This window comes from Cannabis sativa, chromosome 8, assembly GCF_029168945.1.
Source record: "Cannabis sativa cultivar Pink pepper isolate KNU-18-1 chromosome 8, ASM2916894v1, whole genome shotgun sequence".
NCBI classification, from domain to species: Eukaryota; Viridiplantae; Streptophyta; class Magnoliopsida; order Rosales; family Cannabaceae; genus Cannabis; species Cannabis sativa.
The window spans coordinates 21,363,531-21,435,619 of record NC_083608.1 but is presented as its reverse complement, the minus strand read 5'-3'; the positions used below and the strand labels follow the sequence as shown (position 1 = coordinate 21,435,619).

At 36.4% G+C, this 72,089-nt stretch overlaps 2 protein-coding genes across 7 annotated transcripts; one reads left to right on the top strand and one right to left on the bottom strand.

Annotated features, from left to right (window-relative positions):
* Positions 1-25,676: 25,676 nt before the first annotated feature.
* LOC115698799 (uncharacterized) lies at positions 25,677-29,356 on the top strand. Of its 6 annotated transcripts, none has more exons than XR_009684061.1 (4): positions 25,677-26,018; positions 27,525-27,652; positions 28,399-28,479; positions 28,949-29,356. XR_009684061.1 is itself a non-coding variant. In XM_030625982.2 (3 exons), exons 1-3 carry the CDS (start codon positions 25,987-25,989, stop codon positions 28,188-28,190), a joined length of 273 nt encoding a protein of 90 aa, XP_030481842.2. In that variant the 5' UTR covers positions 25,677-25,986; the 3' UTR covers positions 28,191-28,364. The 6 variants fall into 6 exon arrangements, 1 of the variants encoding a protein (XP_030481842.2); XR_004008237.2 differs by lacking the exon at positions 25,677-26,018 and adding an exon at positions 26,061-26,927; XR_004008236.2 differs by lacking the exon at positions 25,677-26,018 and adding an exon at positions 26,064-26,944.
* An 8,631-nt stretch (positions 29,357-37,987) lies between these two features.
* LOC115699129 (protein trichome birefringence) lies at positions 37,988-41,090 on the bottom strand. The gene is made up of 5 exons (XM_030626375.2): positions 39,842-41,090; positions 39,554-39,746; positions 39,274-39,467; positions 39,021-39,179; positions 37,988-38,750 (listed from the first exon to the last, which is right to left on the bottom strand). Exons 1-5 carry the CDS (start codon positions 40,840-40,842, stop codon positions 38,396-38,398), a joined length of 1,902 nt encoding a protein of 633 aa, XP_030482235.2. The 5' UTR covers positions 40,843-41,090; the 3' UTR covers positions 37,988-38,395.
* Positions 41,091-72,089: the final 30,999 nt, after the last annotated feature.

The window sequence follows — 72,089 nt, the reverse complement described above, 5'->3', positions numbered from 1 at the left end:
GGTTAGTTGTAGATAACTAAATATCAACTTAAATAGGAATATTTAATGAAAAATTTAAATTAAGCTTCAGAAAGAATCTAGATGGTTATAATTCTATATTTAATTAAATACAAGAAAATACATATAGTTTATCTTAGAATATAAAATTCTTTAAACTATGGTTTTCTTAAATTAATTTCAAAATAAATGAAATTAATTATGCTGCTAATCAATTTTATTAGGTTAAACTAATTTAATTAACCTAGTACAGTTATTCAAATCAGGCAAATGGGCCTTCACAATTGGAGTGGTTCATGTGAGGGGGTGCTGGGTTCAGTATGTCGTACCCACTTCTATGGCTCCCAACTCTCACACAAGGCCCAAAAGAGAGAAATTTAACCTTAAAATGAGCAACTGTTATTAATTGAATAGGCCCAAAAACTAAATGGGCCTAAATAAAATCTATCAAGAACTATGACATTTTATTTAGCAACAACAACATATATGCATCTATAATGAAATTAAACACATAGGCTCACATAGGCACACTTTGGATGGGTCCTATCATGTCGCTAGGTCATACACAGATGAAAGAAGATTGTAAATATACCTGTTACAAATTATTTACTTGACCAAGCGAGTCATGAGTTAAAATCAGATCATTGGATCTGTCAACAAGTTAACCATGGCTATTTGCAATCAAGCAATAATAAGTTTTAAAAACTTACAAATAAGCTAAAACACATACTCCTGCAACAAGGTTAGCTGGATAGTTGGATGTAGGATTTATTTAATTTTAAATAAATAATTTCGAAAAAAATAATTAATTAAAAAAAATAATTTTCGAAAATTTAAAAAAAAATTAAAAAAAATTCGAAATTAAATTAAAAATTTAAATTTAAAATTAAACCTACAATTTTGAAAAATTAGGTTTCAACTAACCTAAATATCATTTCAAAATTTGCTAACTACTTTTAAAAATTAAATGTTATTTGATAAATAAAAATTAAAAAAGATAAATGAATATCTTTTTCAGATTTTAAATGTAATTTAAATAAATAAAATAACAAAATTTAAAAGTTAGCAAAATATCTTACATCTATTTAAAATTACATGATTATAGTTATCTTATTTTAAATTTAAATAAGGTCAAATTATTTTTTAAAAAAAAATTGAATTTAAAAAATTTAAAATCTGACCTTAAATTTAAAAATAAGATAAGATATAATCAAATTTAAAAATAAGATAGATAATTAAGCAAAAAAGATAGATATTGACTATTTCAAATTCAAATTACACTAATATCATGAATTAAATTTAAAAAATATTAAATTAATTCATTATGATAATTAGAGTTGAATTAGGAATAGTAAATGTCTAAATACAGAACTACACAAAAAATCGGAAGTTAATTCCATGAAAAAACATGAAAAAACGAAGAAAAATAAAAAAATTGCAAGCTATACGGACGGGATGCTGTGCATACCCGTCCGCGCGCGTGCTGGGGTGTCATGGGCGTGCAACCTCGGCGGAATGCAGGATTTGCATGAAATCCACGCGCGCACGAGGGTGCTGCTCAACCCCAATTTTTTCGAAACTTCAAAAGATCATAACCAATTCAAATTAAATCGAAATTGAGTTCTGTAAAAAAGGAACTTGCTTAATTTTTTCCATACTATCCAATAAAAATAATTCCAGAAATAGATATTCAATTATTTGTCACGAAAATTCACAAACATCAATCAATCATCAAATAACACTCAATACAACATGATACCATCCAAAACATCAAACAATCTTTTTAAAGTCCAAATTTCTTGCAAGCAAATCAATTACCATGGCTCTGATACCAGTTTTTGGAAATTATTTTACCAGGATCTTAGATCTACTCACAAGTATGTTGATTAACACCCTAAATATGAACTTTCTAAAACGATGAAATAAACACATATAAAGTTTAGGAAACCTTATATTGGGTGCAGCGGAATTAAATGACTCCTTCCGTTCAGATCTCTAACCCTTGTATCCTTTCTGTCGCAGAGTATTATCAAGATCTGAACCTGGATCTCTTTCTCCGAATCTTTGATGCTGAAACTCCTTTTGCTGAAAATCTTTCTTCACGATCTTCCTCACTATGATTGAGGTATTGCTTGCTATGTGTGGGCACTACTCTAATCACTAAGGGTTTCGAAACATTAAGGAAGAAGAGAGAGAGAGAGTGGCGGCCAAAGGTAGAGAGAGAGGCTCAGGTTTTTCTGAATGAGAAGTGTAATTTTCCTGAAGCCTTCACTACCTATTTATAGCATTCCACTAGGGTTAGGTTTGAATTATTTGGCATTAAAATAATGAAAATGTCAGAGGTAAAACTCCTATAAAAGTGGCCGGCCATGGCTTATTGGGTTTGGGCCTCACTTTTTGCAATTTTGCAGTTTTATCACTTTTGTATCTGATTTTCTCAAAAATACCAATTTTCTAATTCAACCATTTAAATGTCAATTCTAACTATTTAATAACTATAAGTAATTATTAAATAATATTGTCATTTATCATATCTATTAATTGAACCATACAAAGTAACATAATTAACAAATATGCCCCTAATAACTCTTTATTTACAATTTCGCCCTTACTTAGTGAAAAATTCACAAATAGACATAGTCTAACTTGAGAATTATAATTGATTAATCAAAACCAATTACATGAGTCTTACAAGCAATATTATCTCAACTAGTAGGGGGACCATGGGTCTATATAACCGAGCTTCCAATAAGTAGATCAAGAATTTATTACTAAAATTCACTAACTTATTAATTCTTCGTTGAATCCACGCATAGAACTTAGAATTGCACTCTCAGTATATAGAATGCTCTATATGTTCCACCATATAAACACATCATTAGTTATCCATTGTTATAATCCTAATTTGATCAATGATCCTCTATATGAATGATCTACACTGTAAAGGGATTAGATTACCGTTACACCCTCCTATGTAGTTTATCCTTAAAACACTTGACCCCGTATAAATGATATTTCAGCTTATGTGAAATGAGTACTCCACCATTTATGTTTGTTTGGTCAAGCTCGAAGGAGATCATCCTTTGCTTACTATTCGCCAGATAGAAGCTGTAGATTCCATGTTTATGTTAGCACTACCACTCAATTGCACTACCGTGTTCCCAAAATGTACGTATCACCCTGACCTAAAAGTAGGCTTAACTAACAAATCAAAGAACACGAATAGCCTTTCAAGATTGAGCCTAATCATAACAGGATTAAGAACATTTGATCTAGGATCAACTAGGCGATATTGACTTGAATAGATTTTACGGTAAGTTTAATAAATCTAAGTCAAAGTTCAATATCGGTCCCTTCCGATGCATACTCCATGCATCCAACCTGAGCTTTACTTTAACCAATGTTCTGGAAAGAACATAGCATTTCTCCAAATGCAAGTAAACTCTTGTTGTAGATTATCATATCAGTAAAACCCTGTATCTGATAAATCTAGGAAACTTTATTCACATAGTCATGTTTACTTTCCAAAGTGATGACAACACAATAAACAGGATCAAGTATGTGAAAAGGGTTTAAGTTGAATTTATAAATCAAATAGACAAGCAATTGATTAAGTGAACCAAAACATACACAAATGAATGAAAAATACTTCTGTTTCTTTTATTGATGTTGAATAAAATAGATTACATTGAAATGGAGTTTTATTTAGGGCATAAAACCCAACAATTACTGCATGAAGTTTATTCAAGAGCTCATGACTGTGCCAAATCCAACACGTCACTTGGCCACTAAGGTATATACAATTATTTGGTAACTTGTTATTTTAAGTACTTTTTATTAATTTATAATTAACTTATAGAATTCTTCTCTTTCTTTTATAGTATAACATTGATACCCTGTACATACCTGACGAAATCAATATACTTCAGGATGAATGGGCGGAATTCCTTCAGTTCGAGCTCACTAAACCAACGCAACATTGAAGCTTTGGAACTTTTTTGTGTAGGACATGCTTTGGTTATTGTAATTAGTTAGTATAAACATAGTACTTTGTTATACTAACTGATTTAAGTATAAGTACTTTGTGAAGTTAAAATTTTTATGGTATAAGTATTTTATTATTTATTTTTTGTTGTTATTTTGTCTTAATTTAGAAATCTTACAATATAGATGGGAAATTTGACAAATTATAGTAATTTACACCCTGCTAATAATATTGTGTCGTTTTAAAACCGACACTAAAAAATGTAGGAAATCATAAATAAGTTTTTTGGTGTCATTTTATAACTGACACTAAAGAACCTTTAAGTGTCGGTTATAAAATGAGACCAAAAATCAATGGTGTCGGTTTAAAACCAGCACTAAAAGATAAAATATAAATGTATACTTTAAGTGTCAGTTATAAAACGAGACCAATACTCAAATGTGCCGTTTTATAACCGACACCAATAATTTACTTTTTGTCACTGTAGTATAGGTGTTGGTTTTATGAACCGACACTAAAAGTAGTAGTCTCAGTTTAAAACCGACACCAAAAGTGTGTTTTGTACTAGTGTTATGGTTGTCCGTTGTGGAAGGTAATTAATTTTGGTTGAATTTTAAGAATTCAAGCACATATATTATATGATAAACTTTATTGATTATTTGCTATATGCAGAATAAAACTGACCAAGGCTGTGGATTTCAAGGACTTGTTGAAGATGAAAGGTCGACCGCTTTAAAATCATTTGATACCAAAGAAATAGATCGATTGTTGGCGGCAATAGATTCAATTGTGCAGTTATTGTTGGAGATGAACATTGTTTTTAATAAAATAGCTGATTTGTTGTTGAAGATGAATATTATGTTTACTAAAATGTTACAATGTATAATTATTTATTTTGTTATATATTTGTTATTTAAATGTTTGTATATGTGAAAGTTCAATAATAAATATTTTTATGTAGTATTGAGTGTTATTGATCAGTAAATATAATTTAAATTATAGTAATATTTTTAATTTTAATTTTAATTTTTATTAATATTAACATGTAATGAAAAAAACAAAAAAGCATTAGAGGCGGATTGGTCCGCCGATACTAATAATGTCAGTTTATGTGTCTGACACTATTATTAGCGGTGAATGTTAATACCCACTAAGCATTACCGGCAAATTATTACCGGTGGACCCCGCTGCTATTAACTTTTACCAGCGGACTTGGGGATTATTACCAGCAAAATCCTCCGCCTCTAATAACCATAAATGTTGTAGTGTATTACACCTTTGTCCAAAAGCTTATTTCTCCCTATCTCTAAGCACTAAGGGAACTCACATGCAAATAGCTTTGGGAATTATCAAGCCTTAGGGTTTTCTAGCAAACTGCTTTTTTTGATAGAAAACTTCATCTTCAAAATGAGCACTTTAGACCTCTTTATATAGTATTTAGGATATCACCATTTGAAATTCAAACTCATAACCTCCATAGATGTTATGGACTCAAATATAACTCCTACATACACCATAACTCCTATGGCATTAAGAATTTCAAATTAAGATGTGTAACATCTTTTTACACTCTTAATGTTCGTGATAATGGTGGAGGTTACTCATAGTAACAACTCCCCAAATGTTACAAAAAGATGACAACTAATATAGTCATATGTTACATATTATTAGTTTATTACACATATTTAATCTATATATTATATTATTATAAATAATATAACATATATATCTTATACTTAATTATGTTATGAACACAAAATACAAACGAAAAGGCAATTTAGATAATAAATAACAAACGCACACAGCTAGAACAAATAACCAAACACAAAAACAACACAACAGATATATATGCAACTACATAAAATGAAATTCAATTAAGAAATTAACACACTAATTGGTACGCTGTATAAGGATCGTATTGTATTAAATAATAAATAATACTATGTTTGAATAAAACAATGTATTTGTTGACCGAGATTTTCGGCAACTATTAAAATATGATTATAATATTAAGCTGTAAGAAAGCGAGATAAGGATTTTTACGTGGTTGGGGCGTTAATGAGCCTTAGTCCACGAGTCTTTGTTATTGATGGATGTATTTAATACAGATTCTACACTTGAGGGAATGTTACCCTTATAAATACAGAGAATGTTCTTGGTGAGTATTTACTCTTCTTGCTCATATGCAACCCAAGATTCTCGATCCCATTAAATGAGCTTTGAGGGGGTATTTATAGTGTTTTGGTGGGGTAATCCCTAGAATTGTTCTTACAAACATATCTGTAAGTATCCATAAAGTTGGGTATTCCCAATGAATATACCATGAGTAATGCATGGTCAAATCCCTAGGTGCTGTAGGATTTTTATGAGGAATGTCCTTTTTGCCTTGTGATTGATGTGACTCTTCGCAGAGTAGCCGTCGCTAGACTTTAAATGATCATTACTGTGGCGCTGCTGTTTGGAGGTTGTGCCGTCAGACTTTATTGCGTGTTGCAGTCCCAACACGCTTCCTCCCATGCAGCATTAAATGCGACTTGATTGCTCAGGAGAAGCCTCACACTTCGCGGAGAGGCTTTATGCTATGCGAGCTTCCGGGAGCACCTTGTACTCTGGGTGCCTCCTCCGGGACCTATGCCCAGGGTGCTTCCTTGTGGCATTCAAAGACTTAGCAAATATTTACAAGTTATCTGATCCACGTGTCCCTGTTTGATTGGTCCACGTATATTGGGCGAAATCAGGGCCAACATTTACCCCCAAGCCTTGTTTACTTGAAAAGTAAACCAAGGCTTGCTTAGGTGCCTCCGGTTGACTCCTCGGTTCCCTGGCTCAAGCTCAGAGCGCGTGGGGGCATATTTAATGATGACATTTAATGCAGCGATTCGCTTTTTGCAGAGGTGTCTCCGGCCGACTCCTTGGTTTCCCGGTACGAGCTTGGGGCGCGTGAGGGTGCATCTAATGATGGCATTAAATGCAGCGATTCGCTTTTTTGCAGAGGTCGATTCATTTCACGCCCCTTGATTGATGCGGCGCGTTAATGGTGTCAGACGGATACTCAAACGTTTCCACCGCCTTTATGGCAACTCAATCTGACCCGTTGATCTTTGGGTATTTGAATTGTGCGTTTCCCCCACCGTACGATTGGTAGGTGGTGACGCCTGTTCCTCATGCATTTTTGCCTATAAAAGCCACCATCTTTCCTTCATTTCGGTTACTTTCCATTCCTTGCCATTTTTGCTCGAATTTCCCAGAGAGAAAATTCTTCAAAAACAGCACGAACCTTCTGAACACTTTGCCATTTTTTTCTAGTTTTTCCTTGTTTGCTATTATCAGTCCTTCTCGTCTTTACTCGACTAAACTCAGGACTCCCAGTTCAACACTTCACTGTAAGTTTCTTGCATCCTTTGGTAATGACATGCTTTTACTTGCTTTGTTTGTTTTTTTTTTTTGGGTTCGCACTTTGAGATTTCTGGGCATGCAAGTGTTTAGGTTCTTCATGTATTCTGTTTTGTGTTTACTGCTTTAGTTGTAGGATCGCCATTATTATGCCTCTGTTATTATCGTGCATTTTCGTTGAAGAGAACCATATGTTCTTCGTTCAACGGTTGCTTAGGGCATAGAATGGGGTCTTTTTCTTTCTGTTCCCCTTACTGTGTAAAACCACCTTCTGCGATTTTACTGCACCCGACACTTGTTCAAGGAATCTTTCTAGGGTTTCCTATGTGACACGTGTCCGGAGGGGGCCTCTTTCCAGCGGTTAGGGGACCCCCATTCCCTTTTTCTTGACTTAGGGTTTGGTATGGGACCTAACTGCTGGAATTTTCTCTTTCTTTTTTGTTTTTCACAGAATAGAAAATGTCTGCCTCTGGTTCGAAGTCTTCGAAGAAGAGCGGGAAACGCATGGCCACTCTGGAGGAGGTTTCCCTGGGACCCGTTGCCCAGGAGGGGTATAAGTCCCGAGCAACCGGGTGGGAAGCGGCTGAGCTTCATTCCACCTTAACCTGTCCTCATCAACTGGAGAATATTATGGACGTTGCCGGGATCAAACCTTCCACTTCGGGGACTTATCACCGGCCACCTCGCGACTCGGAGACGCCTAACCACAATTACGGCGGCTTCGGAGCCTGGAGCCAGACACACCTGATGGCCGGTGCCATGCTCCCACTTCAGGACTATTTTGTTAATTTCCTTGTTTTTGTCGGCCTTGCGCCATACCAACTCATTCCTCAAGCTTATCGCCTGCTTTCAGGCTTATTTATTTTTTATGCCGCCCGCGGATGGGGATCTCCCCGCCCGGCGGAAATTTTGTATTTTTATGAACTTGTATCCGTCCCCAAGAAAGGGGACAAACTTAAGGACGGTTTCTATGGGTTCCGGATCCATCCCGCTAACGAGGGGGTGGTTCCGTATAATAGGCAGACTCACGTCAAGGAGTATCGCCATCGCTTTTTCTTTTCCTCCGGGTTCAGGGCAGTGGATCACCCGGAGCTCCTTACTGAGTGGGTGAGGATCCCACCCTATCAGCGGACGGCCCCTACTCAGACCTTCCTCCGGAGGGCCCAAGCCTTTGCCCCCTACGACCGCGCCGATCTCGATGTCGGGGGTTTGGTCACCACGGAAAATTGCAGGAAGGCCAAACTTATCCTTCCGCATCAATCAGTGGAGGATTCTAACCTCTCACGGGTCGTCTGTCCCAATGTAAGGGCGCCGGTCGCGGAGAAGGCCTTCCGGGATGAGCTTATCGCCACGACAGAGAAAAAATACCAAGACTATCTCTACCAGAAGGCCCAGGAGAAGGCATACTCTCAGGCCTAGGCTGCCTCTGGGAGGGGACTTCGCGTGGGGAGCCCGGTGATGCGAAGGAGCCAGGCGATTGCCAGGAAGTCCGAGGCTAAATTTTTTGACAAGATTCTTCAAGAAGAGATTGGGGATCGTCCTGCCAGGAGGCCCCTTCGTATTAAGGACTCTTCGGAGAGGAAAACCCCCCGGCCACAGCCTTCGGTCCCAGAGCCAAACTCGGGGGCTCCTGGTGCTAGCACCTCTGGTGCCGGCGGTAAGTCTCCTTTGATAATTCGTTATGTTCCTTCCGTTGGTGAATACGCCAGTCATAGGCCTGTAGGGTTCGACGAGCGTCTTCATAGGTTTAGGATGCCATCGACCCGGTGGGGGGATCGTTTGAAGGAATTTTATTTTTCAAACTTAGGAGATTTTCTAGGTCGGTGATGGATGGGCTCTGGCCCTCCGGAACCTATTCCCTTAGGTCCTTCAGCTTACATTACGTCCAGCTGGTTCCGGCCTTCGGACAGCTATCTTGGAGATGATGCTGCCAGCATTAAAGTTCAGGACTTTGCTAGGGCTGAATTAGGAAGTTCGGGTAGGAGTAGCATATTTGCTGTATCTTGTATAAGTGGTTCCCCACGGATATCTAACACTTGCTTATTTTTGTGAAACAGGTGTCTCCATGGATACCATCTTGGAACAGCTTGCCGGAGTTCACACTCTCGTGGCTCCTCCGGCCTTTACCTCTTCCCCCATAGCCCCTTCCCTGAAGGTCTCTTCTAGCGCTCCCCCTGACACTATTGATTTAGTGGACGACGAGGAGGTGCTTCCGGGAGAAGGCCAAGGAAAGCAGTGGGACTTCCCTGAGGAAGTCGCCGAGGGTGCGGGAGAGATCCGAGCCCTTCCGGAGGAGGCTGAAGAGGGCAAAGAGGAGCCTGAGGTAGCTCTGATTCGTAAGCGCAATGGCAAGATGATTGCCCAGGACGAGCCCAAGAAGCCTCGGAGAGCCGACACTCCTGCCCATGGTCTTGACGGCGGGGTTTCCCCCATGGAAGAAAATCCTGCTCCTCCCAACATCGTGCTTACTCCGGTCCCAGGGGATGAGGTGAGGCAAGAGCTTCGGATAGCCAAGCATAACTATGCCATGGACGAGTACTCCCGGGGGTATGCCGAGGTGGAGGCCCTTAGGAGGGTTTTGCGGGTTGAGGTAGAGGCAAGTATCAACAACCCGGAGTACCAGGATCCGTGGGACCTTAACCTGGACCCCCTATCGGACTGGTTCCGTCGCTTCCTTGGGCCCACCTTGGCTCCCTTTGCCGCAGAGATGACCGGCGAGTTCGCTTCTCAGCTTACCCGATGCGCGCCTAAGCGGTTCGCCACTTGTGCCTCCCTGAACTCCATCTTCCAAGTCCAGGACCTCAGCCATTCCCTCACCGTGGTAAGTACTTCGCAATTTTGCTTTTCCCTTTATTTTTCTTCTTGGGAAATTTTTCCTTCTTACACTTGTGTTATTGTCCAGCTTGCTGCTGAGGCTGGCCGCCTCTCCAAGAACATCATAAACCATGGCTTCGTTCTGTCCGACTTTGGGGACATGAACGATGTCAGGAAGGTCCTTCAGGACCTTACAGCGGAGAGGCAGATCTACCAGGAGGCTGCCGAGCGCCAGGAGGCGGCTGCCAAGGCCAAGGAGGAGGAGGCCAAACGGAGGGAGGCTCAGGCGGAAGCCATGATCCGGGACGAGGCCCAGCGGAGGGACAGGTTGGAGGCCCAACACCAGGAGGAGCTGAAGGCTCAAAGCGAGGCTGCTGATAAGGCCAGGCGGGACCTCCGGGAGGCCAGGGAGGCTTTGGACGAGATGGTTGCCAAGGTGAGATCCTTAGAGGAAACTCACTAGGCGAACATAGAGTCCAGGGCCGCTCTAGCTGCGGAGCTGAAGGAGCTCAGGGACTACAAGGAGCAATCCATCAAAAAGGCAAAAAGAGCCGAGCTCCTTTCTCCTGTTTCCTGTGCCCGGTGTCCGAAGCGCTTCGATGATGGGGTCTACATGGCTTGGTCCACCAACGACCAAAATATCAAGCTTACTTTTTATCCCAAACCCGAGGACATGATTGCCAAATTCTGGGAAAAGAAGAAGAAGCTTGATGCCATGGTAGAGGCACGTATCGGACCTCGCCTTCCTCCGCGCATTGACTGAGCTGCTGTATGATTGACCCAGTATAACCAAGATTCCACCCGCTTCTTTTATTATTCTCTCTTTTTTTTTTCTTTTGTACATATTTGCTGCTGCCTTGGAACAATATATATTGGTAGCAGTTTTTATTCGAAGGGGAGACAATATTTTTTAAGGCCTATCCCCGGGCCATTTATATGTATATGACCTGCCCTTTGGGCCAGGATATTTTATATGTGATCTTTCTTTTGCCACATACTTATGTTTTTTAACCTGTCCTTTGGATCAGGATTTTTATGCTTATGCTTTTTATTTTTGTGCATACTTTTTGACACCCTTCTTTGGGTCAGGATATTTTACTTAGTTTGTTTTTCTGTTTGTCCGTGCGGTATACCCTAGTACCCCCCTGAGTGGCATAGAAACTTTGTTTTTAAGGCACTCAGTTTTACTTAACATGTAGAGGAGGTATACATTAGGACGGTACAAACCCTTTGAACAAAGTCTAAGTTTTATTTCGCTACTGGTAATATCTTCTGAGGTGATCGGCATTCCAGGCTCTTGGCACGGTGGTTCCGTCCATTCTTTTTAGTTTGTAAGTGCCGGAACCGATCTCGTCCTCGATCTCATATGGTCCTTCCCAATTTGGCCCAAGTACCCCCACTCCGGTTCTTGGGTGGTGGAAAACCCTTCTTAGGACCATATCCCCAATAGCGAATTTTCTGTTTTTAACCTTAGAGTTAAAATACTTGGTCACCTTCTTTTGATAAGCAGCCATCCGTATTTGAGACTCATCCCGGAGTTCTTCGACTTGATCCAAAGCTTCTTGAAGCAGTGCCTGATTTGCGGCAGGATCGTAAGTCGTCCTCCTGTGGGATGGGAATAATGTTTCTACCGGGACCATTGCTTCACAACCGTACGCCATTGAAAAAGGCGAGTGACCGGTTGTGGTTCTGGGGGTCGTCCGGTAGGCCCATAATACCCTTGGCAATTCTTCAGGCCAGTTGTTTTTGCAGTGCCGGCGGCTTCTTCTTCAAGGTGACCTTTAGGATTTTATTGACCGCTTCCGCCTGGCCGTTTGTTTGAGGCCTGGCGACCGCGGAGAAGCTCTTCACTACTCCGTGTTGGTTGCAGAAGTCAGTAAATTCCTCGCAATCAAATTGCTTTCCATTGTCGGAGACTATTTTGTGAGGCAAGCCGTATCGACACACTATGTTTTTGATAACAAAGTCCAATGCCTTCTTGGCAGTTATTGTCTTCATAGGCTCAGCCTCTGTCCATTTGGTGAAGTAGTCTACTGCTACTATTGCATACTTTACCCCTCCTTTTCCCGTTGGCAGAGACCCGATGAGATCTATTCCCCAGACCGCGAAGGGCCAGGGACTGGTCATCAGGGTGATCTCGTTTGGAGGGGCTCTCGGTATGTTCGCGTACCTTTGGCACGAGTCACACTTTTGGACATAGTCTATACAATCTTTTTTCATTGTTGGCCAGAAGTACCCTTGCCTCAATATTTTCTTTGAGAGACTGGGTCCTCCCGTATGATCTCCACAGAACCCTTCGTGGACCTCTAGCATGATTTGTCTAGCTTCAGGGTCCGATACACACCTTAAATAAGGCATGCTGAGTCCTCTCCGGTAGAGAATTTGGTCCATCATTACATAACGATGAGCCTGATACTGAATTTTTCAAGACAGTGCCCTCTCTTGGGGCAACTCACCTGTTGTTATGTATTTTATGATGGGGACCATCCAGCTGGGTTCTTGCCCAACCGTTAGTGTGGTCTCTTTTATTTTGATGCTTGGTTCTGCCAAGCGTTCTACTGGTACTACCCCCAGCTCTTCGATTTCGCTGTCCGAGGCTAACTTAGCCAGACAGTCCGCATGAGCGTTCTTTTCTCGGGGGATTCTTTCTATTTTATAGTCCGCGAACTCGTGGAGCAGTTCTCGGACTATTGTTACGTACGCGGCCATCCGCTCACCGCGAGTTTGGTATTCTCCGGATACCTGGTTTACGACCAGTTGAGAGTCACTGTAGACTTCCACTCTTTTGGCTTCTACAGCTTTTGCCAACTTCAGCCCTGCTATTAGGGCTTCATACTCGGCCTCATTATTTGAAGCTGTGAAGTCAAATTGGAGGGCCGCCTGGAGCCGCAGTCCAGTTGGTGATATCATAGCCACTCCGGCTCCTGATCCGTTCTCGTTAGAGGCTCCGTCTACAAATACCCTCCAGGTGGGGATCGGTGGTACCGGCGTATTCGCTGTTGCCTCGGCTTCGTTGCATTCGGTAATGAAGTCTGCCAAGGCTTGGCCTTTTATGGAAATCCGGGGGACGTAGTGCAAGTCGAATTGACTTAGCTCCATTGCCCACTTGAGGAGTCTTCCGGACGCTTCAAGCTTCTGGAGAACTTGCCGGAGCGGGTGATTGGTTAGGATCTTGATCGGATGGGCTTAGAAGTATGGCCTTAACTTCCTTGACGCCATCAGGAGGCAAAATACTAATTTTTCAATGACCGGGTACCTTGTCTCGGCCCCTATCATGCGCTTACTGACATAGTACACGGGATGCTGAGTTTTCTCTTCCTCCCGGACCAGGGCAGCGCTGACCGCGTGCTCGGAGACGGCCAAGTAAAGAAACAAGTCTTCTCCAAGGACGGGTTTCGATAGGATAGGAGGCTTGGCCATGTGATCTTTTAGCCTTTTGAATGCCTCCTCGCATTCGTCCGACCATTCGAACTTTTGGCATTTCTTTAGTACGTTGAAGAAGGGTATGCACTTGTCCGTGGATCGTGAGATAAAACGGCTTAATGCGGCTACCTTTCCGGTCAAGCTCTGCACGTCTTTATGCTTCTCGGGGGATGGCATATCCAGGAGAGCCTGGATTTTTTCCGGGTTTGCTTCAATCCCCCTTTGGCTGACTATGAAACCCAGGAATTTTCCTGATTTGACCCCGAAGGTGCACTTCTTTGGGTTGAGTTTTATACCGTATCTCCGGACAACTTCGAAACATTCTTCTAAGTCGCTTGCGTGGCTGTTGCATGCTTTGGATTTGACGAGCATGTCGTCCACGTACACCTCCATGTTTCGTCCCAGGAGGCCTTTTAACATCCGGTTAACCATTCTTTGATAGGTTGCTTCGGTGTTTTTCAGTCCGAAAGGCATGACTAGGTAGCAGTATACCCCCTTATCGGTCCTGAAGCTAGTGCATTCCTGGTCTGCCGTATGCATTTTTATTTGATTGTACCCAGCATAGGCAAGCATGAAAGATAACAGTTTAAATCCGGAAGTGGCGTCTACCATTTGGTCGATCCTGGGCAGCGGGAAGCAGTCCTTTGGACAAGCTTTGTTTAGATCCGTGAAGTCTATACAAACTCGCCAAGTGCCGTTCGGCTTGGGCACCAGGACCGGATTGGCCAGCCATTCCGGATAGTACACGTCGCGGATCATGCGGCTGGTCAAAAGTTTGTCCACCTCTTTCTCTAGAGCCTCGACTTTCACCGAGTCGAGCGGGCGTCTCTTTTGCTGTACAGGATGCATGTCCGGGTTGACATTGAGTACATGGGTGATGACGTGAGGGCTTATGCCGGTCATGTCTTCTTGGCGCCATGCAAAGATGTCGATGGCGCCCTTCAGTGTTTTTATTATTCTGTCCTTTTCCTCAGGGTCCAGGTTCTTCCCTATCCGGAGTACTTTGGTGGAGTCGTCGTCGCACACTGGTATTTCTTCGACGTCCTCCATTGGTTCCACGACCCTTTCAGATCCTACACGAGGATCCAACTCATCCTCTTCAGCTATCTCTATCTCAGGGGACTCCCGGACCATAAGTACGGGTAGGTGGGTGGCAACATTATAACATTGCCTTGCTTCCCCCTGATTTCCCCTCACAGTTCCGACTCCGCCCTCCTGGGTAGGGAATTTTAGGCACAGATGCCGGATCGAAGTGATTGCACCAAAGTCCGCTAGGGCCGGTCGGCCGAGGATCGCGTTGTAGGCTGTCGGACAGTCTACCACCACGAAGGTGCAATATTTAAATGTGCTTTGGGGAGTATCCGGGCACAGAGTAACCGGGAGCCTTACTTTTCCCATCGGGATAAGCGTCGCCCCGTTAAACCCCGTGAGCTGCGACCCACTAGGCGAGAGGTCACGGTCGGTCAACCCTATCGTGGTGAAGGCTTCTTTGAAGAGCAGGTTCACGGAACTCCCATTGTCAATTAAGACTCTGGCCACCACTTTATTCGCGATGGGGGTCTCTATGACCAACGGGTCGTGATGAGGGAAACGCACCGTCTTGGCGTCTTCTTCCGTGAACGTGATGGGTTGGTCCATCAGCCGAGGCCTTTGAGCTGGGAGTTGAGTAACTTCCCATATCTCATTGTGTTTCGCGGCCTCGGCGTATCGCTTTCGCTCCTTGCGAGTGTTCCCTCCGATATGGGGACCTCCGGAGATCATGGCCACCCGCCCGTTAGGCCGGGGCGGTAGCCCGGGAATATGCTGGGCGTCACCTGCGGGAGCAGCTGGAGCCAATACTCCTGCTGTACCCCCTGGTGTTCCCGGAGGCATACCCCCAGCCACCTGTCCCGGATTAAGGTGGGGCAACCTATTCTTGATCCACTCATGGAGGTGGCCCAAACGGATTAGATTTTCGATCTCGTCCTTGAGATTCTTACACTCATTGGTGCTATGACCAATGTCGTTGTGGTACTCGCATCTCTTGCTCGGATCTCTCCGGGAGCTGTCTTTGTACAACGGTTGTGGTCTCCGGTAGTGCGTATTTTGCCTAGTGGCGAAGTACACACGTTCCTGAGAGTCCGATAGCTCCGTGTATTGAGTATATTGGGGGGTGTACCCCTTTTTCTGGCGCTTCTCTCCCGTTCGGGTGCTGCCTTTGGAGGACCTTTTACTCCTCGATCCCTGGGTAGGGCCTGTTAAGCTAGCAGTCGGGGCAGCCTGTGAAGGAGCTTGCCCATTCACCCCGGACGGGTTGCCAAAATGAGAAGATGCTGGCGCCAAAGCTTGGCCCTGGCTATACCCGGGGGTAGCAGAGAACTGTATGCCACTCACCTGCGGAGTTGCAGTCGGGGCAGTACCCGAGGGTGATACTCCGGGCATGTACCCTGCTATCCCGGTGGGATAATAGCCTCCATAGGCCACGATTTGGGCTTCTTCGAGGTTGATATACTTTTGGACTCTTTTCTGGAAGTCCTGGAGGCTAGCAGCCCCTTCTTGCTGCAACTCATTCCAGAAGGGAGTCCCAGTACGGATTCCTGCTTGGAGAAGTGCAAGCTGTTGTCCGTCATCAACCTTCTTGGTCTTCGAGGCTTCCTCTCGGAACCTCTTGATGTAATTCTTCAAGGTCTCAGTGGGCAGTTGCTTGATATTGGTCAAGGCACTAACCTCCAAGTTGACCTTTCTGGCGGCGACAAACTGTCTCCGGAAGTTGGTCTGGAGCTTGTTCCAACAGCCCACGGATCCTGGTTCCAGCTTTTTGAACCATTCCTCCGCGGACCCACTCAGAGTGAGTGGGAAGCACAGACATTTGGCATCATTGCTGACCCACATGACCGTCATGACACGGTTGAACCGCGACAGGTGGTCACTGGGATCGGAGTTCCCGGTATATGCCGCCATTTCGGGCATCTTGAAGTTTTTAGGGAGCTCCGCCTCCAGGATGTGCTTGGCACACGGCTCCCGATCCTCGCTGTCTGAATCGGAGTCGTCTCCCTTCTGCCTCCGGGAGACTCGAGCAATGTCTTTTCGGAGTATGGCGAGTTCCGCCATAATTCCTTCATTTAACGTACCCGAGGAAACCACGGGCCCGTATCTTTTTTGGTCAAGGTGATCCCGGAGGTCACCTTGATTCCCATTGATTTGATTTCTCAGATCAATGGGAGGACATCTCTGTCCTCTTCTCCCTCTACCCCCTGGTTCCTGGTGCACAGAAACGCTTTTTCGGTCCCCTCGATCCTGAGGGCCAAGACTCCCTTTTTGGGGCTTGCCCCTCTGCGGACCTTTCCCTTTAGGGAAATCTGAGCGGACCCTTCGCGGATCCTGCACCTTTTTCTTTTGCCCAGGGGTAGAAGTAGGGTTTTTTGTCTGATTTCCCTCAGCAGGATATCTTATAGGGCTAGGTTCCCTAGATTTCTGCTGCTGGGAATTAGGCGAAGATGTCGCTGGCTCCCTGTTGAGTCCAGCGGTCATTGCCTTGGGGTGCACATGAATGCCAGCTGCTTCCATGGCTTTCTGCATGGCTAGCATCACTTCCTGCATTTTCTGGTTTTGCGCTTTCTGAGCTTCGATCTCGGCTTCGTGATCGATAGCTTTTTGTCTGAGCAGCACCAGCTCTGAGTAACTTCCTTCGTCATAGGCATACTCGTCGAGGTTCCCCTCGTAGTCCTCGTCGGGGACTATTTCTTCTTCCTCGGACTCCTCTGCTGCTCTTGAGGCTACATCTTCCTCATTCGGGTCTTGAGCATCTTCCAGAGGGCGAGGCTGACGTGTACTTCTTGTCTCCACCATCTTTGTGAAGCCAAATGCTTGTTGTGTAGCAGCTTTCTTCAGCTCTCAATGAAAGCACCAAAATGTTGACCGAGATTTTCGGCAACTATTAAAATATGATTATAATATTAAGCTGTAAGAAAGCGAGATAAGGATTTTTACGTGGTTGGGGCGTTAATGAGCCTTAGTCCACGAGTCTTTGTTATTGATGGATGTATTTAATACAGATTCTACACTTGAGGGAATGTTACCCTTATAAATACAGAGAATGTTCTTGGTGAGTATTTACTCTTCTTGCTCATATGCAACCCAAGATTCTCGATCCCATTAAATGAGCTTTGAGGGGGTATTTATAGTGTTTTGGTGGGGTAATCCCTAGAATTGTTCTTACAAACATATCTGTAAGTATCCATAAAGTTGGGTATTCCCAATGAATATACCATGAGTAATGCATGGTCAAATCCCTAGGTGCTGTAGGATTTTTATGAGGAATGTCCTTTTTGCCTTGTGATTGATGTGACTCTTCGCAGAGTAGCCGTCGCTAGACTTTAAATGATCATTACTGTGGCGCTGCTGTTTGGAGGTTGTGCCGTCAGACTTTATTGCGTGTTGCAGTCCCAACACGCTTCCTCCCATGCAGCATTAAATGCGACTTGATTGCTCAGGAGAAGCCTCACACTTCGTGGAGAGGCTTTATGCTATGCGAGCTTCCGGGAGCACCTTGTACTCCGGGTGCCTCCTCCGGGACCTATGCCCAGGGTACTTCCTTGTGGCATTCAAAGACTTAGCAAATATTTACAAGTTATCTGATCCACGTGTCCCTATTTGATTGGTCCACGTATATTGGGCGAAATCAGGGGCAACAGTATTGTATTAATTATTACAACTAAAATTGAATTTTAATACAATGTATGCTGTATTATTTACACTACAATAAATTTTTGTCGCCCCGGCCTAAAACTGTTGGGTTTTGTGCCCTAAATAAAACCCATTTCAATATAATCAGATTTACATATTAATAAAGATCAGAAATAACATTTTATGTTGCATGGTTCACATGATTTATTTCATGATTATGTATATAATGTATGAATTCCATTTAAGTCCAGAACTTATGAATTTGTTAACAATTATAGTGTTGTCAGCACAGTGGAATATAATCTTAATTATATGTTCGAAAGTTTATTCCCTGATTTGTCAGAACACTGGATTTAGACTGACATGGTATAATCAGCGATAGGTATTCTTACACCTTGAAAAAGTGTTATGTCCTTTCCAGGACATTGGCAAAGTTTACCAGTATCGGATGTATGGAGTATACATCGGAAGGGACCGATATTGAACTTTGATTAGATATATTAAAATTTACCGTAATATCTATTCAATTCAATATCACTAGTTGATCCTAGATCAAATGATCTTAATCCTGATATGATTAGGTTCAATCTCAAGAGTGTTATTCGTGTTCTTTGATTTGTTAGTTAAGCCTACTTTTGGGTCAGGGTGATACGTACATTTTGGGAACACAGTACTGCAATCGAGTGGGAGCGCTAACATAAATATGGAATCTATAGCTTCTATCTGGCGAATAGAAAGTAAAGGATGATTTCCTTCGAGCTTAACCAAACGAAAATAAATGGTGGAGTACTCATTTCACTTAGCTGAAATATCATTTATACAGGGTTAAGTGTTTTAAGGATAAAATACATTGTAGGGTGTTACGGTAATTTAATCCCTTTACAGTGTAAATCATCTATATAGAGGATCATTGATCAAATTAGGATTATAACAATGGATGACTAATGACGTATCTATATCGTAGAACATATAGAGCATTCTATATGACTGAGAGTGCAATTCCAAGTTCTAAGAGTGGATTCAATAAGGAATTAATAAGTTACGGAATTTACTTGGTAAATTCGGTTCAACTTATTGGAAGCTCGGTTATATAGACCCATGGTCCCCATACTAGTTGAGACCATACTGCTTGTAAGACTCAGTTAATTGATTTTAATTAATCAATTATAATTCTAAAGTTAGACTATGTCTACTTTATGAATTTTCACTAAGCAATGGCGAAATTGTAAAGAAAAGAGATTCTAGGTTTATTTATTAATTAAGATACTTTATGTGTCTAAATTAATAAATATATTAAATGGCAATATTATTTAATAATTAATTTTTAAGTTATTAAATAATTAGATTTGGCATTTAAAAGGTTAAATTGGAAAATTGGCATTTTTGAGAAAATGAGAATGAGAAATAACAAAATGGGAAAGTTGCAAAGTGAGGCCCAATTTCCTTATATGGGCCGCCCACTATGCATAAGCTTTTACCATTTTATATTTCCATTATTTTAATGCCAAACAATTCTAACCTAAACCTAGAGGGCATTCTATAAATAGAAAGTGTTGGCTTCAGGAAACATATAACTTTGTACATTTGTTTCTTTCAGAAAAAACCTACACGCCACTTTCTCTCTCTTTTCCTCTCTACAATTTCGAAACCCTTGAGTGATAGAGTAGTGCCCACACACATCAAGTGGTACCTCAATCATAGTATGTAAGACTATGGAAAATCAGCATCAAAGAAGGAGATAAGGAGATCCAGATTCAGATCTTGATTATGCTCTGCTACAGAAAGGAATCAAGGGCTAGAGATCTGAATGGAAGGAGTCATAATATTTCGCTACACCCAATGTAAGGTTTTCTTAAACTCTTATGTGTTTATTTCATTGTTTTAGAATTCATATTAGGATGTTAATAAAACATACTTGGTAGTAAATCTAGATCCTAGTAAAATAATTTCCAACAAAAACAACTATAAATTGCCTCTAATATCTTTTAGAAGCAACATGTCACCCCTAAAAGGTCGCCTTTAATAATTGGCGCCTAAAATTATTATTAGGGGCGACAAAAAAGTCGCATGTATGTCGCCCCTAAAAGTAAAACACGAATTTTTATTTTTTTTCTTTTAGAGGCGGCAATGTCACCCCTAATACCCATAATATCACCCCTAAAAAGTGTTGTCAGAATTGTTATATCTGACTTGTCGCCCCAAAAAATTTTTATATTAAAAAAAAATATAATTTATGTTATTTAAAATATTGATTTTTAATTTATTAAAAATAATTACAATAACAAATAAAATTAAAAATAATAATTAATATCAAATATAAATTACTTCATTAATATAGTAGCACAATAACATAATAAAATTAAATAGTTATTACAAATATTAGTATCTAAGACAACTTAAAGAAAAACAAAACATTTTAATAGTTCTTACCAAAAAAATATAATAGTAGTCTTTTGGTTCTACAACTGAGATAAAAGTCATTTGATCTCTCGTTCTCATCGAACTCTGGATGACTCGATGGCTGGCGCTGTGATGTCTGAGGTTGTTGTAGCGGCTATGATCTCTAAGATGGTTGTAGCGGTTGTGATGTATGTGGTGGCTGTAGCAGCTGAGATGTCGATGCCCCCATCATCCATTGATATGGGTAGGCTAGCTGAGCCTGCTGTGATGATCCACCCATATCAGTCGAACCCTGGAAAGAAAGCAGAAGGATGTTGCTGTGAAATTCCTCCGTACATGTATGAATGTGTGTATGGTGGTCCATACATGTAAGGGTAAGGCGGTGGAGGGTGAGATGGTTGTGGCAAAGGCTGCAAGAGCGGCTGTAGTGGATGTTGAGGTTGTGATGTCGAAGATGTATGCATGTTAGATGATGCCGTTGAATAAATGTGCGTCTAAGACGGTTGAGGCGCTTGAGTGGAGTACTTACTCTTAAGCATATTAAACATTGCTAACTTTGTAGGGTCCATATTTGATGGGTCGATTTGAGATGAAAAGAGAGTAAACATCACACTCATGTCATTTACGAAATATTGTGAAGGTCCCTATGATTGGGTGGATTGGGCACGACTACTTGAAGATGTATCCTTCAATCTGTGACCAATTCTACGAACGTGACCCTGCCTCTGACCCAATGCCTCTTCGAAGATGATGACATGATCAGATGATGACCCAAAATGAGAATCTATCTGAGAATGAGCTGCTCGAGCTACTTGCAATCGCTCCTATATTAAATCAAAAATTAGAACAATATGACAGTAATATTGGGAAAATATAAAAATTAAGTGACAAAAACTTACATAATCTTGTCTTGCATATTCATGACAAATTGCTTATTCTTTTTGGGGATAATTGCGGCAAAAGTCTCCAAAAACTTAGGGTTGATGCAGATTAATCCCTAATCTCAAAAATTGGCGGTAATAGTCCCCAAGGTGACATTTTCTGTAAGTCCGTTGGTTCCCAAGTTAACTGATCCGTTAAACCCAAATTAAATGCCACATGTCAATTTTTTATTGGTCCAAAAAATAATTTTAATTAAAAAATTTAAAATAAAATAAAAAAATTCAAAAATATATTTAAAAATCAGAATTTTATTTATTTATTTATTTTTTTTTTATATTTTTCTTTTCTTTTCTGTTTTTTTTTCTTTGTTCATCTTCTTTCATTTCTTTGACCCAACCATGAGAGCCCTTGAGTACCACCACAAGATCTCAGGACCTAGAGAGATCATCCATGGCCTCCATTTTGGCCTACGGTGACTGGAGCTTGCACATCGTGCCCAACCAAGAAGGAAAGAAGGAGAACGACGGCCAACCAAGGGGCTCAAGGGTGGAAGGTCGGACTGGAGGGTTAAAGTTACCATCATCGACGGAAATGGCGAAGCCCTCCTCCTCTGAGTCGATTAAGGCGTTACTCTCTCCCACAGCGGTGATCTCCAAGGACCTTTCTCCCGAAGTCGTTGACCAAGTTCTGATTTTTCTCTCCAACATTGGCGCTGCAAAACCCATTCCCGATCACTGCAACACCAAGTCGATTGAAAATGTGTTTTATGTCAAAATTTTGAAAATGCAGTAAGTTTAGCTTGATAAAAATTAGGGTTTTCTATTTTATTTAAAATTATTTTTTATAAATAAATAGAAAACTAAGATGGGTAAGTTTTGGTGGTCGATTGTGGGGTGGGGTGGGGTGGGGTGGGGTGGCTGGGGTTGGGTTGGGGTTGACTAGGAATGGGTGCTGTGTGGTTGGGGTGGGGATGAGATAGTCACCGGGGATGTAGAAGAAGAAGAAAAAAAAAATATGATTTTGAATCTTGCTCCCACCATTGGAATCTCAGTAGATGGAATTCCAAAGAAGCTTACTGGAATTCCAAAGAAGCTTGCTCCCACCATTGGAATCTCAATAGATCACCGCCGTAGGATTAGGTCCTTGGAGGGTCTTTAATCTAATGTTCAAAGGCTTAAGACATACAAAGCCAAACTTGTTGTCTTCCCAAGACGTGCCCGCAAGATAAGTTGAAGATTTTTCAATTATTGCACTTTAAGTCAATTCATTCTATTCTCAAAATAAAGAAAAGAAAAATAATATAATATAAAATAAAATAAATTTTTGATTTTAAAATATATTTTTTAGTTTTTTTTAATTTTTTTTAATTAAAATTATTTTTTGGACCAATAAAAAATTGACACGTGGCATTTGATTTGGGTTTAACGGATCAGTTAACTTGGGGACCAACGGACTTACAGAAAATGTCACCTTGGGGACTATTACCGCCAATTTTTTAAGTTAGGGATTAATCTGCATCAACCCTAAGTTTTTGGGAACTTTTGCCGCAATTATCCCTTCTTTTTGCTATGGACTTCCATCCATGTGCCGATGTAATCTGAGTTCTCCTATAATTTATGAAGTAAACATTAGAGATTATACAATTTAATAAAACTTAACTACAATTATATTTGAACTTACTAATTCATGGTGCCTCTGAGCCAAGAATTTTGTTCCTTGGGTTGAAACATATTTCAAATTTTCTCAAATTTTCTTGTTTTGTTCAGATCGGGCAAGAAAAACTAGGCTAGTAAAAAATTCACACTTTATTTTCCATTATTCCGGAGTCATATCAATTGGATGATATTTTAGCGCTTCCTCGTAATCCTCAGGTTTTGAAAAAAAAAGCGTTTGAAATGCTTGTGTCGACTAATTTTCTTTATTTTGTATCTATTAGCACACTCGGTGTCGAAAAATCTCAAAAAAATTTCAGCATAAGGATTCTCGACAATTTGATAGTAAACCTACATAAAAAAAAAATATTTAAGTATATTAACAAATTTAATTATAGCAAGGATAAATTGTCTAAAGTTATTTATCCGAACTCTTGCAAGCACTTGATCCTTGTACTGTTGGGGCATTGCATTCTAATCTTTGTAATTTGTAGGACAAAAGGCAGCAATGTAATCGCTCAAAACGCGTGGGAAAGCTAAATGCTCTACTCCCACTATCTTATGTGAAATTGGACAGTACACTAATGGCAATGACTCTTTTGCATCCCTCCTTCTTTTCTCCAATTCTTCACGAATAGATGGACCACGACCTTTTGTTCAGGTATCTTATGTTTTGAAAAAGAAGAAGAAAACTATAATCAACATATATTTTTTTTTATTATTTTCAAAAATATTGGTATAAATTAGGGCTGTACATAAATTTTTGTAACCCGACCGAACCAAACCGAGATAACCTAACGAAAAATGCAAACTGAAAAATCCAACGAAAATATAACCCACCCAATCTTTATATTGGGCGGGTTGAAAATAATATCAACCCCCCAATCAACCCGAACTAACCCGATTAAGAGAATTTTTTTATATATATATATTTATTATATATAATCTAATATTATATAATTTATATACATATCTATAAAAAAAAATAAATAAACAGTTCAAACTACTATATTTTTTTATGGCGGATGATTTGAAATTTAAATTATATCTTTATATTTATCTCATTATCACAATAACTAAAATATAACAATTGAATGTGAAAAAAAAAACATCAGTGCTCGGTTTGGATGGGTTAACCCGATTAAACTGACCAATTTATTGGGCGGGTTGAAACTTTTTTTTCTTAATTGGGCGCGTTGCACACTTAGATTTTTGGAACCCGATCTTTACATTAGGTTAAATAAAATGTAACGTAAACCGACTAAATCGACCGACGTACACCCCTAGTATAAATATACCAGAGTCATCCTCGCACGTGGTAGGAATCGTAAAAGGATCAGGGGAATCTTCTCCTCCACCATCTCCACGATAATTGAGACCAATTTTTTTTTTTTTAAAAAAAAAATATACATAATAAGTGTCAGTTTGGTGTGAGTTGTAAACAAATACTCAAAGATACTTTTTTTTTTTTAAAGAAAATACAAGATCAAAACCAAGACACTGAAACCCCTCTCTCATTCTCATCTTTATGTGCGTTGATAGGGGTGTTCGCACTGCGGGTGGTACTGTTTTAACCAATTTTTAAACTAACCTGCATATGCAGTTTTTCTAATTTCCTAAACAGCACCCGCACCGCAAAATAAAAAAACCGCAGAAACCGCACCACAAAAAATAGTGCGGTGCAGTGCAGCTTTTGCAGTTTGGACTATCACTAAATAATTAAACTATCACAAATACAACAAAGCTGAGCAATACTTATCAAAAATACCATAAGGCTTGAAAATAAATATGAAAAAAAAATAAGTTTCAACAATACAATAATTAGTGAGCTTTGGTTGAACATTCACATGTTTAACCTAAATAAATATAAAAAGGGATTATTTCACAAATACACAAAAGAGTAAGTTGAAAAATACCACTTTTATTAATCAATTAATCAAATTTACTTCTAGTTTTATATTTAATTACATACCTCTTTTAATATGTATTGTACTCAAAAAGCCCTAACATAAGAGACTCACATGGAGAGTATCTTGAAGTGAGAGGAGCAAAATTGGTATAATATTTTAAAAAAAAAAGAGGTAAAAATGATAGACTTTAAAAAAAAAGTAAAAATAAAATAGGGCAATATAAAAAGGGTATAGAGTGTAATTTCCTCAATACAAAAATAACAAAAAAAATTACAAAAATACGGTTTCACGAAATTTTAAATATTTTTACGATTTTTTTGATTTTATTTACAGAAAATACAGTCTTTTTATGTTGTGCTCTTAATAATTTGTTGTTGATTATTTGTTTGATGTTGTTTTCATATTACTTTTATATAATTTTCTTGTTGTTTTTATGAAAAATCATAAAAATGTAAAAAAAAATAAAATTAAACGTAAAAATATAATTTTTTTTTTAAAAAAAAATAATATTTTATGTAATTATTTATTTTTATAATGTGCTGTATGCTAGAGTTTGAACAACATTTTAATAATTCAAAACTGAAACTGCACCGCAACAAATTTTAAATGGTATTTTTTTACGGTGCTATCCGGTGTCGACGGTTTGAACTCTTTTGAGCGGTTTGATGAACAACCTGTGGGGTGAAATCTGACCAAACCCCGAAACCCCAACCACCAAAGGTCCGTCCCTCTGTTCTCTCTCGTTCTCGCGCCACCCAGGCCGGCGATCGGCGACCCAACCCCTCTCTCCCTCGCTCGGCGAACCAGACTGTCGACCCATACCCCCTCTCCACCCTATCCCCTCTCTTGTCTCTCTCGATACAAGATGGAGACCGAGACCACACCATTTCCGTTCAGGTATATGTATCTATATATATATTTATATATATATATATATTTCTTACCACACAAAGTTAGTTTTTATTCTGTATTTGTTCTATGAATTCCATTGAGAGCTTTGGGCTCTTCCATTATTATAATTCTATTTTTTTTTTCAAAACAAAACAAAACTGTTTTTATTATTACTTTGAAAAAAATAATGTTGTTTCTGCAATTATTTTTCGTAGCTTTTGGTTTCCCTGTAATTTATAATAGCCATTTCATAGAGAATCCTTGCTATGGATTAGAGAGAAATAAAGTACGAGACAGTAGCAAAGCAAAATAGGGAATAAGATAGTTTGTAAGTATTGAAACAATCAGGAATTCGAGGACACAAAGGACACAGGTCATCTTTTCATTTTTCACCTATTTTTTCTCTTGAGATTAGTGATATCATTGATATTGATAAATGTTTGTAAGTATTTGGTAATGATAATAAATGGTTGATCTTAGTATAACCTCAATCCCTTCATCCTCATGATTGATGGGTTTTCGATTTTTGTCGAAGAAAAGTGCTTCTAGTCATGAGCAAGCATAACTTTTTTTTTTTTTTTTTTAATAGATGTTGAAATTGTAGGATGTTCAATCTAAACCAATGAAGTAAGATGTGTAAATTTTACTTTTGAAATTTATATGATTGTTTCATAGTTTCTACTTGGGTTTTTGCAAGCTTTCTTGTTGATTTTACGGTTGTAATTATTCATTTTTGATTGTGTTAAAGGTAATTGCGTTCTTGACTTTCTTCTACTAAATTATAAGTTGGGTAGTTTACCAAGTAAGGTTTCCGTCTAAGGTCTCATCTCATGTGTTTTTGTTTTATGGAGCTGTCTTCTCATCTACTATTTCTTAGTTGACTTGGATGAAGAGGCATTAGTGATTGCTTGAGTGGTATGGTTATAACTTGTGTGAGTATTCTTTCAATAAAATTTAGTTTTTTGACTGTTGTTATTTGTGGTTTCATGGTAATTCGTTCATTATGTTATTTGTAATTTTGTCTAATGATATGGTTGTTTCCTCTTTTGTTTTGTAAGATTTCTTGTTAAATTATGATTGATTTGGAATTCTTTTGATTTTTTTTCTTTCTATAGTGTTCTTTGGGGTTAAATTATGTATATGTAGAAAATATTAAAATGTTAAATTTAATATAGTTTTATGAAAGTTCCTAGGTAGTAGTATTATCAAAGTTCCTATAATCCTAATATTTCGTTTCGATTATGTTACGGCCTTTATTCTTTTTACTTGATCATAATTCGTAATTCAAAGAAATAAAGTTTTGTTTTTTATAAAAAAAAATAATTAATCAATTAAGAAAAATAATAGAAGTTATGTTTTATTTTATGTTTGGATTAGACATGCTTGAAAGTATAAACGACTTATGTGCTTAGCCTTAGTTCCAGAATTTGGGTGTTTGAAATTGACAAACTGAAGAAGGAATAGAATCAAATGGGTTTTTGATTGGGTGTTTTATTGTTTACCTTGTTGCAGGTTTCATGTCCATAAAATGTCTTCTACCCATGTTTATGTTCGATTGCATAAAGGGCAAACCATTGATGATATAAGCGAAGGATTACTGGAGGACTGTGCTCAGCTCGTCAAAGCAAATTGCATACAAGGTAAAAAGTCCTGGCATGTTTTTTTTCTTATTCTGTAGAAAATAGAAATTTTATACAAACATAAAGTAGATGAATATGTATAAGGTTGACAACTAGTTGAAAACAACTTGGCAAGTTTCTCACATGACCACATGTTAGTTCAGTAAATATTGGATTGAATTAAGCGTAACCACTTGGGTGTACTAAGAAGTTTATTCAACTGTTTAGTTGTCATGTAAGTAAATTTTGGTGTCAATGAAGTTAATTTAATCCTGATATGGCACTACCAAAATGAAACTTTGGGTGTTGAGATTAAATAGACTTCTGTTATTTAAGTATGCCAACCTTGCTGGCTTGCTCTATAGTTAGGTTGACTCATGCAAGATAAAATGTAATTAACTATAGTGAATTACAAACCTTGCTTTCGATTTTTGATTGAATTCTAGATGCTAGCATGGAAATAAATGTTGTCTTTTCCAGTCAAGATATGGAGAAGTGGATTGGGTTACTTGTTGAAAGATTGAAAGAATACGAACTAAGGACCCTAGATGGAGACTAAATTTCTTTGGTGGGCATATATATGGTTTTTCAAATTCACTATCCTTGGCTCCATTTGGTGGGGACAACACAACATGATAATGATGCAATTTATTGCAATTTTTGGCATGCAAAACAGCCAAAAAAAAAAACAATAATACCAAAATTATTGTGATTTTGTAATGCTCTTTAAGCTCAGTGACTAAACAAATTTTCATCATGATTGCTAGGTTCTGATTTTGTTGCAGCTTGCAAGCATTGCGCTTCAAGTTGTTAAGAGGCTTATCCAATTGGCCCCTTCATCTCACAGGGTAATTGGCTTTCGTTTTGAATTATGGAGAAATGAATGTACTTGAAATTTGATCTTTTATAATTTAATATGTAGTCTGGTGTTTCAGTTTGCTATCATTTTTGCTTGATAGAGGAATAGCTGTGATTTTTAAGCTATTTTATTTCTCAATTTTATGAGAAAAAATTATTTTGTATTGAGATAGATATTCACATTGTCTTTCTATAGTAGTAGGCTAAGTCTTCAATACAAATGTTTAGTATCAAACCTGAATATTATAGTTTTCATTGAGCTTCTGCATTATGATTTTTTCAGAACAAATAGTTATTTTTAATTAATGATTTTAGGTTGCTCTTTGGTCATTCACATTAAATATTTTAGGTTTTTTCTTAAAGAGTGGTGTATAGAGTTGTTATTTGTAAGATAATTTCTTGCTGTTAAAAAGTGTAACAAAAGAAAAAGCATTAAATGCTATGTGTATGTTTTATCAGGCTATAATGAAGATGTGAAAGACAGAGGATGAAAACAAAGAATGTAGAAGTGGCCAGGATTTTGGAAATTTAAATCCTCAAGTCTTCAAATCCTTCTGATATTGAATCACTTTTTGGTGCGATTAACAATGATCATTTTGTATTTGGTAGTAAGTTCACTAGGTAATCTCTTTTACATATAGCTTTTGACTTTCAAAGTTGATACTAATATAATTGTATTGACTTAACATTTAGTGAGCTTGGATAGCTTCAAGATGATTGTCTCATTTTCCACTACTAATTGATTTATGTATATATATGGAGTGAATAAATAAGTTTATAATTTTATGTAGAATTATATTAGTTTTTTTTAAAACTTATATGTATTAAATAAGTTATTTTAATTTATTGTAGATAACATTTGTATTATGCTTTTAATTTTTTTTTTTTTTGTTGATTTCAGTATTTTTTTTTTTATTTTTTAATCCATCAAGTGTTGGTTTTAACCTGACATTAAAGGGAGTTTTAGTGTTAGTTATAAAACGACACTAAAAATTAATGGTGTCGGTTTTAAATAGACATTAATAGAAAATATATATATATGTATTCTTTAAGTGTCGGTTGTAAAATGACACCTAAACTTAATAGTGTCGGTTTAGAATCGACACCAAAAATGTGACTTTTTGTCACTGGAATAGTTGGTTTTTTGAACTGACATTAAAAGTATAAGTTTAAAATCGATACCAAAAGTAGAGTTTGTAGTAGTGATAGTAACTTCTAAAAAGGTCTTAGATTTTGTAATAAAAAACATCGTGTGTAGATGAATTTTTACACATAATAATGTTTAATAATGGAAAGCAATTTGACAGTGATATTCACTAATTTTTGTGTCAAGCATGAAATTATCAAAAGCTTTTCAACTGTGGTCAGACCTCAGGCAAACGAACAGGTGGAAGCTATCAACAAGATTTTGAAGACAACCTTAAAAAAGAAGCTTAAAGCTTGCAAAGCATATTGGTCGAAAGAACTTCCAAGGGTTCGTTGGGCCTACAGAACAACTGAAAGAACTTCAACAGACCATACTCCGTACTCTATAACATATGAAGTAGTAATCCAGTTGAATCCATAGTGCCTACACATAAGAGAAACTTACGACCCTACTCGAAACCATACTTTACTTCAAGAGTCTTTAGACCTATTTGAAGAACTTCGAGAGCAATCACAAGTTCAACTCCAAATGTGCCAAAACAAGATCGGTAAAAACTTCAATTTCAAAGTTAAAAGTAGAAGATTTGAAATTAGTGATCTAGTTTTGAGAAGGGTATTTCCAGCCTCTCAGGAGCTAAGAGTGGGGGTCTTATGACCAAACTACGAAGGTCCATAGGAAGTTCAAGATAAAATTGGTGATGGCACCTATCACTTGAGAAGGCTAGATGGAACAAAAATTCCAAAAGCATGGAACGCTGACCACCTGTGCTGTAACTATAAGTAAATTGGGGGTGGCCAGTTTCCTTTATTTTCTTTGATTATTATTTTTCATGTACGCCTTAGGACAGGAACCATTTGAATAAAACAAGAAAGAATTTTCATTTCATATTCAGTATTTTTAAAATTTTTGTCTTGTAACAAATGATCAAAAGTCTAAACTCTTAATCACTTGGAGGTAGCATACACTATATTATTTTAACATTATACCTCTCCTATAAAAATAATTAAATTAACAAGTAAAAGAGTAGTAAGTATTGCTTGAAACCGGAGCTCTAGGGAACCAGAAGTAAGCCACTTCCTTATTAACTTAAAATTAATATAGTACGTTTCATAATTAACTCAAATTAATTAATTTAGAAGTTCATGCTTCGTAATTAATTGAGGTTAATTTAATTTAGAAGTTCATACTTCGTAATTAACTCAGGTTAATTTAATTTGTAAGTTGAGGCTTTGTAATTAACTCAGATTAAAAAAATTGGAAGTTTAGATTTCGTAATTAACTCAGATTAATTTAATTTACAAGCTCGTGCTTTGTAATTAACTCAAGTTAATTTAATTGAGACATTCACGTTTCTTAAAATAACTAATTAATTCAGGTTAATCAAGTATTTAAGTTTTAAAAAAATCCTGAAAGTAAGTAACGCTTGCTAAAAAATTTTGATTCTCGAATAATTAATTAATTCAGGTTAATTAAGTATTTAAGTTTCAAAATTCTAAATTAAAAAATACTTACTAAGATCTTTCTAAAAGTAAGTTGTTAAAATATCGAGGTTCAGGCCATTGGAACCATGTTCCAAGGAATACAAACAGCTTACTAAAAAGAAAAGGCCAAATCTATGCATTTAATCGAAAGCCCAAAGGTTTAGGCCTTTAGAACGAGAACTTTAGGGAGCTGGAAATAAGATTGAAACATAGTAAATTCAATAAATAAAACCAAATATATCCAAAAAGTATGCAAATATCTGAAATATGATTACGTACTTAAAAGCCCAGCGACAAAGGGCATAAAAATTGTCTCCGCATAAGCAAAAAGAGAGATCCTTATCCCCCAAAGATTAACAACGTTAAGAAGATAGTAAGAGTTGGATAAAATATGGTCAAGGCATGGCTGAGTATTATCAAGTTGAACATCAGTAGAATGAGAAAGCCAAATTAGAATAAAATTTAAATGATTTAATATTAACTAAAGCAGTTCCCGACAACTATGCTAAAAAACTTGTGAAAATTCTAATACACAAGTATACGTAGTCGAATTAAGTAATATAATGATATATAGAGTATCGTTCCCACATGGACTATAGTTAATTATCAAATAATTAAATCTATCATTCTATTTGGTGACAATAATAATAAGAAAAGAGATTTAATTTCCATTGAAAAAGAAAACAAATAATTAAAGTGAACTTAACAATAATTAAAGCTTAAGTGATTAATTTTAATTGAATCTACTTTATATGGTTTAATATAATTTAATTCCCAAATTCCAATTTTCATGTGAGAGTTTACTAAAGGAACTTATATTTAGGGAAGGACATATAAATATCAACCTATATGAAAATTTTCTACTCTCGTGATAAATTTAAACAAATAAGAGGCATTAAGCATAAAAATCCTAAATGTTGCATAAACCATATAGGTACTCTCGTCCTATATCGAAATCTGAGTTTATATTTCACTATAGCATAATCAATACTCACTTCTCAAATTTTGTATTGAAATCATAAAATAGTTAATTGATGATCAGATAATTTAAAGAAATTAAGTAGGAATGAAATAAATACACGTAGAAAGTCGGGGAAGAATTAAATCACATTAAAATAAAGAGTCAAACAATCTCCATTAACAATCCTAATTGAAAGTCTAGCTACTCATGGTCATTAAAAATAACTAACAACAATAAATAAAGAACATGTGGGTTGTGACATGTCAAAAAATTATTGATGAAGGTCTCCAGAGCTGCTTTCTGCTTCCAATTTTTGTCCCTCAAAATTGTTGCTTCCTATTTCCATCCCTCAAAATAAAGAAGAAGGAAGAAAAAAGTTATTGATGAAGGTCTCTAGAGCTGCTTTTTGCTTCCAGTGGACGTCCCTCAAAATTGTTGCTTTGAAAAGTGTCAAAAGGGTCCTTTAGATAGCTTTTCAATAGGGTTAAAACCCTAAATTTTGTCACTTAAAGCATGCTGGCCGCAAAACTGCAAGAGCATGTTCCGACCGATGTCTTTTAAATTCTCCCAAGAATTTGCCACAGGAGATGCATTGCAACATTGTAGAGGCATGTTGCGGCGCTTAAAGCTCAATTTTGAGTAGTGAGTGATTAAGAGCCCCTGTCTCAACATTGAATCCCAATGTCGAGGCCCGCCTATAAACCTTCTAACCACGACCTTATTGCCAATTTTTTTCCTTTTAGCGCTCTGACATTGAATTTCTATGTTGTGGTGCTACTTCAAATTTTCCAATTCTTCAATTTTGAAAGCTCCAATCACATTAAATCTTTTGAATTTTTCTTGAATTGATCTCATGGTGCTCTATTGACAAGACTTTATTTAATTCATCCTCTTTGTATATTTTTTTTCTCGAATTTATTCTATTCTTCTTCAATATTAAACCTGACAAAAGTATTAACAACCAAAAGCGTAAAATTACACCAAACACAACTAAAACACACTAAAAACACTTTAAAAACCTACTTAAACATAATACTAATAAATTCATAACAACGCACCGTCATTCCTCTTTTTTAGATTTGTTGCATCCATAGAAGGCCCTTCAAAAGCCCATTGAATAGGGCCTCTTCTTGTATTTGAATGACTTGTTGGTTGGCTTTTTGGGGCTACTTCCCAAGCCTATGGGTAATTTCTCCTTGGTCTACTCGAACATCTATGGATTGTTCTCCATTTTTTTTATTTTTGGTTGGGGAGATGTGTGTTTTTGAGTTTTAATTATCAAAAGCTCTCAATAAAAGCACTAAATTGTTAACTCAAAATGGTTAGATTCTGTTATTTGTGTTATCTTTTTTTACCGCGTGTCTTTGTTATGATTTGGAAGAACATTGTTGTACTTGGTTTTTTATTTGTGTTAATAGGTTTGGGTTATTTCTAAATGGACCAAGGGTTTTTTTTTCATCTAGGGGGTGTTTCATTATTTTAGTTTTTCCATATGCTTCTTCTCTAGTTCCATCTGTTGGTATCTTGGGAAAGTCTACCCATTTAAGTGTTAACAGGCCTGATCATGTTCAGGGGAGCATCTCAATGTTGTTCTGTTTTTATCCCACCTGCAGAGCCCTCTTCCCTGGGGGAGTTTCCATGATGGGGGTATTTTATTATGCTCAATGAGGGGGAGATATTGTACAATGGCCGGTATATTAGTGACTATTATGTGACAGCACAGCATCTTAGTTTTTGTTAGTTTCTCTTTTATATTGTTGGTTGCATTGATCATAATTTTCCAAGGGGAGATTGTAAGAGCCATATTTTTGTGTTTGTCAAATTATAAGTTTTCTGCCATCTAGACAGTCAGTAGTTCCATCTGAGTATGTCTATTACTGGTTTATGGGTTAGCTTTAACAGATCAGTATTTTCATGTTAAAATATCAGTTGTCAATGAGTTGTTAGTGAGTTGTCAAAGTCAGTTTTGTGTGAGTTGGTGTTATACATAGCTGATTCTTCAATATTCTAACCAACTCCTACTCATTTTGATTATTTTATAGAGGTCTTTCTCTGTTATAAGGCAAAAATCTTTTTCTTCTTTTTCTTTGTTTCTTGCAGGTTCCTCCATTGTTGAAGAGTTCAAGCTTCTATGATGAAGTGATAATGGAGGCTGCTTCATCTGAAGAGAGTTCAGAGTCATAGCTGAAGGAATTTCAGCTCAATTGAAGCAGGGGAGCTTGTCTTCAAATCTAAGGGGACTTAGATTTGAATCTTGGTTGGTTAATCAAGATCTTAGATTAAATTATTATAAGAATCTTTGTTGTATTGTTTTACAAACATTTGATTTACAAACTGAAGTTTGTATCTTGACATTGATTCTTATTGGAGGTTATTTACCTTGATTCGGGAAACTCAAGCACTAGCCGCCTAGAATGTGTTTCTAAGGCAGGTGAAACTTGTAAATTTGTGGTGTTCATTTTAATTTACTCTGCATTTTAGCTTTTGATAATCCTTGCAAATTTATAGTAATACTACTAAGTTTTATATTATTTGATTGAATGTAACTATTTCAATTAATAGTATCCGATTCAATCTATTTTACAGAAGCGTTGTCTTTGTTAGATTCACTTAACTGGTTGATAGTGATAGATCATCACCATGGCTTGTTTCCGAATTCCATAGAGGTAGATGCTTTGATGGTTGCCAAATTATGCAGCATTCTGCTTTAGTTTTTTATGATATAGATAATTCATGATATTTCCTCTCTGCTATCTAACTTTCTAAGGGTTGATGTAAATCATGTATATAGAACAACTATATATTAGTAGGTTATGCTGCTGGTCATGCTCTTGGGATGGATAAGTCTATTATTTTTCATTGGAAGATATTCTTCCACTAGTTTCTTCTGTTATTTAATAACAGTCTTCCCATTAATAGTAGCATCAAATATATATTCCTCTAGAATAAAATATTATTAGAGCTCCAGTGTATATTGGTGACATGAATTCATTTACATAGGATAATATTGGTGACTCTACAGAAAGAAAGAACTCAAAAGAGGAGAAAAAAGGGTAGTATGTGATTGATGAGTGTGGAAAGAGAAATGATAATAGTAAATTTCTGAGGAAGTTTATTCCCGTTATTCTTATTTTTTATGTTGCCGACATGATCAATCAAGGTTGAATAAAGAAAAAGAAAAATGCGTAAAAAAGCCAAAATGGAGTAGCTCAAGTCATGAGAGCATTTTAATTGGCACATTTATCAAATTAGTGTAAGTCGTACTCTCACCACAAAATGAGAAACGCCCCCACAAGGAATAAAGATTCATCAAGTTGGAGTGGAAATTGTAATTACATTATTATTATGGGAATTATTTTATACTGTTTTTTTAATTTTTTTTTTCAAATTTACGGTTTAGATTTCTAAAGTGGTTGCAGCGCTAGTTGCAATAGAGGTTTCTATACGATTTTTTATTGCAATTTAGGTTGCAGCGCTAGTTGCAATAGGTGTTTCTATATAGAAATTCGTAAAATTGCAAAAAAAAAAATGAAAAAAAAAAAAAAAAACTATTTTGAAGTGTAAAAATAAAAAAGCCCCTTATTATTATTATGAAATTTTATATAGAAACTCATATTGCAACTATTTGAGCAATTTAAATCGCAACTAAAAATTATATAACAACCACATAAAAATCACTTTAGAAACCCAAACCGTAAATTTGAAAAAAAAAATTAAAAAAATAGTATAAAGGGTAATTTCCCAAAAAGATATGCCTACTTCTATTAGGGCCGATAATATACATATATATATTAAATAAAAAAAAAACTAATTAGAATTTTTGCCTTTAAAATTTTAACATGTAACATATCATACCCTTTCAATTTTTCTTGAATTATTGAGATTGTTAAATTTAAAAATTTTTGTTCAATTTTACTTACGAAACCTGACATGAATGAAAATTTAAGGAGTACCATAATACATGTAAAAGTTCGAAAGCATAATTTGGTACATAGACAATCGTGGCGTTAGTAAAATTAAACAAAATTGATTATAAGTTATTGAATCCAACAATCTCAATAGTTTGAGGAAAATTTTTAACAACCTAAAAACACTCATACCAAATATTAGGGTTGGACATCCGATCCAATCATACTTTTTCTCTTAATTTAACCCAAACTAATTAGTAATTAAATTTGAAAAATCATTATCCGATCCAGTCCAATTAGATCTCAAAATCCAATTCAATTACTAATTGAATTGGATCAATTTTTTAATTAGATATCTAATTATACACCTAATTTTAATATTAACTTAAAACATAACAAAAGATACCCAAAAACTAAATATAAACCTTCATTTAAATTTAATACTACACAAATATATCATCTTTACAAATTTAATGCAGCCAAAAATTTAAAATAACTAAAACAACAACACTACTAACTAATAAAGTAACAAAATATCACAAAAATAAGAGCAATTTGCGGCAAAACCCCCTTATGTTTTAATTTTTATACAATTAACCTCTTTATCTTTCTTTTTTTGTAGCAAAACCCCTTATGTTTTAATTTTTATACACTTAAACTCTATCTTTATTTTGTGGCAAAACTTCCTTATGTTTTAATTTTTGTACACTTAACCTTTTTATCTTTTTTTTAGTGGCAAAATTTTTTTTGCAAATTTTACACGAGAGTTAAATATTACCATTAAATATTAAATGGATGACCATTGTATACACCTGTGTATATGTAACAGTAAAACCTCAAAAACGATAAAGTAATAATCTAATTAGTATTTAACGGTAATATCAAACTAAAACTTTAAATTTGCAAAGAAAAGTAAACTTAAGAGGGTTTTGCTAAAAAAAAAAAAAAAAGTTAAGTATATAAAAATTAAAACATAAGAAAATTTCGCTACAAAAAAAAATAAGAAAATTAAGTATATAAAAATTAAAATATAAAAAATTTCACAGCAAATTCCTCTAAAAATAAATCAATAAAACAACTAACTATTACAAGAAAAAAAAAATTATAATATATATTAGATGTAATTAATTTAGATCAATTTTTAATTAAATTTTAAGATTAACATTCAATAATCACTCTTTCCAATTAAAATTATTGAATATTGTCCACACACCAACCAAATATCACTTACCTTAAGTTATAATATAATTATTACTGGGGCAAAATAGAGATAAATACATATGCATAGGCTTCCAATGAAAATGTTCTAAAGAGAAGAACATAAAACAAAAAGATAATCATTACTCATTCATTGGCTTCCAATATTAGCTGTCTAAAGCCTAGCCATACCCCCTCCTCATCAGCCTCATCAAACATATAATACTATTTAAATTTAGACAGGAATCAATCAAGCACCGACGGCTAAAAAACGCTCATGTATTTGGAGACATCGAAAACCATACATTATGTCACCTATGCAATTGGTACTATATTTATAGTGGAATTCCAATATAGAATTAATCAAATATTCAATTGTATTCAACATAATAGGCTTTATAATTTTGACCTATATCTAACTGAATGAATATCTGTTCTATTAATAGTCAAACATCCCATGTGACAAATTATTCTTATTCAGAAGACTAAATAATTGACAAGTAATTTTTCTAAGAATAAATAACAAGAGAAATATATTTTATGTTTCATTAAAAGCATCAATTTCTCTTTTTCCTTTTTAGCAATTTAAAATAGGATCTGGCCGGAGCTTCTACATTAAGAAATCGACCATAGAAATAGCTTAATATTAAAATGAATTTATGATTTCAAGAAAGCACAATTCTCTCAATCAAAAAATAATATAAAATTAAATAAAGATCTTTCATTTTATTTTAGGTATAATTAGATAGGGAAAACAGTTAAATCCTGAATAGAATTTATTCTAATATCAATAACCCAAAACAATGAAAAGTAAACTGATTGCATTGCAACTCACTAATTACAACTCACTGATCCCCTTATTATAAACTAAGCAAAACTAAAATAATTGAAGAATGTACAATTCTCGAAGCCTTTAAGGCAAAAAGAATGTTTATAAAAAGAGTAGAAGTAACCTTCCAACTTGAAATTTGAAAATCACTATATGAAATCTCTTCCTATGTACCCTCAAATCCTCAGCTCTCCGATCAATATAAACAAATAGTCTCCTCATTTTCTCTTTACCTTCACTTAGTTGTTTGTTCTCTATAATGCAACAAATGAATAAGATAATATCTATACCTTGTGTGTATAAACTTATACTCCAAGAATTAAATAAATATATTTGCAGCTTCTTTTAATTGCTTTAGTATTTCTTCTTTATTTATTTTTTACCTATGTTCTCTTATGCTGCTGCTGCAACTGGCTAAGTTTCACTAGGAGCTCAGCATAGAGAAGCTCATTCCAGGCATCTGGGACGCCCGGGAGGCACCAATGGCTGCAGTCCTGGTACAGCAGGGGCGTTTTTCGTTCCTGCGCTGTCAGCTTCTGCTTCCGGTAAATTGATGGGTGACCATCCTTTCTGAAATCTGTCAATCTTGTGACATTAAGATATGTGACTTGAGTTTTCATTCCTTTAAAAACATTTTCAAGAACAGTCATCTTGTCTGGATATGGCCTCAGATACTTCTCGTCACTTATGGGCACAGTCTCGCTGTCACAAGCTCCACCAGAATTCCATTGACCGCCGCTGTGAAAAGATCAAATATTCAAAAGCATGAAATTGGCTAGATTTTGTACTTTTTAAGTAAAGATTGTATATATGATTCTCTGTTTCTAGTTTCTCATGTTGCTCTTTTTATATTACTTGTCTAATACAATAAATTAAAGTTGGTTATATCCTTTTTATCATTTACCATTTTGAGTAACTTGATGAAGAAAGAAACCAATTCAGATAGGATACAAAAATGAAGTCAAAATATTAGTATCTATCTATGCCAAATAAGATTTATATTTTTACCTGAAATGAGAGTGAGAGTATCCTCTAAAGAACACTAAAGACTTCTTTGGATTAACATTACTATCAATCCATCTACCCCAAGTGGTAATAGCTTTTCGAAAAGCCTCAAGAACATTCAATTCCTTATAAACATGACTACCTTCTTGGTAATAATCTTCCCTGCAAAAGGTAAATAAAGAATTTTGAATGAGTCCCTTCTTCTTGGTAATATCTTTATGCAATTTATAAAGATATTGAAAATCTAGAAACATACCCTTTGGAGGTCTTATCATGAGTCCACCAATGTCCAGTGTTGAAGACAATAATATCAGCAGTTTTAAAATGCTCGAAAGATTTTCCTACCAAATCCAAACGAAGCGTTTCTCTCTTGGTGCCATTCTTGTCTTTCATCTCCCATTCTTGGACCAAAAAAGGGGCCACAAAGAACTCCACAGTAGAATCATAATCCTACAGAAGCCAAAATCCATCAATTACTATAAATGGCATTGAGATATTTGATCATTTCTTTTTCTTGAAAAATTCCAATAACTTACTTTGAATACAAAGGAATACTCTGCTTCACCACGAAAACGGTGTCGTCCATGAGCTTCAAAGACATTTTTTGGGTTCTTTGCAGAGCTCTTAAGAATGCAAATAAGCGATTCCCACATATTTCTATTGAGGGAATCACCTACGAATACTAATCTTCTTCCACGTAACATCTCCAACAAATTCTTTCCCTCCAATCTAAATCAAAAAATAACAATGTTATAGTTTGTTCAAAATATATATATATATAAACAAGTAAAGAAAACAAGTCAATGAATAATCTTTTAATTTACCTTGGAAGATTACAGCCCTTGGGTTTCCATTTAAACTTTTGATAATCGTTATCAGGTCTGCCATTGACAACACAGTTAAATTGCTCATCGATCACAGAACATGACTCTGGTTTGTAATAAGGTTTACGGTTATCATCCTTAACCCACTCGCCATCAAAAAAATCACAACCTTTCAGTGACTCAACAATGTCAATTTTCTTTGCCTGCTCACTGGACGACTTCGACGGCGCCGTATTATTCAAAACGCCGCCTTTTTTAGACACTTCCCCACTGCTACTACTAGGGCCACTACTTTTCTTCTCATCTTTCCCTGAATTCTTCTCCGGCTTCGGTTCACTAACGCTTTGATTCTTCGCCGCCGGCGGATTTCCCGGGGAAGCAACCGTCGGCCGAGAAGGGTTTTTCTCAGCGGCGTTTTCTGGAACCTGGGTTTGGTTTTTATGGCCGGAATAAGAAGGTGAGCTTGCATTGCTGGTTGGACCACTTGGACCAACCGAGGTCTGGTTTTTCGTGGAAATTTCCGGATTTTGAGGGCTAGAACTGGTTTTTGTACGGTTCTCTGAATTGGGTGTTCCTATATTCACTGCAGGAGATGAGAGAGTGGCGTTGTTAGATCTAGTACTATTGGTTTCTATGTAAGGAGGTGAAGGTGGAGAAGTAGGTGGAGGTGGCGGTGGAGATGAGACTCTGTAAATTTCTTCAGAAGTGTAATTATTGGGGAAAAAGTAAGAAAAAACAGAAGGAAATTGAGATCCAGGTGAGTCAGAGGACGATCTGGTTGGAGTTGGAGTATTAACACTAAAAACATTTGAAAACCAGGGAGCACCGGAGTTGGGAGAAGGGTTAAAAACTAGAAAACCGGTGAAAACGACAAAAGCAAGCATGAACCCAAATAGAAAGGCGAAGGTTCTTCTGGGCTTGATGATTGAGAAGAGGCTTCTGAAGTCAGAGATCATTGTCCCCCCGCCATGTACAGGTACGTACTTCGCCGTGTCCGCCATGGGAGGAAAGAAGAAAACTCAAAGCAAGGCTCTTTTTTTGACGGTCCTTTTTCCCTTTTCTTCGTTCGCGTGAGAGAAGACACTGGCCCAATAAGTGCCGCGTACTTATTTATGACACTGAGAAAAAGCGAAAGAGAGAGAGAGAGAGAGAGAGAGAGTTTTACTGTGTGAGCAGAGAGAGAACTTACTACTAAAGTAGACACAGAGAGAGAGTTTTAGAGTGGGAATAAGACGTTTGTCACTTATAAAAAGTGTTTAACTGTTTCCTTTTAATCTTATATAAAAGAAAAATGATAGTTCTACTCCTACTCGTCTTAGAAGTTCGAAAAAATTTAAATTTTTATTATTATTTTCTTATTAATAGTGGAATTTAAATGGGCTTGGGTTGAGAAGATAATTACGATTGTGCCATTGGAATGGGGTTGGCTGGGCCCATGTGAGAGAGGTGAGTGTTTGTGAGGCTGTGGTAATTTTGAGAATCGAATTGGAATTTGGGGGTTTAATAAATCTGCCACGTGTACTATTTTCTTTGACGGCACATTTGAGTTGGATACGTGTCATGACAGCGATATTTTGCTCATTAAAAATAGAGTTTTTATTTTTTTATTTGGCGAAGAAATTGAAGTGAAGATAAAGGTAAAGAGTGTGTGTATTGCATTTGCACCGGCCTACTTTAAATTTAATTTAAGTCTTTAACCATGTTCTGTGGCCTAATTGTAGGACACCATACCTTTTTCTTTATAGTTTTTTTATCCATGTTAACTCGTTAAGCGATTTATGTTTACCGATTCAGGAAAGGGTAAAATAGGAAAATTATCCTTCATATGATTTTTATTATTTTTATCAAATAAAAAATTATTAAACTTCGTAATTACTGTTAATTTTGAAGTTTATTTACAATCTTTAATTTCATATTAAGAAAAATTTTATGTACAATATTTTTTTTTTGAGAAAATGTTTAGTTATTATTAAACAATCAAGATTCGTTTACAATAACCGAGTATATAGGCGGAGGAATAATCTCCAACCAAGTACAAGCCTCATCCATCCAGTGCTAATGCAAATTTAGCTTTAGCTAGCCTATGCGCTGCATTATTTGCAGAACGATTGACATGTGATACATTTACATTCGAGAAAAAGGATAAAAGACTAAGAACATCACTAATTGAATCTGAGAATTTTAAATTTGAATTGAAGGGAGCTTTCAAAGCATTGACCACCAAGAGCATCAGTCTCAATATGTACAATATTTCTTTAAAAGAAAACAATATATATCAAATCTTCAACATTTTAACCATTTCAAAAAAAAAAAAAAATCTTCTTAAAACTCATAACAAAGTTTTTCATATTAAGGAAAAGAATAAGTAAATTATCCTTTTAAATAGATATATATCAAATATTCCACATTTTTAAAAAAAATTAAAATACAAAAGAGAAAAAAAAATCAAAACAGAATAATAAGTATAGATTAAAAATTTTAAATATTAAATGTTTTAGATTTGGAAAAATCTAAATGAAATTCTACTCTATCTATTCAAGTTGAAATTCAGTCAAACCTTTATCTATTCCATTTGTAATCATTATACGAGTTTTAAAATAGTGTACATATACTCCATTTCTTTTTATAAAGGAAATTTAGAATTTAACCTATAGAAGCTAGCTTAGTTGTGAGTAAGAGAAGAAAAAAGATGTATTAGTTGATTGTAATATCTATTATTATGTTACTCTAAAAAAGATAATTTAGAATTTTTGTGCTAAATTTTGAAATAGATTAAATTATATTTTTTTATTTTTTATTGAATTTAAAAATTTTATCTAATTTTATTAACAGAAGTCTGATCTGAATGAAAATTTATGAAACACGATTTGCTACATATCAAAATTTAGTAGCACAATTTAATAAATATTAAAATTTAAAGGACACGATTGAACACATAAATAATTATTATATTAGTAAAATTGAGAAAAAATTACAGATCAAAATACAAAGAGTGAATTTAATTAGCCTTTTTTTAATTTTATTATTCTTTTTGTAGGCGAAAAACTCAAGTACTTACTATATTGATTTTACAATATACTACCATTTCAGTAATGATTTTAATGATAGTAAAAAAATAATAGTGTTATAGTATATTAATTTAGAACTACAAAGAAGGAATGATAAAGTGACTTTCTTTAAGAAAGAAGAATTACATGGCAGAGGGTAATGAAGTACAGATGTGTCGAGTGCGGCAAAAAAATATTCTTTAATTTTATAATTGCTATTAGATTTTATTTTTTTTTTAGAAAAAAAAAATAAATTACTTGAACCAATCTTGGACTAGCACACTTATTTAGCACTTAAAATATTGATAATAAGATTGAGTGTTGAATTACATTTAATTAGAGGTTATTCTTACTATTTTTTTATTAACTAAGGTTATGGGTGTAATATTTTTAAATTATAAGAGGTTTTATTATAAATATTTTAATAATTTAAATCCAAAAAATAAATTTTTAAAAGATTCTTATTTAGTAACAAATTGTAAAAAATTAATTAATAATTATTAGTAATTTAATTTTAAATATAATTAATTTTAATTAAGATTTATAAGGAAATAAATTTTTAAGTTACTATCAGGTTACAAATTATTTATTTATTTATTTATTTTAATTCCTAAATTAATCACAACCATCCAATAGTGATCTAATGATTAAAAATAAAGGTAACCATAATGATTACATATTTAATGTAACCATTGAAACCTCTATATATATAATGCTTTCACAATATCTTTACAATATAATTATCATTATATTATTACTTCATTTAACTTATAATTTTTGATGATATAAGCTGGCTTTTAGTTTCTATAATTCAAGGTACGTTTGTTTTGGGAGATCAATCAGTTGGAATTTTATATCTTAAATAAAACTCAATTCAAATGTAATCATAATTTATTAATCAATAAAAGTTTAGAAATTATTTTCTTACTATTTTGTATATTATTTGGTTTACATTTTAATTTTATAATTATATGTTTGATATATAAATTCTATTAAATCCCAATCATATTAAAACTCATGATTATAGTACTCATGATTATAGTGTTGTCTACACGTAGAAAATAATCATAACTATATGCTTCAAATATTTAAGTCTCATGATTAAGTGCACTAAATTTACAATGACGTGATAATTAGCGATGTGGTTTACTTACACTTGTAACAACCGAAATGAATTATGGGAAGCAGATGAGGTTTTGGATTTGTAGTGTGTGGTATGATTGACTTGTTTTTCATTGTAGTGTGATGAAAATATTACAGCAAAAAAAAATGTTTTGGCAGTTTGAACCGACCGAACCGCAGTTCAATTTAGTCAATTTTAGGATGGTTTTTAAATTGGTCGGTCGGTTTTGGATTGAACCAATCTAGACCGAAAAATGGAAAGTTGGATTTTTATGAGGGAAAAATCGACCAAACCGACCAATGCTTAGTCCTATTTGGACCTCAACCTCGTCCTTCCTGACCCCGACCTTGACTCTGATCCCGACCTGTACCCCGCCCCAGAATCGTGGTCTACCCTGGACCCGGACCTGGACCTAGCCTTAATCCCGGCTTCAGATCCAGATCTGGACCCGACTTAAATAGAATCAACAAATGAAAATAAAAATAAAATTTACACAACACACTTTTATTTTTAAAATTTAAAAATAAATGCGGTTATAGAATATATTTTTATTTTTTAAAAATAAAGATTTTTTTTTTTTTTTGAGAAAATGAAAATAAAAATAAAATTTACACAACACACTTTTATTTTTAAAATTTAAAAATAAATGCGGTTATAGAATATATTTTTATTTTTTAAAAATAAAGATTTTTTTTTTTTAAGAAAAAAGAAACCTAAACTTTTCTAAGAAGAGATCAAGACTACAAAACGCTTAGGCTAAAATGGAAGGTAAGGAACCATTCGAACACACTCATTATTTAACCCTAAAGCTGCTTTAGCATAATTATGAGCTAATTTGTTATACTCCCTTGGAACATGAGTTATAAGCAGGTTTGGACTGAACAACAATGGTATCTTAATACATTTGATAATATCACTAAGAACAGAATTATTACAATAAAAATTATTAATTTTATCCACAACACTCTTACAATTTGATTCAACAATAGAGATTGGGAGCTTGGCTGCTTGAATCCAGTAAATAGCAGCAAGAATTGCTTTAGCTTTAGCAACTTCAGGAGAAATCACACCTGCAACTGGAATAACTAACCCAGCCTTTATGTTGTCACAGTCATCCCGAGCCATAACTCCAAAGCTATGTTTTTTTTGAAGCAATGTCAATGGCAGCATCTGTGTCGATTCTCCAATGTCCAGAAGCAAGCCAAGGTACCTATTCACCTATTTCTTGCCCTTCAGGATGCAATTTAAAATCAAGATGATGAGCATTTTCATATTCATTTAAATAGTTAACAACATGATCAAAAAGCTCCAAAGGGGAAATGGTTCTTTTATTGTGAAAAAGGTTGTTACGTTGATTCCATATCATCCAAATTAGACATAATAACACAACCAAATTATGTTTATTATACAGTTCAAATGCTTTGGCAATGTACATATCAATATCATGATCTTTATTTTCCATATAAAAGGTGGAGAAACAGAGTGTTTCCAAGCTTTTTCTTTTTTTTTTTTTTTTTTTGGCATTTGAACATTCTAGGGTAGTATGTTTCACTGTTTCCAATTTCAGTTGGCAAAGAGGACAGGTAGGCGAGGGGATGATGTGTCAAGAGAACATAGAAGAGGAACCTGGGATGGAATGAGAAAGTACACACCACACCAAATGCTTAACTTTAGGTGGTGCAGTGAACATCTAAATTTTTTACTAGAATTGTTTACTTACATTAAATGAAGAAGAAGAGGGCAGACCCTAGACTTGAGTGTAAGATGATAAACTGTTTTAACATTAAAGAGACCTGAGAGGTCATGACCCCAAATTAACTCATCCTTACAGCTATTACCTGAAATTGGCACATTAAGGATGTTATCTACAACTTGAACATCAAAGTAGTGATGAAGCTTAGTTGGATCTGAGGCACTAGACGGGGAGATAAAAAAAGATAAATTGGGTTCAAGAGGGGGAAGAGATGAGTACGATTTGAGCCTAAAATCAGGAAGCCAATGATACTCTATGGTTTGAATTTCCTTGCCATCACCCACCTTCCATATAAGTCCCTGTTTCATCAAATTTCAGCCCCAAAGAATGCTTCGCCAAGAGAATGAAGGACTATGGCCAGGAGCAGCCTCAAGGATCGAAGTGTTAGGGAAGTATCAGGCTTTAAGAGTTAGACTGAGCAAAGAATCAGGACACTTAAAAATTCTCCAGGCTTGTTTAGCAAGCATGGCTTGATTGAAGTGGGTTAAAGATCTAAAACCTAAACCGCCCACAAACTTGGATTGACAAATAAAGCTCCAATTTTTCCAATGGATTTTACGAGTGGGTTAAAGATTCAATTCTTTTACAAATCTTTGTAGGTATACGAAAATAAGCCATAGCACAAGAAGGGATAACTTACAGGACAACCTTGATAAGAGTTTTTTTGCCCGCTTTAGAAAACCATTTATGGTTCCAAGAGTGGATGATTGAGGAAATTCTATCCTTGAGAAAGGTAAAAGTAGGATATTTGGCACGAGAGAGACATTGTGGTAGACCAATATATTTGGTGATAAAAGGTCTATTTTCGAATTGAAAGGTATGAAAGAAAAGGTCCCTGATAGTAGTTTGAGTGTTAAGAGAAAACAAAATAGAGGACTTGGCAAAATTAATAACCTGTCCTAATGCTTTTGAATAGATAGTAAGTGCATGATTTAAAGCTTCACATGAGTTGTGATCAGCAAAACAAAACAAAATGCTCTCATCAACAAAGAGGAGATGAGATATGGGAGGGGAATTTTTAGCAATGGCAATACCTCGAAGAAGACCCTTGTCTTGATAATTCATAAGAATTGTTGAAAGACCTTCAGATCAAAGAATGAACAAATAGGGAGAGAGGGGATCGCCCTGCCTAAGGCTTCTAGTGGGTTTCACAGCACCTCGGACATGGCCATTGATGGAGAAAGAGATGGATGCTGTAGAGAGGAATTTCAGGATGAGAGTACAAAGCGAACAAGGAAGTTGAAGTGAAACATGAGATTCCTAAGAAAGTCCCATTCAACACGACCGAAAGCTTCAGCCATGTCAAGCTTTAGAACAGTCCACCCTCTCTTACCAATTTTTCTACTGGTAATGGCATGAACAAGCTCATTAGCAATGATAATATTATCATAAATCACAAGACCCAAGACATACGCACTCTTAATGGGAGAGATAATTTTATCAAGAATCAATTTGAGCCTATTAGCAAGGGTCTTTCAGATGAATTTATAAAATGTAGTACAAACGTTGATAGGTCAAAAATCCATTAGCATATTAACATGCTGCTTTTTGGGAATTGAAACAATTAGGGTAGAATTAACATCAGTGAAATCAATTTCCTTATAGAGACAATCTAAAACTGCATTAGTAAAATCCTGTTGGGTTTTATGCCCTAAATAAAACTCATTTCAATATAATCAGATTTACTTATTAATATAGATCAGAAATAACATTTAATGTTGCATGGTTCACATGATTTATTTCATGATTATATGTACATAATGTATGAATTCATCTGAAACCCTTTTCACATACTTGATCCTGTTTATTGTGCCGTCAACACTGTAAAGCCCGCTTAGTTAATTTGGAAATTAGCAGTTGTTTATGTTTAAATTATGAAATTATTTATAGCTATTTAAATAATTTACTACTGTTATTTATGGAATTCAGAAATGCATGATTATGTCATCAGTAGTTTTTATATTTCGCATTTCCGGTGTCCGGTATTTTGGAACTCGGCGTTTGGCTCAGTAGAAATCACAACTTAGTATGTTGGTAATTTGGGGACGGGTTTTAGACATTGGGAATGTCGGGAATGGCCGGGAATTTAGAATGTCCCAAAAATACCCCTTTAGTATGATTTATGTGGTTTTATGGTGGAGGGGCAAAATGGTCTTTTTGCCCCATTAGTATTTTGTCTTATGTGATTTATGAAATGGAAAATAAATGTTAATTGTTTATTTTAATGGCTGAAATAAAATGGTTTAAGTGGCTTATTCTTTTATTTTCTCTCATTTCACACTTAGTAAAAAATTAGAAATTTTAAAAGAAAACTCTCTCTCTCTTTTCCTCTCATTTTCGGCTGGTGCATGGGATTCAAAGGGCTGGGTTTTGTTCAATCTTTCAAGTGAATTCTCATCCTAATCTAAGCATTTTTCCAAGCTAGGTTAGCTCTCTTGATTTCTCCTTGAAATTATGAAAAAAATGATGAATATTGAGTGAAATGCATGATGATTTTGGTATATGTTGCTGCTGTGATTTTGTTGTTGATATATGTGGTTTAAAGCATGTTAATTGATATTAGTTGAGCTATGTTGAAAGCATGTTAGTTAGGTTGTTCAAAGCTTTTAGTTTTTATGTGAAAAAGTTATGAATTTTTGAAAGAAATGGTTCTTTTTGTTCTGTGAAGTTGCTGGATGTTCTTGTATGTTTTCAGAAGCTTATTCATGCTTAGATGAGTAGAATTAACTAGGTTTGGATGCATGTTAGTGGATTTAACCAAGTTTGAGTTTTGGAACTCAAAGCTTGGTCTTTAATGGTGATTTTTGTATATGTGTTTTCTGGGTGGTTTTGATGCCTTGGATTTGTTCTAGGGATAGTTTAGAATGTGTCCGGAGAAGTTTGGGACCAATTGGGGTTGAATTGGTCGAGTTATGAGAATTTTAGTTGGCTGCCTGCGAGGAACCGGAATTCCGGTTGTGCATCCGGAATTCCGGATGAGGGTTCTGAATTTTCCAGAACCGGAATTCCGGTTGGGCAACCGGTCTATCGGTTGGGGAAAATTCAGGGACCCTAGTTTTCCTCGTGTTTATGTTTTTTGGGGTATTGCCATGCTTTTTATCGATAGGGAAACTTTTAGTTCCAAGTTTTAGTCCCCGGGAAGTGATTTAGCGTGTCACTTATAGCGTTGTGATTTTTATGGTTTAGGAGCCAGTAATTCGCCGCTCAGCTTCAGTTCCAGTCAGGTTGACCGGCACACCTGAAATCGGAATCCAGGTAAGATTAGTATAACAGTATGCATATGTAGATTACATTTTTAGCGTGCATGTAGGAAGACTGCTAGATTACATTAGTTATGTATTTAGGCTTCGAACCATCCAACCCTGTCACGTCGGTACAGGCTGGAGTATGACCAGCAGCCGGAGTATGACCGGTTCGACCGATCAGGCTGACACTTGGTTGGTGGTTCAGTGCTATTGACCTATCCCGTCGGTACAGGCTGGAGTATGACCAGCAGCCGGAGTATGACCGGTTCGACCAATCAGGAGGATACTTGTCAATAGTACCGTCCCCTGAACGTTCAAAACTCAGTACCATGTTGGACATGGCAGTAGTGGCTCAGTACCATGTTGGACATGGCAGTAGTGGCTCAGTACCATGTTGGACATGGCAGTAGCGGGACTCAGTATCGTGTTGGACACGGCAGTTAGTTATGTATGATATTATTATGCTTTTCTTACTGAGTCTGTCGACTCACAGTTTATGTTCATGTGTAGGTAAAGGCAAGGCTATAGCTGATGGACCGTGAGCGAGCTTATCAGATTGTACATGTCGGGGCGGTTAGGCCTGGAACGTACGATCCTCGGGACAGCAAGGCTGAGATTTTTGTAACTGTCGTTAGACGACCTTTATTTTGATGTAATAGTTAAACAGTTAAACTTTTTGTAAATATTTTTATAATCGGGATCCCGAGTCTTTTGTAATATGTTTTACAAGTTTAATCAAAAAGCAAAATTTTAATTAATCACGTTTTTCCATAAACCTCGTTGATTAGCAACGAGCTGCACAGTACGTTTAAAAATCACGTAATACGCCTAAGGTAGTTAGGGTGTTACAATTTGGTATCAGAGCCGCCAGGTTGTCTTCCGAAGATCGTCACGACATGTACAATCATCATCAGCAGTTAGCTCGGTTCACGGTTCAGTAAGCCTTTATTGCTTTAGTAGTTTATTTTATTCAGTTATGAAAAAGAAAAGCCTGTTAGGAAGCATGTTAGTAGCCTGATAGTAGAATAGGCGCATGTTTCATTTCTAATTTCCAAATTAAGCGGCATTAGTAAGCTCGCCTTGAATACGACCTGATATGCCAACTCTTGGTTTCGCAGGCGGTTCTAATCAGATGGACGCCAGGCGGACTACCAGGAGTCAGGGCAACTCCGTAGGGTCGAATCAGGGACAGGGAGCTCAGTTTCCCCCACCCGCCAGGGGCCGAGGTAGAGGTCCCCGAGGCAGGGCTCGTGGCCGGGGTGATGAGAACCCGCCACAGGCTGCCCAGGCTCCCCCAGCCGATCAGGGAGCCCCGAACTGGGAGTTACGGTTTGCGGAGATGCAAGCCCGGATCGAAGAACAAGACCTCGAGATCCAGAGGTTGAGACAGCAGGGTGCTCCTGCAGTTCCAGTGCCTATAGTTCCAGTGGCACCTGCCCCTGCTGCCCAGGCCGAGATAGTGGTGGCGGCCCATAGATTGGAACCTCTGTATGAGCGGTTCCGGAAGCAAGCACCTCCGGTATTCCTGGGAGGTCCGGATGTAATGAAAGCCGAACAGTGGCTGACGGTGATTACCAGAATCCTGAATTTCATGGGTGTCACCGGTAACGACAGAGTGGTGTGCGCCACGTTTCAGTTCCAGGAGGACGCCCTGGTATGGTGGGACATGGTGTCTCAGATCCATGACGTCACCACCATGACTTGGGAAAGGTTCCAAGAACTCTTCAACGCAAAGTATTACAATGAGGCGGTCAGAAGCGCCAAGAGGAAAGAGTTCGTTCACCTGACCCAGCGGGAGAACATGAGCGTCACTGAGTATACTACTCAGTTTGATCGGTTGGCGAGGTTAGCCTCGGGAATTGTGCCGACCGACTTCAGTAAGAAGGAGAAGTATCTGGACGGGTTGAATCCCAAGATCAGACATGACCTGATGATTACCACCGACGACAGCACCACCTATGCTCAGATGGTGGAGAAGGCACTGCGAGCTGAGGGCGCAGTGGGGTGCATGTCAGAATCAGCCAGTACTCCGGTTAGTGGCGGAGCTCCTACCCCTCCTGCATCAGGCTATAGCAGGGGGAGTAGTGGTTCGGCCATTGATCAGAGGAAGAGGGCACCCACTGCTTCCGGCGGCTCGAGTCAGAACAAGAGGTTCCGGGGGAACCAGAACAGAGGGAGTCGTCCTGGTGGTACTGAGACCCGATTCTCCTACCCCGAGTGCCCTAGCTGCAAGAGGCACCATCGGGGTGAGTGCAAAGGTCAGGGATGCTTTCATTGTGGCATGCCCGGACACTTCAAGAGGGAATGTCCCCAGCTCCGACCAGAGGCACCGAGAGCTCCAGCGATACCCACTCCAGCCAGGGTGTTCGCTATCACGCAGCCGATGCGGATGCCGGCCCATCGGTTGTTACAGTCGGCTTTTTATTAACAACTCGCTTTATTCAGTGCTGTTTGATTCTGGGGCTACACATTCTTATGTGGCGGCCAGAGTCTTTAGTAAGTTGGGTAGACCCTTTGATAGATATGAATCAGGGTTTGGAACCCTATTACCTGGCGGAGAATTGGTTATCTCCAATAGGTGGATTAGGTCTATGCCGATCAGGATAGATGGTAGAGAGTTAAGCGCTGATCTGATAGAGATGAGCTTAGTCGAATTTGATATTATTTTAGGAATAGATTTCCTATCTAAATATTCGGCGAGCATTGATTGTAAGAGGAAGATGGTGGTCTTCCAACCGGAAAGTGAAGAACCGTTTGTATTTGTGGGTTCGGTTCAGGGATCTCGGATCCCGGTGATCTCGGCTATGTCAGCGAGAGAATTATTGCACGGTGGGTGCTTAGGGTTTCTGGCCGTGGTGGTGGACACCACTCGGCCAGACACCATTCGGCCAGAGGACATCAGAGTGGTTCGGGAATTTTTGGACGTCTTTCCCGAAGAACTTCCAGGGTTACCCCCTCAGCGGGAGATCGATTTCGTGATTGACTTGGCACCAGGGGTGGATTCGGTTTCCAAAGCCCCGTATAGGATGGCTCCAGCTGAACTTAAGGAATTAAAGATTCAGCTCCAAGGGTTGCTTGACATAGGGTTCATTCGGCCCAGTGTGTCACCCTGGGGAGCCCCGGTTTTGTTCGTCAAGAAGAAGGATGGATCTATGAGGATGTGCATCGACTACAGGGAATTGAACAAGCTGACGGTGAAGAATAAATATCCATTACCTAGGATCGATGACTTGTTCGATCAGCTTCAGGGGAAGACGGTCTTTTCTAAGATTGATCTCCGTTCGGGTTATCATCAGTTGAGAATCCGAGAGGAGGACATTCCGAAGACGGCTTTCCGCACTAGGTATGGACACTACGAGTTTCTGGTTATGTCATTCGGACTAACCAATGCTCCTGCAGCATTCATGAACCTGATGAATAGAGTATTCAAGGATTTCCTCGATATCTGTGTGATTGTGTTTATCGACGACATCCTCGTGTACTCTCAGTCAGAAGAGGAGCATGAGTTACATCTTCAGATGGTACTGCAACGACTTCGAGAACATAAGCTTTACGCCAAGTTCAAGAAATGTGAGTTCTGGTTGTCTCAGGTGTCCTTCCTAGGGCACATTGTGAGTAAAGACGGGATCAAGGTAGATCCCGGGAAAATTGAATCCGTCAGGGATTGGCCGAGACCGAAGACAGTGACAGAGATCAGAAGCTTCTTGGGATTAGCTGGGTACTACCGTAGGTTCATGGAGGGGTTCTCCAAAATTTCAATGCCCCTAACCGAGCTTACAAAGAAGAATCAGCGATTTATCTGGTCAGATAAATGTGAAGCTAGCTTTCAGGAGCTGAAACAGAGATTGATTACTGCTCCGGTGCTAGCTTTGCCTTCGGACAAGGAGAAGTTCGTAGTCTACTGTGACGCATCCAAACAGGGTTTGGGGTGCGTATTGATGCAAGCCGATCGGGTTATCGCTTATGCCTCCCGTCAGTTAAAGGATTATGAACAGCGATACCCGACTCATGATTTAGAATTGGCCGCAGTGGTTTTTGCACTGAAGATTTGGCGGCATTACCTGTATGGAGAGAAGTGTGAGATCTATACCGACCATAAGAGTCTCAAGTATTTCTTTACTCAGAAAGATTTGAACATGAGACAAAGGCGTTGGTTGGAATTAGTGAAGGATTATGATTGTGAGATCCTCTATCATCCCGGAAAAGCCAATGTAGTGGCCGATGCCCTGAGCAGAAAGGGTCCCGGGCAAGTAGCTAGCATGGTTCAGATCTCACCCCATCTAGCTGAGGATATGATTAGATCCAGCATTGAGTTTGTGGTAGGTCAGCTTCACAAGTTGACGCTGCAATCTGATCTGTTAGAAAGAATAAAAGTCGCTCAGATGACAGATCCGGAGTTAGTGAAGATCCGAGATGAGGTATTGGCTGGTCAAGCCAAAGACTTTTCAGTGTCAGACAGTGGGATGCTTTTGTATAAAGCCAGGGTTTGTGTTCCGAACAGTGTGGAACTTAGAAATGAGATCTTTGAGGAGGCTCATTCTACCCCATATTCTCTGCATCCCGGCACCACCAAGATGTACCAAGATTTGAAACCGTACTTCTGGTGGAGCGGTATGAAGAAGAATTTGGTAGAATTCGTATCGAGATGCCTCACTTGTCAGCAGATCAAGGCTGAACATCAGAGACCAGCAGGGTTGTTGCAGCCTCTAACCCTACCAGAATGGAAATGGGAGGATATTACGATGGATTTTGTGGTCGGGTTACCTAGGACCACGGGTTTGCATGATTCCATCTGGGTAGTGGTGGACCGATTTACGAAATCTGCTCATTTTCTGCCGGTTAGAACAACATTTACAGTGGATCAGTTGGCAGAGTTATATGTCAGGGAGATAGTGAGACTTCACGGGGTACCGAAGTCTATAGTTTCGGACAGGGATCCGAAATTCACCTCCAAATTTTGGCAAAGTTTGCAACGGGCAATGGGTACGAAGCTAAAATTCAGTACAGCATTCCATCCTCAGACAGATGGTCAGTCCGAAAGGACAATTCAGATATTGGAGGATATGTTGAGAGCCTGTGTTATGGACTTTGAGGGTTCATGGAGTAAATATCTACCGTTAATAGAATTTTCATACAACAACAGTTATCAGAGTACGATAGGGATGGCACCCTATGAACTGTTGTACGGTAGGAAATGTAGATCCCCTATCCACTGGGATGAGACAGGAGAGAGGAAATACCTAGGTCCAGAGTCAGTTCAGCGGACCAATGAGGCAATAGAAAAGATAAAAGCTAGAATGCTTGCCTCACAGAGCAGACAGAAGAGTTACGCAGATCCGAAACGTAGAGATGTTGAGTTCCGAGTAGGGGACCATGTGTTTTTGCGAGTATCTCCGATGAAGGGGATTAAACGTTTCGGGAAAAGAGGCAAGTTATGCCCTAGGTTTACAGGACCTTTCGAGATTCTCGAGAAGATAGGTCAAGTGGCATATCGGTTAGCATTGCCTCCACCTTATCGCAGTGCACAACGTATTTCATGTCTCAATGTTGAGAAAATACGTTTCAGACCCCTCTCATATACTCAGTTATGAGAGTCTTCAGCTTCAGCCAGACATGTCATATGAGGAACAGCCAGTGCAGATCCTGGATAGAAAGGATAAAGTCCTTCGGAATAAGACCATAGCATTGGTCAAGGTTCTCTGGAGAAACAGTAAGGTGGAAGAAGCCACCTGGGAGCTAGAGTCAGATATGCGAGCTCAATATCCAGAGTTATTCAGGTTAGATTTCGGGGACGAAATCCTTTTAAGGGGGGGATAGTTGTAAAGCCCGCTTAGTTAATTTGGAAATTAGCAGTTGTTTATGTTTAAATTATGAAATTATTTATAGTTATTTAAATAATTTACTACTGTTATTTATGGAATTCAGAAATGCATGATTATGTCATCAGTAGTTTTTATATTTCGCATTTCCGGTGTCCGGTATTTTGGAACTCGGCGTTTGGCTCAGTAGAAATCACAACTTAGTATGTTGGTAATTTGGGGACGGGTTTTAGACATTGGGAATGTCGGGAATGGCCGGGAATTTAGAATGTCCCAAAAATACCCCTTTAGTATGATTTATGTGGTTTTATGGTGGAGGGGCAAAATGGTCTTTTTGCCCCATTAGTATTTTGTCTTATGTGATTTATGAAATGGAAAATAAATGTTAATTGTTTATTTTAATGGCTGAAATAAAATGGTTTAAGTGGCTTATTCTTTTATTTTCTCTCATTTCACACTTAGTAAAAAATTAGAAATTTCAAAAGAAAACTCTCTCTCTCTTTTCCTCTCATTTTCAGCTGGTGCATGGGATTCAAAGGGCTGGGTTTTGTTCAATCTTTCAAGTGAATTCTCATCCTAATCTAAGCATTTTTCCAAGCTAGGTTAGCTCTCTTGATTTCTCCTTGAAATTATGAAAAAAATGATGAATATTGAGTGAAATGCATGATGATTTTGGTATATGTTGCTGCTGTGATTTTGTTGTTGATATATGTGGTTTAAAGCATGTTAATTGATATTAGTTGAGCTATGTTGAAAGCATGTTAGTTAGGTTGTTCAAAGCTTTTAGTTTTTATGTGAAAAAGTTATGAATTTTTGAAAGAAATGGTTCTTTTTGTTCTGTGAAGTTGCTGGATGTTCTTGTATGTTTTCAGAAGCTTATTCATGCTTAGATGAGTAGAATTAACTAGGTTTGGATGCATGTTAGTGGATTTAACCAAGTTTGAGTTTTGGAACTCAAAGCTTGGTCTTTAATGGTGATTTTTGTATATGTGTTTTCTGGGTGGTTTTGATGCCTTGGATTTGTTCTAGGGATAGTTTAGAACAGGTCTGGAAAGTTTGGGACCAATTGGGGTTGAATTGGTCGAGTTATGAGAATTTTAGTTGGCTGCCTGCGAGGAACCGGAATTCCGGTTGTGCATCCGGAATTCCGGATGAGGGTTCTGAATTTTCCAGAACCGGAATTCCGGTTGGGCAACCGGTCTACCGGTTGGGGAAAATTCAGGGACCCTAGTTTTCCTCGTGTTTATGTTTTTTGGGGTATTGCCATGCTTTTTATCGATAGGGAAACTTTTAGTTCCAAGTTTTAGTCCCCGGGAAGTGATTTAGCGTGTCACTTATAGCGTTGTGATTTTTATGGTTTAGGAGCCGCAATCCGCCGCTCAGCCTTCGGGCCTTCCAAATGTTGACTGCACACCCGAAATCGGAATCCGGGTAAGATTAGTATAACAAGATGCATATGTAGATTACATGTTTAGCGTGCATGTAGGAAGACCGCTAGATTACATTAGTTATGTATTTAGGCTTCGAACCATCCAACCCCGTCACGTCGGTACAGTCGGAGTATGACCAGCACCGGAGTATGACCGGCTCGACCGATCAGCCGACACTTGGTTGGTGGTTCGGTGCTATTGACCTATCCCGTCGGTGACAGCCGGAGTATGACCAGCAGCCGGAGTATGACCGGTTCGACCGATCAGGAGGATACTTGTCAATAGTACCGTCCCCTGAACGTTCAAAACTCAGTACCATGTTGGACATGGCAGTAGTGGCTCAGTACCATGTTGGACATGGCAGTAGCGGGACTCAGTATCGTGTTGGACACGGCAGTTAGTTATGTATGATATTATTATGCTTTTCTTACTGAGTCTGTCGACTCACAGTTTATGTTCATGTGTAGGTAAAGGCAAGGCTATAGCTGATGGACCGTGAGCGAGCTTATGAGATTGTACATGTCGGGGCGGTTAGGCCTGGAGCGTACGATCCTCGGGACAGCAAGGCTGAGATTTTTGTAACTGTCGTTAGACGACCTTTATTTTGATGTAATAGTTAAACAGTTAAACTTTTTGTAAATATTTTTATAATCGGGATCCCGAGTCTTTTGTAATATGTTTTACAAGTTTAATCAAAAAGCAAAATTTTAATTAATCACGTTTTTCCATAAACCTCGTTGATTAGCAACGAGCTGCACAGTACGTTTAAAAATCACGTAATACGCCTAAGGTAGTTAGGGTGTTACAAACACATTGGAAAGTAAACATGACTATGTGAATAAAGTTTCCTAGATTTATCAGACATAGGGTTTTACTGATATGATAATCTACAACAGAGTTTACTTGCATTTGGAGAAGTGCTATGTTCTTTCCAGAGCATTGGTTAAAGTAAAGCTCAGGTTGGATGCATGGAGTATGCATCGGAAGGGACCGATATTGAACTTTGACTTAGATTTATTAAACTTACCGTAATATCTATTCAAGTCAATATCGCCTAGTTGATCCTAGATCAAATGTTCTTAATCCTGTTATGATTAGGCTCAATCTTGAAAGGCTATTCGTGTTCTTTGATTTGTTAGTTAAGCCTACTTTTAGGTCAGGGTGATACGTACATTTTGGGAACACGGTAGTGCAATTGAGTGGGAGCGCTAGCATAAACATGGAATCTATAGCTTCTATCTGGCGAATAGTAAGCAAAGGATGATCTCCTTCGAGCTTGACCAAACGAACATAAATGGTGGAGTACTCATTTCACATAAGCTGAAATATCATTTATACGGGGTCAAGTGTTTTAAGGAATAAATACATTGTAGGGTGTAACGATAATTTAATCCCTTTACAGTGTAGATCATTCATATAGAGGATCATTGATCACATTAGGATTATAACAATGGATAACTAATGATGTGTCTATATGGTGGAACATATAGAGCATTCTATATAACTGAGAGTGCAATTCTAAGTTCTATGCGTGGATTCAACGAAGAATTAATAAGTTAGTGAATTTTAGTGCTAAATTCTTGAACTACTTATTGGAAGCTCGGTTATATAGACCCATGGTCCCCGCACTAGTTGAGATAATATTGTTTGTAAGACTCATGTAATTGGTTTTGATTAATCAATTATAATTCTCAAATTAGACTATGTCTATTTGTGAAATTTTCACTAAGTAAGGGCGAAATTGTAAAGAAAGAGTTTATAGGGGCATATTTGTTAATTATGATACTTTGTATGGTTCAATTAATAAATATGATAAATGACAATATTATTTAATAATTATTTATAGTTATTAAATAGTTAGAATTGGCATTTAAATGTTTGAATTAGGAAATTGGCATTTTTGAGAAAATCAGATACAAAAGGTGTTAAAATTGCAAAATTGCAAAGCCCAAGGCCCAATCCATTAAAGGCATGGCCGGCCACCTATTGTAGCATTTTAAATTGATTTTTTCATTATTTTAATGCCATATAATTCAAATCTAACCCTAGTGGAATGCTATAAATAGATAGTGAAGGCTTCAGAAAAATTACATTTTTATTCTGACTTTTTCTATTCAGAAAAACTGAGCCTTCTCTCTCCCTATCTTTAGCTGACCACTCTCTCTCTTCTTCCTTGATAATTTCGAAATCCTTAGTGTATGAGTAGTGCCCACACACATCAAGTGATACCTCAATCATAGTGAGGAGGATCGTGAAGAAAGATCATCAGCAAAGGAGTTTCAGCATCAAAGATTCAGAGAAAGAGATCCAGGTTCAGATATTGATAATGCTCTGCTACAGAAAGGAATCAAGGGCTAGATATCTGAACGGAAGGAGTCATATTATTCCGCTGCAACCAATGTAAGGTTTCTTAAACTTTATATGTGTTTAATTTATCGTTTTAGAAAGTTCTTATTTAGGATGTTAATAAACATACTTGTGAGTAGATCTAAGATCCTGGTAAAATAATTTCCAACAAATCCCTACCCAAAATAACCTATTTTTATATAAAAATAGGCATTAAGCACACCTAAGCCTACAACCTTGTCCCAAGAAAGCTGAAAGACATATTTCCTTACTTCATTAGCAGTGAAATCCTAATCTAAAGCCCTAATATCTTGTTCCTCAAGACCAGGTCCCATGAAATCAAAGATTGAAGCAGGAGCTTCAATATCACTCCCCTAAGAAGAAAAGATGTCAGAAAGATAGGAGGTTATCAAATCAATAATGCCATCCTGTGTGTTAATCACAGTACAATCCTCAGTCTTAAGATACTTAATATATTAGATTTCTTACGAAAGGAAGCATGCTTGTGGAAAAATTTTGTATTCTTATCTCCAGCCTTAAGCCATTAAACTCTAGCCCGTTATTTCCAATAAATTTCCTCTTTTACAACATCGCATCTAGCATAGATTGCAGCTGAGAGAGGCCATTTTTATCATTATCACTGATTATAACCTTATTCTGGATATTATTAATATCGTGAGTAAGGTATTGAATTCTAGTTTTAAAGAGATGGTTGTTGCTTTTATTCCAAGTCGTGAGAGAAGAGATACATTGATTTTTCTTAGAGATGAAACTATGAAAATGGTTATTAGGCTGACTCGAGGCAGGACAAGTATTCCAGGCTATATCAACAAGCCTATAAAAATTAGGGTCTTCAAGCCAATTATATTCAAATCTAAATCTCTTATTCACTAAATTAACAGGATTGAGACTTGTAGAAGCTAAATTTAAAGTACGATGATCTGAACCATAGAACCATAAATGGCGAAGACTATTATTAGGATAGAGATCACACTAAGACTCCAAAACTACAGCCCAGTCTAATCGCTCACTGATAGTTTTATTAGTCCAGGTGTACTTATTTCCAACATAAGGAAGAGAGAACATCACAAACTCACTGAGAAAATTGGCCAAAAAAAAGTAAGTTAGTCAGGGAGATTCCCACCAAACTTATCACTATTGAAAAGAAAACTATTAAAATTGCCCACAATCAACCAAAGCAGATTAGGAGCATTATAAAAGAGATCATGTAATAACTTCCAAGTAAAATGCCATGAGAATTAACAGGAGAACCATAAAAACAAGTAAAATGACGCATATCATTAACATTAAAGCCAACAGTACAATCTATATGATTAGAGGAATAATTTAAATTATTAACATAAACATCAGTCCTCCACAAAAGAAGAAGTCCCCCCACCAAAATGCTGCCTATAGGGACCTCAAAACCACATTCAAAACCTAAAGACCTCTTAAACCTATCTACAAAGTGAGGCTTAAGCCTGGTTTTCATCAAAAAAGAAGAGTGGGCCTATGAGTCTTAACAAGGAGGGAAAGCTGATCGAATGCTAAGGATTCCCTAGACCTCAACCATTCTAACTCAGAAGACTCATTATTCTGGGCTGGTGTGCTCAGCATCACTCGCCTGTTCAAGATCATCAGCAGAAGGTGGAGCATCAAAGTCTCTGTCGCCAGCCCTAGCACGCTTGAGCTGTTGGAAATATTTTACCAGGATCTAGATTTACTAACAAGTATGTTTCATTAACAACCTAATATGAATTCTAAAACAATGAAATAAACACATAAGAGTTTAAGAAAACCTTGCATTGGGTGCAGCAGAATATTATGACTCCTTCCATTCAGATCTCTAGCCCTTGATTCCTTTCTGTAGCAGAGCATTATCAAGATCTGAATCTGGATCTCCTTCTCTCCTTCTTGTTGGTTGATATTCCACAGTCTTACATACTATGATTGAGGTACCACTTGATGTGTGTGGGCACTACTCTATCACTCAAGGGTTTTCGAAATTTTTAGAGAAGAAAAGAGAGAGAAGGGGCGGCTTGGCTTTTCTCTGAAGGAAATAATGTGCAAAGTCATGAGTTTCCTGAAGCCAACACTTTCTATTTATAGAATGCCCTCTAGGTTTAGGTTAGAATTGTGTGGCATTAAAATAATGGAAAAAATAAAATGGTAAACTTCTTGCATAGTGGGCGGCCCATAATAGGAAATTGGGCCTCACTTTGCAACTTTCCCATTTTCTCAAAAATGTCAATTTTCCAATTTAACCTTTTAAATGACAATTCTAATTATTTAATAACTTAAAAATAATTATTAAATAATATTGTCATTTAATATATTTATTAATTTAGAAATATAAAGTATCTTAATTAATAAATAAACCTAGAATCTCTTTTCTTTACAATCTCGCCCTTGCTTAGTGAAAATTCATAAAGTAGACATAGTCTAACTTTAGAATTATAATTGATTAATCAAAATCAATTAACTGAGTCTTACAAGCAGTATGGTCTCAACTAGTATGGGGACCATGGGTCTATATAACCGAGCTTCCAATAATTTGAACCGAATTTACCAAGTAAATTCCCTAACTTATTAATTCCTTATTGAATCCACTCTTAGAACTTGGAATTGCACTCTCGGTCACATGGAACGCTCTATATGTTCCACGATATAGATACGTCATTAATTATCCATTGTTATAATCCTAATTTGATCAATGATCCTCTATATAGATGATTTACACTGTAAAGGGATTAAATTACCGTTACACCCTACAATGTATTTTATCCTTAAAACACTTAACCCTGTATAAATGATATTTCAGCTAAGTTAAATGAGTACTCCACCATTTATTTTCGTTTGGTTAAGCTCGAAGGAAATCATCCTTTACTTTCTATTCGCCAGATAGAAGCTATAGATTCCATATTTATGTTAGCGCTCCCACTCAATTGTACTACCGTGTTCCCAAAATGTACGTATCACCCTGACCCAAAAGTAGGCTTAACTAACAAATCAAAGAAGACGAATAACACTCTTGAGATTGAACCTAATCATATCAGGATTAAGATCATTTAATCTAGGATCAACAGGTGATATTGAATTGAATAGATATTACGGTAAGTTTTAATATATCTAATCAAAGTTTAATATCGGTCCCTTCCGATGTATACTCCATACATCCGATACTGGTAAACTTTGCCAATGTCCTGGAAAGGACATAACACTTTTTCAAGGTGTAAGAATACCTATCGCTGATTATACCATGTCAGTCTAAATCTAGTGTTCTGACAAATCAGGGAATAAACTTTCGAACATATAATTAAGATTATATTCCACTGTGCTGACAACACTATAATCTTTAACAAATTCATATGTTCTAGACTTAAATAGAATTCATACATTATATATATAATCATGAAATAAATCATGTGAACCATGCAACATAAAATGTTATTTCTGATCTTTATTAATAAGTAAATCTGATTATATTGAAATGAGTTTTATTTAGGGCGCAAAATCCAACATGAGCATGGAGCGCATAGAGCCTCCAACATTAGCTTGAAAGGCTTGAAAGGATGGCCTTTTAACTCTAGAGGCACAAGCAAGACCCTTGCCCTTAACTTGAGGGTCATGCCGAGGGACATCCATCCTAGAGGGTCGGTTATCAGCATTGCTCTGATTCAAAGATAGATAGGGTAGAGCTTCTGCAAGAGAGTGGGCAGCATACAGCAGTTTAGGATTAGTTAAAGTTGGACTGTCACTAACAATAACGAAATCAGTGGAAATCGAGGCCAGGTGCGAGGAGTGAGACAAAGAATAATATCTATTGCAAGTAGTGCCAAAAGACACGCACTCCATGGAATGGTTAAGGTTAACAAGAAATGGATGCCATATTTTAATGAACCAAAGGGGTAAAACAAATGGATTAAGTCATGAAGGGATTCATCATTTAACCCCTTGAGAGAAATCAAAAAGGTCCACATCAGCTATGGTAATGGTTGGGGGATGGGGATACTGGAAAGGGAGAGGCTTCTCAGAGGCCTTCTCTTCGCCACGAAGGACAATATCATAAGGGCAAGCAGGTGGGATAAGTTATTCATCACATTTCTGAAGGTAGGCATGGTAATATTTCTTGTTGTGATCTAGTTTACCACAATAAAAGCAGAAATCAAAGAGCCTTTCATACTTAAAGTCTAACCATTTATTAAATTCTCTCCCCATTTTAAGAAAATGAATGTGGATGCCTCTCCTGATTAGTTTGTTAACATCAATAAAAAACCGAACCCTCAAATAAGGCCCAGTTCCTTCCCTAACAGTGGTGCTATCCACTTAAATCGGTTCTCCCACACCCGTGTAATAAGTTTAGCCAATTCATAGGATTAAAAATAAAGATTTTATTTTTATTTTTGTGATTAAAAAATTAAAAAATAAAAATATTTTTGTATAGGGAAAATAACAAAAAAAAAATACAAAAAAGGAAAAAAAAATTACAAAAATACTATGGGCCGCCCATTAAACATTTATACAGTCCACATACAAATATTTACAAAAATACCACATGCACTAAGCCTTCAGCTGTACAGAGCGAACGTTGAAGATGAACATACCTCGATCGTTTCAAAACCGCAAAACAACCAAAATGAAACCAAAACGAGGAAAATACAACCATTAATTCTGGCGAAATCAACTGGAAAAGAAGACCTGCAATGATCTAAACAGAAAATGACGAAAAAAAATCAGAAAAACTGTGAAGAAACTGAAATTACACATTTGTTTTCTGTTTTATTCGATCAAAACAACTCCCCCTAATATTGAAATCCAGATTCATGAAATGTAGATCTGTAACAAACAGATCTGGAGCTCCCACCAAATCCAAAACAATGTATGATGTGAAAAATTTTAAAAAAACCTCATGAATAAAACATTTACGTTATATACAGTTGCATTTTGATTGATTACTGGTTTCTAATATAAATATATTTTTTAAAAAACACAATAAGAAGAGTAAAATCGAATTAAGGTACAACCAGTTACGTATAAGTCTGTTTATTTTTTGTTTTGGTTGCCTTATAGTTGCATTATCGTTTTATGATAGTTTATATATTATGCAGGAATTTAATTTGACGGGGACTAAGAAATAGTAGTTATACATAGTAAGTTTTGTGCAAATAGTTGCATATAAGTTTTATAATGAAATAACATATGCAAGTAGCAAAACTATAATAAAACTATAAAACAACTGTATACAAACTAAAATACAGGAAAAACTCGTTGAACATCAACATCCGTGATAAATCTCATTGTTACCCATTGATGATATAAAAATAAACAGGAAACAACTAGATAAAAAACATATTAAAAAAAAAATACATACAGAAGGTGTTTACACTATTAAAAAACTATGAAAAAACTATTACAAAATGAGAAATCAACAAACACAAAACCCACAAAAGTTGAATATGAAAAAATTTCAAAAATGGGGGAAAACCAAAAAGAAACCGAAAACAAACCTCGGTTCGAACATCAACACCAACATTAGCTTTTTTCCCAAAAACGTCTTCAGCCATTTTTTCTTGCACACCGAGCTTTGTTTTCTTCTTAGGATGAGGTCTCCCACGCTTCGTTAATGGAGGAGCAAAATCAGAATCTTCCTTCTCAAATAATAGGACGTTTTCCTTTAGCTTTATTAGCTAGTGATTTCAAACCCATTTTGGATTTTTTTTTTTCTGAACAGGGGAAGGAGATGAGGATGAACGGGTCACAATCATTTTAAATAGAGATTGAAAACAAAAGGAAAGAGGGAAAACAGTTATGGGATTGGTTTAGTGGAAGTTGAAATAATTTTGAAGAACAAAAATGAGAGGGAAAAAATTGTTGAGGAATCGTGGGGAGTTATGGTTCAACAATGAAGGTTACTTGATCTGATTCAAAAAAAAAATGAATAGAAATAAAAAATCAAATGAAAAAAAAAAAGAAAGAGAAGTGATTCGGTTGATAGGTGCATGGATTTGATGTGCTAGTGGTATATGTGTAATAAAATTAAGAAAGAATGTAAAAATGTTGATGTAACCGTGTTTTTGTATATATGTAATAAAATTGGTATTTTGTATTTTTGGTGTAAAATTTTTTTTTGTATATTTGTTTATTTATTTATTTTTTTTTTTAAAAAAAAAGAAAAAGCATTTATTAGAGCAAACTTAATAATAATAATAAGCCAATCAATGCAAAATAATCAGTCTTTAAGCGAATTATTATTTTTGTCCACGTCAGTTTAAACACTGGAGGGATATATTATCCGTACCCAGCGTCCATGTTTTCCGCGTGGGTCCGTACGTCGTAGACACAATAGTAGGTGTAGGTGGGTGATCCACGTTACGATTGTTACGTGTCAAAACGCATGTCGTATTGTTAAAAGAAAGTTGGAAACAAATGTCGTATGCGCATCACATCCTATCTGGCGGTGACCGAATTTTCTCAATATATTTTAATAAGAATTGGCCCGTGAAGGTGTGGGCTCCACTTGATGTGACAGAGCGAACACGACAATCGAGATCTCTCTCTTTTGTGTTTCGGCAGTCCTAATACCAAGGTCATTTTTTGATGAGTTCTAGGCAGGTAGTCTTGGGATCTAGTGAAGAAAGTGCCTAAATCATCTATTTCTACTCTTAACTATTTTCGACCAAACCCAACAATGCTATAACCAACTATCGTTCAAAATTAACATGATTTTTAGCTAAATTAATCAAAATTGGAGTGAGAATGTTATAAATTTTGAAGTTTTATTTGAGGATTTTTATGATCATGATGGGTAGAGCTTTTTAAGTTAATTTTAGAATTAAAAATATATTTTATATATACTAGTAAATACTCTAGAGGCACATACTCGTAAAATTAAATTAATTGATTAATAGTTATATAACTATTATAAATAAGAATAAAAAATAAAGAAGAAGAAAAAAAAGTACACAAAGAGAGAAAGTAAAGACAATATTGAAAAATGTTACTAGTTTATCATTTAATTGGGATGAATCTTATTTGTACAAAAAAAAGAATAAAAAAGTAGGAATTCAAATCAATGTGTTCTCAGAGGAAAATAGACAACGTTAGAAATTGCGAGTATTTGAGATGAACAAGAACACTCACTTATAAAACTAAGAGTATTCACTTAAAGTGGCGAATACTCAAAATAAAATAACGAATAATAGAATAAAAATATGTCTATAAAGAGAGATTTCTTCCATTCACCAAGAATCGTTTGCTGCTTAAACTCTTAGAATCAGATTTATATCTTTCTTCAGGAAACGAAAATAGTCTTTCAAATTCAAAGGCTTGTTTTCTTTATTTCTCAATTTTTTGTAAGAAACTTTCTGATAATTGTATGCATTCTAGGTTTTATCGGATAAAATTACATAAAAATAAAAGGTTGTATTTTAGGTAATGGGAGTTTGGCTTTAGATGAAATGAAATGGGTAATTTTTCTGGAAGAATTTTAGCTTTACATCAAATATTCCCATCTTCTTCATGAAATTTATGAATGATCGCATGTTTTTTGTTAGAACAGTTTGAATGTTCACAATAGGCAGTAGAATGCTTTAAATGATCACACATGTATGTAGGATTTCACTTTTAACAGTCCATGAATAATCGCCTTTTTTACCTGTAGTAATTTCTAACTAGAAAAAAGCCTTAATAATATTAGAGGTTAACTTACTAATAACACACGATTGAGAACACTCTTTTTAAATTGCACACATGGCACGCTAAAAAGATCTTCTATCTTTCAAATGAGAGATCTCTCAGACAGCCAAGAGTTTCAATCTCATGGAGGTGACTTCGACGACGAGCTCTAAAACAACAATAACTTCCTCCCAAAATTGCTCTTTGATTACCATGCCGATGAAGGTCAAGCCTCGATGTCCATGAATGATATATCTAACATGGTCAGGGAGTTGCAAGAACCCATGGTGGTTGAAATACAAGGGAGTGAGTCGACTATCTCTACCCGAGGTAGCTTTATCAATGTGATGACCTTATTTGACGATGAGGTTGAAGAAGTTGAGCAAGATATCGAATTACCTGCTCGGGGAGAAGACGATGTGGAGGAGGAAGATGTAGAAGTAGGATTTTTTGATGATGAAGACGCACCTTTGGATGAGTTGTTCTCCTGTGAAGACCTTGTTTCTAGGATGAGGCAATCAGACTAAGCTTCCTTTGAGAAACTAAAACTTATTTTAACTGGTTACATGAGGCAGTACAAAGGTAACAACCTCACCTTCCTTTCACCAACCCCAAGATTATCAAGACAAACGTCGTGGTTGTCTCGATTCCCATCCTTCATACTAAAGTCAAAATTCCTTTCCACCCCTTCATCAAATCCATCTTAAATTATTACGACGTCGCGCATTTCCAACTAACTCCAAACAACTATAGAATCATCTCGAAATTTTTTGCGATGTATAAAGAATACAGATACGCTGATCCTACAGTTGAGGATTTTAGTTTCTTCTAAGATATCAAGAACATTGGTAACAACAACATTTTTACTGCTTTATCAAGTGGGCTAAAGCAAAGATAAATGGTGTTGAAGGCGTGATTTTTTATATGGGCGATTGGAAATTGAAATGATTTTATGCGGCCAATATGCCAGGGATTAGAATAGAGTTTAACTGTTGTCCTAGTAGGATGCTTATTCTTATGCTTGTATTCATTTATTAATGATCTTTATAACATCTTCCTTACTCACAGCAAGGCTAGCTCGCGCAAAACTAACTACATAAAAGTTGAAGGTCGTAGAAACACTAAGTGCGTTGTCTTTCAAAGCTCGCGACTATAAAATTTTGTGTATGTCTGCTAATGTCTTTCAAAGCTATAATCCAGGCACACCCGTGATCCATTCAGGTTTCTATGTAAAGATAGGCCCACTAATGGGGTAAATACACATAATACATGAGTTTGAGGCCCACTAGCAGGTATTCAGCACGTGGGGCAAAGGATCCATGTAGATAGGGGACCGTTTAATTCAGGACACATGTCACACGGAGGCCAATCCTGCAGACAAGAATGTTAGAGGCGCTATTGGATAAAACGATGTATACTTTTGGTGGTGTGCGCACTACCATGTCTTGACACTGGGGCCAATATTTGATTCTATGAGAAAGGTGACCACGTCATCTTTTTATAGGCATTTGACATTCGTCTTGTAGTAGGCTTTCGAGGGTCCTCCTGTGGCTGACATCTGGGAGTGTCCCTTGTTGTTCCCCTTCGGATGTGTCCCAATATTCACCCAGAGGGCTTCGTCTGTTCCATTTCTCGAAAAGGCTGGAAGGGCTTCTGGGTATGGAAGGACAGTATCTTTGGAGGCGAAGCCTTTGAATATTCGATGGGCTCAGGCCCATCCTAAGTCGGGGCTAGGTTTCCTCACATGGAAAGGCTTAGGCCTAAGTTTAAACGACAATTATCTCTACATGCTACATGTCTCTCGTTGTCTGGAAACACGGATAACAGTTAATTATTAAAAATTAGCAAAAAATTGGTATTACTATCATAAAACAAAAGAATTGATACTTATTAATAAAATAGATAGAAATTGAGTGCAATTATAAACTACTATTTAATTGGGAATTTTTTAATAATATACATTTTCTGCATTTAATTTACAATAATAATATTACTTCTATTACTGACGTGCCACGTCAGTCAAATTTAACATTATTTGACATTTTTCAGTTTTTTTCCTACATTTTTAAAAGTAACTTTTTGGTTATTAATAGTGTTGATAAGAAATTAATTAGTTACCTTTATATAATTATTATATCATATAATTTGAGATACATTTTGGTTACCTCTAAAACTTATTAGTATACATCTTAGTAATTAATTAGTTATTTTTAAGTTATTGTATTGTAGATTATAATTTAAAATACACTTAGGAAACCTTAAAAATTATTTTCGAAACTAATGAGTTATCATGTAATATAACAAGCGACTAATTTTATATATTAATTATTTTATATAAGTTTTTGTTATTTTGAAAGCTAATTAGTTATTGCATAGTAATATAATTCAATTAACAAAATTCTAAAATGAATATTAACTAAGATTTAAATAAATATATAAAATATAGTAACTAATCACTATATTAGTAACTAAATAGTTTTTTTTTTTTTTTTTTTTTGAAAATAGCGAAAAAAATATGCTTCTCATATCTTGAAATATTCATATTGAAGAGTAGAAGATTACAATGATATTTTTTTAGACTCATCTGACTAACGATATGACTTGAAATTATTTTTAAAGTATGAGATAAGAAAGAAAGAAGAAAGAGAGAAAGGGAGTAGTGTAAGAGAAGGCACAAAAGGGAAGAGAGAGAGAGGGGGGGGGGGGGGAATAAGAGTATCCAAACAATAAATAAAAATGATACTTGACCAAGTTATTTTTGATAATTAGATTAAAAATTAAACGTAAAATGTAAAATGCTTTATTTAATGTTATTGTCGCAAATAGAAAACAATTCATACTTAAGTATAACTATAGCAAAAAATTGGTATTGATAATTAATGTTGTGAAAATGTACAGAATAACAAAATATTTGTATTATTACCGCAAATCAGTTCCAAAAAAAATCACGATAAAACTTGTAATTAAAAATAAAAGAATTGTGATTAATTTTTTTTATAAAGCCTATAGGCCATTTTTCATTTTTACACTTCAAAACAGTTTTTTGTTTTTGTATTTTTATGGAATTCTACATAGAAACTACTATTGCAACTAGCGCTGTAACATAAATCGCAACAAAAAAATTGTATAGAAATCCCTATTGCAACTAGCGCTGCAAACCACTTTAGATACCCAAACTGTAAATTTGAAAAAAAAAAAGTTAAAAAACAGTATATAGGGTACCCAAGCCCACGGGCGGACCCACATAGAGGCGAGGTGGGACAGTCGCCCACCCTGAAAAAAAAAATCGAAAAAAAATATATATGCATTTTAATTAGTTACAACATATATTTATAAATAAAAGTGATATCTATACACATAAAATAAGTTTAGGTATAATGTTAAAATCATTTCATACATCTAAAGGAAGTCATGAGTTCTATTACAATAAAAGCGTGTTTAATTTAATATTTTTATTTTACTTTTTGAATCTCTACCAATAATACTTATATTTAATGTCTTAATTATTGAATCAAATATATTTTATTGTTATTTTTTTTTACTTTATACTATATTTAATACTAAATTATAAATTTACATTAATTTTTAACATGTTATGCAATGTAGAAAAAAAAAATGCACCCCTCACTTATAAAAAAAAAAGTGTCGCTCCACTTGAACTTAAATCCTGGGTCCGCCACTAGCCTATATTATTACTAAAAAGTATTAAGTCACATAAATCATAATTTATTATGATTTACTCACAAAACTTATTATGGTAAAAATTAAATTAATCACAATTTGTATCTAAATAATAAATGTTATATTTTAGCCACTAATAATTTGTGTTGTAACTAATAAAAGTAATATTTTGTCACGTATGTATAACTAAAAGATCACTATATAGAGTATCTTCTTTAGTAGTAAATATCCATAATATAGACACATAACTCACGTTGTATGAGACTTCCTAAAATACAGAGTAAACTTAACAAAAAGGTTACTTTATCTTTACTTTTAAGAAACTGATCTATATATAAAGCCCAAAATCTTGAGAATCCACTCGAACCTCAAAATGGCATTAATTGGATGTGCAAGAGATGCCATTTTATATTTATTGAATATTGTAAGTAACTTAGTAACGTGTAATTGTTATTGATTTTCTCAAAGGTATGCTAATTCCTAGATATTAACACTTATAATACGAACACATGATCTACATGATCACAATGGAAAGCTCTCTTCACTATCCAATTATCTTCCTCTATGCCATCTTTTGCTGAAAAGTCATGTGATCATTAAAGCTTGAATGTTGCAAAATGCTAAAACAATTCACAAATCACAATAGGTGTACAAGTCGATGTTAATAAGAATAATACAAAAAGTTCAGAAAAAGCAACTAATAAATGACCAAGAAAACGAGATTATTGCAGCATTAAGTGATGTTGCATGTACTAGCTTCCCCATTACCTGCGGAGGCAATATATTGCCGCAGATTATTCATACCAATGCCATCCCTGTAAGTAAGTAACCTAAATAAATATACTAAAATCTCTGTGTGGGTATTTATTATTAGGGTTATTGGCTTTTCTCGTCACTAATAACTGATGAAATTTGCTACACATTTCTACACAATTTACTCTAGAAATTTCTATACACTTGTAGAAAAATTATCTAAGAACTTAAGAGAATTCTAGATTAGATTAAATCTAGAATATACTAGTTATGTTGTATTCTAGAAACATTTAGATTTGTTTGGATATAATTCCTTCTAGTAAAAGAAGGATCTAGAAGAAATAATTCTAGCCATAAAGTGTAAGGGGTGAGCAACTATAAATACCCCATCAAGTTTCCAAATTGTAACCAAGCTTGAGAAAGCCAAATCAAGTCTTTTACTACTAACTTACTACCTTGTCTCCTTTCTTACTACACACATAAAAATTAAAACACCACATAACTCTTCCTTGTCCCACCAATCATCCAACTTATCAACTTATCAACATCATCATACTACACTACCTAATATCCATCTCATACAAATCTAAACCAATACAAATTTATTCTCAAACCATCAGTGGTATCAGAGCTCCGTTCGATCATATATCACTGGGCGTAATCTTTTCCACTCATCAACATGAGTTCGGAGTACAATCGCTCTTCACTACCTCTTCCAATTTTCCATGGAGAAAACTATGATTTTTGGTCCATCAAAATGAGGACCTATTTTCGATCACAAAATCTATGGAAAATCGTTGAAGAAGGAATCACTATTCTGGAAGATATTACATCTCTTTCGGAAGATCAAAAGAAGGAACTCGAGAATAATCAACAAAAGGATTCTCATGCATTATACTGCTTGCAACAAGCTATGGCGGACAATCTTTTTCCACGAATTATGAGCGCAGCAACGGCAAAAGAAGCATGGGACACGCTGCAGGAGGAGTTTCAAGGAACAGTCAAGGTACGCATAGTTAGACTACAAAAGCTTAGAAGAGATTTTGAGAATCTTAGAATGAAAGATAATGAGACTGTAAAAGATTACTATTCTAGAATTAAAGAAATAGTAAATCAAATGGGAGCCTATGGACAAGAATATAGTACAAAAGATACTAATTTCTTGTACAGAAAAATATGATTCAATAGTTTCAGTGATAGAGGAAACTAAAAATTTAGAAACTCTATCACCAACTGAACTAATGGACTCTCTTGAAGCATACGAAAGTAGACGAGAAAGGCATAAGGAAAGTGAAGTTGAAAATGCCTTTCAGTCTAAACTCAATCTGCGGTCTCAAAAATCAAAAGCTGATGGGAAAAAGACACAAGAAAAACAAA

What these genes read in the sequence shown, in the direction of transcription:
- LOC115699129 (XM_030626375.2), bottom strand. Translation starts at nt 40,842, where the DNA reads ATGGCGGACACGGCGAAGTACGTACCTGTACATGGCGGGGGGACAATG. An exon ending in CATGATAAGACCTCCAAAGG is followed by an intron (nt 39,180 to 39,273) that starts GTATGTTTCTAG and finishes TACCTTTTGCAG; the next exon opens with GGAAGATTATTACCAAGAAG. An exon ending in TACTCTCACTCTCATTTCAG is followed by an intron (nt 38,751 to 39,020) that starts GTAAAAATATAA and finishes ATCTTTTCACAG; the next exon opens with CGGCGGTCAATGGAATTCTG.
- LOC115698799 (XM_030625982.2), top strand. Translation starts at nt 25,987, where the DNA reads ATGGAGACCGAGACCACACCATTTCCGTTCAG. An exon ending in ACCACACCATTTCCGTTCAG is followed by an intron (nt 26,019 to 27,524) that starts GTATATGTATCT and finishes ACCTTGTTGCAG; the next exon opens with GTTTCATGTCCATAAAATGT. An exon ending in CAAAGCAAATTGCATACAAG is followed by an intron (nt 27,653 to 28,077) that starts GTAAAAAGTCCT and finishes ATTGAATTCTAG; the next exon opens with ATGCTAGCATGGAAATAAAT.